Source organism: Ammodytes marinus, assembly GCF_949987685.1.
Source record: "Ammodytes marinus genome assembly, chromosome: 8".
In the NCBI taxonomy this organism is placed as follows: domain Eukaryota; kingdom Metazoa; phylum Chordata; class Actinopteri; order Uranoscopiformes; family Ammodytidae; genus Ammodytes; species Ammodytes marinus.
Window position 1 is genome coordinate 17,065,986 of NC_137212.1, and position 55,501 is coordinate 17,121,486.

Here is a 55,501-nt window from a genome sequence, read left to right on the forward strand (position 1 = left end):
CCCTTACTCTCAAGCTCAAACATGCAAACACACACACACACACACACACACACACACACACACACACACACACACACACACACACATATATAATTATTTTACTGCTATTTGCCTGCATATTCAAATTCCATGTTGCCCATGATCATAAAAGGGAAAGTTGTCTCCTCTTTCTGTTTATGGAACCAGTTCACCATCAGTGGTTGCGGAGTCGAACTGAGTACGTTTGCTCGAGGACTGTACCATTTTAGAGGGAAATGTTGTACTTTTTACCCTTTCTCTCATAAAGGAATAAAGGCCCAACTATATAGAATCATCCAACTTTTCACAGGACAGAAACGATTTGAGAAAAGAAAAAAAAATGTTTGTGTCTTTTTGAACTGTTTATTAACCCACAATTCCGCAGGTTTATCTTGTGACCCTTTGGAGGTGGCCGAAATCCAACTTTGAAAAAAATTATTGGCCTAAACTACCCAATTGCACATTGTAAACATAGTAGTTAAAGTAAGATCCACCTTAACCAAACACAATAATAAAACGTTGTTTTCACACGGACAAATTAATAATCCTAATACTTGCGATGGAGTATTTTCCTTCCCTTTCATGAACGTGTGGCTGCATACTTCTCTTATGACAAATGCCATTTTCAGAAATGCCTCTCCCCCCATTGCTATTGTCCCCATTACAAACAAAGGTGGGAGGAACCATCCGGAATATGCACCCTGTTATGAGCCATGAGCTCCCATTACGTCACAAAGTCAACACCAGGACTGCTTCATTCACAGGAAAAGGACACAAAGGCTTCATCCACAGACCGTATAGCCGATGAGCAACGACTGTGGGTAAAGCGCAGCATTCCAGGCAAGCCGGGCATACTTGGATTCATTTAACAAAAGATAAATTTCTCTTCCTCTTTGTCACAAAGACACAGCAAAGCCCTTTGTGCTTTTTTGATCTCCTTTAAAATATAATTGACACATCCTCTGAATCTCATTTATAAAACATTTTAGAGATTAATTCCCAGTTGGGTTGGAGTGAGGCTCAGGGAAGGGGGTGGTGAAGGTTGGGGAAGCAAAAAGGGGTGCGAGATGTTGCCTGAGGTGACACATTTATGCACACACACACACACACACACACACACACACACACACACACACACACACACACACACACACACACACACACACACACACACACACACACACACACACACACACACACACACACACACACACACACACTGCTACAAAAACCCTTTGCCTCTCCAATCAGAAAGTCCCTTTTCTGCTCAGATAATAAAAAACAAAAACAACTTCAAAAGCATCATCCACAGCTTGAGGAGAAGTCCTCTGAGCTGGAGTGTGGCAGATGTAAACCCGCCCTCTGGCACATCCACCCACCAACAGGAAGATACACCAAGCAGAATTATGAAAATACGCCACGTGTGTGTGTGTGTGTGTGTGTGTGTGTGTGTGTGTGTGTGTGTGTGTGTGTGTGTGTGTGTGTGTGTGTGTGTGTGTGTGTGTGTGTGTGTGAGGCCTCCCCCTTCTTTTGCACCGTGTCCGGCTGACCACTTCAGATGAGATGTGACACTGAGGATGAATAATACAATACAGAGATACTCGGATGTGTCAGCAGCATCTGTCTGAGTCTGGGGGCTGACGTGTGTCGTCCTCCCTCCTCATTCAGAGCAGAGCGAGGGGGCTTATACAAAACTAATGAAGCAGACACAAGCTGCATTAAAAGACACACAAACACACACACATGCACACACACATAGAGAGACAGACAAACGAGTATATAGCTCTGATTGAATGAGGGTAGACAGACAGTGCCATGTGGCTACACCGTGACCAGCATCTCAGATTCTTCAAACTCCCCCAAGAGCCTCACTCTGCCTTTGATACACAAAAATGAGCTCTATCAGTCCGGTGCAAAGGCCGACCCAAACTCTGAATGATTTATGACTTTACTGAAAAGCTGGCTGGATGTAGTAGTGTTTAGAGGTGTCATTGAGCTGAATTGGAGTCAGTTGTTATTTTCAAAGATGGCACTGGCCCGAGCGGTGCCTGCTCCCCCCATTCTTTGGCTGACAGAAGCCATTTCCCTAGAGGTCCGAGTGGAAGGACAATTAAAAGACAGACACAGAGAGGAGGGGTAACAGATAGAAGAGAATGAGATTTGCTGTTGTTTTGTTTGTTTTCAATAGTGCAGTCTCCCTTTGTGGTGAAACAGGTTATTGCGCAAGTTACAGAGGAGAACAGACCCTTCACTGGAGCTTGTGTGGCATTATCATATAATCCTACTTAATGCCCTTCAACACGCTGCCAAAATTCTTTGAAATGTTAATAGTCCTGAAATAAGACCCAAGATTATAAAGCAAACAAAAAAAAAACATAGCAGCATGTGTGTTTGGGTGAGTGTATTTACAGTACGTCGCACCCAAGAGTGATTTCATTGGGTTGGCAAATAGTTTTGCATGCGTTGCACAAGTTTCTTTCTCGGATGTGATGAGAACCTACGCCAAGGACAGAAGGATGTTAATAGAGTCAAGAGGCTTACATATACTTTGACCAAGCCAGTGGAGAAAAGTAACTAAGTGTTCTTTTCAGAATAATTTTTGTTATGCTACTTTATAGTGATACACCGCCACAGGGACAACATTCAAAATGTTTTCACTCCAAAACATTTATTCCACAGTTTTAGTTACTGGTTATTTTGTAGAACAATATTTTACATCTAACCTGAAAATAAAAATTAATCCATTATCATGGATTCAAAGTGGAACAATGTTTTATACTGACTGTGTCCTGCAAAATATGCTGTAACCACGTATTTTCTTTGTTTTAAAGACTGATTAACATTTCATGGTCATGTTAAGGCACTCAGAGCTCTTGGTTGAGGTTGGGCAGGGGCCTTCATTAAATATTGAAAAAGTCTACACTGACTTGAGGCATTAGACACGACATGTTTACTTTATTAATATTTAACCTGGACCACGATATCTCCGTCTAACCTTAACCCAAATGCTTCTGTTGCCTAAGCCCAACCCAATATATCCTCCTTTTTCGCCTTATATTGAGTGTTTTTTGCACATTCTTCCTTACAGAGTTTCAATCATTAATATAGACATTGTGAGAAACATCTGGCTGGGTTAAGTTCCACGTGGACAACTAGAAAAGTTAAAGTTCAGTGTGAGTTGAATATTTGTATATATTTTTTTGTCTTTAGTTAATTATACAGACCCATCTGTTTCAATGGTAGCACCTCTCAATGGTCAAATAAAGAAATGTATAAATTAAATGTCTGTCTTTCTTTCTGCAACTGGCACCCAGCTTTAATTCTGTTTTTTCTGGTGTTTGGCGTTGCAGCAGTTAGTGGCCTTTTGGTCTATTGGCAGCGTCTCTCCGTCTCCGTCTCCACTCCACTCCCCCTCCCCCCCGACAACAGAGGCCAGACAGCTATCCAACCCTGCCAGGCAGCTCTGGTGGGAGGCTGGCGACTGCTCCGTTCCAGCTCCTAAATCAGAGAGGCTGTGTTTAGATCCCCCCTGTGGAGCAGTGCTACACTGGTGATGAGCTCTCCGCTGCACTCCACTCCTTCTTAGATGAAAGAGAGAAGAGCAGAGGACGCTGAGTTTGGATCTTTTTGACTTTTGCAGCCTGTCAGATATTTTCAAGAAAACATACTCCCCTTTCATCAGCTAATATTACACTCTCGGGGGGGAAAAAACCAGGGACAAAGACTGAAAATTCTTTGTGGTTCGGAAGTTGCATAAGCATTCAAGCAAGGTATAAAAAAGCATACATAGGTATAGGATACCAAACCACCTTATTTAGACACAACAACAAGAAACCTAAGGATGTTGAAAGGATCGTAGTGGAGTAAAGTGCACCACCTGAAGCTACTTTAATCTTTACATGTGTTAATGTAATTGTTGAGTGTGTTGAGTGTGTGCAAATAAATAAATAAATAAATACCTAAATACCTACATTCCTCAAAAAGGACAAAAATGGTCTTGAGAGTTCCTCAAGACCATTTTTGTGCACCATCATCAGAAAGTGCTTCTGCTTCACCTGATATAGTGAGAGACCCAACAGCTCCATTTGACTCACTTTACATTCATATAACATTGCTTCTTTGGATTAAAGGGCTTCTTGCAGGCACTTTGTTCCATTTTACGCTAGTAATAAATGGGAAGATTTTGTTTCCATTACTTATTCCCATTTACTTAGAAACAGTGCATATATTCCCTCTATGTTTGCACAGACTTTCACATCTTTGATGATGGTACGAAAGTTTTACACAAAACTCCTTTTGGGTCTTTCCAGGGAGAGCTACTTAAAATCGCCCACATCTTCACATTCTGACATCGAGAAGGTTTTCCATGCTAGCTGCCAGGGGGCTATTTGTCTTGGCACTACCAGCCTTTGACTTTAGGTACAAAAAAATGTGTGTGAGTGTATGTGTGTGAGTAGTAGGAACTTCCCTCACACAAACACACACACCCACGCACACACAATGGAGTAGAATCTACTCCTTTGAAAACGCCAAAGAGACCCCCCACACTGCATCAGCATTGAACAATAAGGCTACTGCATCCCAAGATACAGATGGAGAATGCTTTAAGCTGTTGACAGGCTGTGCACTGATTTAACAATGTTAATTATTGTACTGATTATGTACAATGGTGAGAAGGGGTCTATAGGGGATTAGGGGAACTGCCCTTCTGACTAAAGGCTCCACATAAAGGATTTTCTTTGCAGCTTTTAGAAGCAAACACTTCGGTTAAATAGTTTAAATTAAACAGTTAATTTAACAGTTTGGTGAAGGAATAGTTTGACACTTTGGGAAATATACTTATATATAATATATACTAATATATATTTGTTTTCTTGCTGTGCGTTAAATGATAGGCTACCATTCTCATTTAGGCTAAATATGAAGCTACTACCAGCAGCCATTTATCATATCTTGAGACTGGATTCTGGTTATGTCCAAAGTTACACTGCACCCGGTCAAGAAATTGGTTAATAAAGAGGCCAGGCTGGCAATCATGCAAAAGACAGGAAGATCATAATGCCTTCATTTATGAATGTCCTTTTAAGCTTCATATCATACCCCCAAAATAATTGGAGCTGCTGATTAAGAGCAATAGTTTGTAACTTTTTCATATTTAATGAGGGTTACATTCAAGACATCGCCAGACGAGTTGATACAGAGTTGATTAAGCCTATTATGAATGAGAATTTAGTTTGAGAGCAACCTTAGCTAACACTAGTGAGCGATGGCTAGCCTTCACTAGACAAAGCGCTGTATAGCTGAGCTGTATAGCTGTGTAGTTTGCGGTTTCTCGCTGACAAAGTGCAGCTTGTTTGTAAGCTCAGTTTTGAAGTCACAGCAAATTGTTCATGCTGTTTTCATGGAAAGTGTAGCCTACATGTATATGGTTTAATATTTTCATTTATTGTAGAGCAGACATGCCAAACAGTCAGATTACAGTCAAATATAGTTACTGTGTTTTGGTTTTGTAGCTAGCTCCAGCTTCAAATTGAAAGGACAAGAGCAGTAGGCTATTGATCTTCTCATATAACATTTGACCAAAAGCAATGCTCATTTGCCAAAACTATTCATACCACTTAAACCTAGACCTAGGCCTACTAAGTAACACAACATTTTGTAATTAAGATATGATTTGTGTCCATGGAACTCAAAAGGACACTAGGCCTACAACATGATTATCTATTGTGTTGTGTAAGTAGCCTACACTGGCATTCATTATCCTACTTCCTCATGCAGTGAAATCAGCACATGGGCTCATGGGAACCAAACTGGATGGACCAGACAAGTCACCGGGCTACAGCTGACTGAGAAATGCAAATGTTGTGAGCATAGAGGGCGAGTCAGCACAGAGCACACTTCCTTTATAATCCATCTCCCCCTTTCAATTCACCTGAGGCGTCTCCTCCAGGCAGAACAATAGCCCTCCACCTGATCTGATATCTACCTGGCATAAGCTTTCTGTATGTGGAGGCCTTTTCACCATTGCCCCCACACAGGGACGTCCTTTGTTGATGCAAGAGTTGAGCTGCGGAACAAGGCTTTTCATTCATCCGAAGCAACACTATGAGGCACACAGTATGAAATCAGTCAAAAGTTTACATATCGCACTTTACAACCCATGAGAAAGGATCTAGTGTCCGAGGAGACGAAAAGTAAATACGAAATAACACACAGTTGTTGTTGTTGTTGTATAGGCAGCATATCTTCACAGTTCTGCCCTTATCACTGATAACAGCTACAACCTGAAAAATTCAAAACATCTTATCATGGAAAGTCACTCCTCGGTTCCAGAACACACCAGCAGCTGCCAATGAGGTTATGTAAGCAAAGTTTAAAGCAGCCTTGGCTAGGAGACATGTTTTTCCTACCGTCTATCTTCCTGTAATCACCTTGGGTGTTAGCAAAGGGGAAAGATAGAGTCGGCTTTGTGTCTTTTCAACAAGAGGATCTTTGTGTCAGCAAGGGGCGAAGAATCAGCACTCCAGGATAAGCAGCCATGAATCATACTCCTTTAAAGCATCACTTGCGAAAAATAGCAAGCTGGAGGAGGTTGAGGAGGATTTGGTTCAAGGACACTAGCCTACTTCATGACTGTTGATGTGCTATAGATTACAGTGCTTCCTGACCACTAGAAGGATCAGAAGATAAATCTGAGGGGGTTTTCAAATGACAAACAAGTTATCAAAAATGTATAAATAAAAAACAGTCTGCCAAACAAAATGATTGAAATTTTTTCATATTTTTCTCTAACTTTTGCATTTTTAGCCATCCTAGCAGCATGGGTCTGTGGTTATGTCCCTCGGGTGGTCCACCACTTAAGATTAACATTTCTGGACAGGAGCTTAATTGATTGCTAATTTTCAAAATTAAAATTTTGCACAGACAACCTTGATCGAAAGGATGAAAACCACTCACTTACATGATCCACCTGACTTTTCCCTCTGGCCACACAGTTGTGGCTTTTAGCAAAACATTTCCTACAAGTATAGGATGGGTTGCCAGGAAATGTTGGAGAAAACATTCATTTCCCTCTTAAGATTATTTGTAAAAACATGTAGGCTAACCAGTGACAATGGTCGCAAGACACTGCTTCATTTTAAGGGGTCACAAGCATCAACAACAAAAAAGTTAACATATTTTTTATTGTGGTGTTGGTCAGTAGCCAGGCTGAGCCATTGAAACGGCGTATAAATGGCTCATTCCGACATGCATGGTGGTGCCAAAGTGCAGAGAAGCTGTTAAATCCGAACGGACGAGCGAAAAACAAATGTAAGCAGACTGTGCTGACACAGAGTCTATCAAACTAAGATTTGCCTCTGCGTTTTATGAGCCTACCAGGAGGTTCGTCTGCACGCCTTTCTCTCTGGAGCATCTATTTGTTTAACTTTGTGGTGAAAAAGAGGGCCGGTCTGACGCAGAGAAACAACAGCCAAGACTCCTCCGACTTCCTGCTAACTGCATTACACCAAAACGCAGCTCCGAACCGGCCCGTGAGGCGGTTGAGTTAAGGGTGAGACTGGAGACGTAGGATGAGAGGGGAAGAGACAGGGAGAGACGTGATAATGGGCAAAGCAGTGGAACCAACCAGACAGAAACAAAGACTGAGTAAAATGCAGCCTCCATCCGCAGGGGAAGCAGCATGGAAAAATAATTGTTGAGGGGAGACAGAGGAAAGCCACTAATGACAGCAGACAATGGAAAAAAAATAGCCACTGGTGTAGCGTCTTCCCCCATCCCCATCCGGAATGACAATAACGCAGAAACCAACTCTAAGCGAAGGTCTACAGCAGGATCTTACAGCCACAACCACAGCACCTGAATATAGAGCTTTGTCTGGTAATAAACTGTTATTATAGGCAGTCTGAACACAGGGTCAATAACACCATTACTGCACCACCCAGACACTGAGGAATGATTAGGGTGCTAGCTAATTGGGTGGTCAGGATCATTTTGACACACAGCAAATAGAAATGTAAATGATAATGTATGTGGTTATGTTGAGGGGAGGAAAAAAAAGGGAACTCAATCCTTGGAAATACAAATTTACTGGAATGGGATGCAACTTTGCATTCTTTACTTTTGCCTAAACAACCACGATCCAAACATGCAGCCAAGCCAAACAATTAGTGTTTCTCAGCTGTGATTACAAAAACTCAACACATTTCAAATGATTTCAAGACTTTTTCTTTTTTATTACTAAAACTCTCTCTACGGCAGCAGTTTGTGTCCACAGGTCGTTCTAACTTCTCACAGTGAATAAAATAAAAACAGTACAAAAATCAATGTTGCTGTGTGCTACAAACATCAATAGATAGCTCTTTAAAAAGTTCACAGACAATAACAATAATAATAAGCATTACAGACATTCATTTTCCCCTTCAAATACGCTACTACTTAAAGTGACTAGTGTAAAATTGTCAGAGGAAGTAAAATATGTTCATGATTATTTACATGTTACAGGTCCAATGTGTGTGAATGAGTGTGTAAAAAACGCAGCTGGGAACAAGCCGGTTAGAAATGTTCCCGCTTGTTTTTGGTGCACACACACAGACGAAAACACACACACACACACACACACAAACAAAGATGCACACAGACACACACACAGTGACGTGACTGACTGGCTTCCAAGTTTTTAAATCAGAGCAAAAAGGTTCATTTCAGTACAGCAAAAGGACATTTTAAGACTTGAGTTGGTCCAAATAGTGGCACCAACAGACAGCATTCACCTCTTCTTGCTTAGGTTAACTCAAATGTTTTGTCCCTGGAGCAGAACTTAAGTTCTCTGTTACACTCAGTTTTCCTGTCGCTTAACATGTCTCATTCAGAAATAAAAAGGACACACTTGAAAAGGTTGTCCATAACCTTTGAATTAAGTATTTAGACAATAACAATCCCAAGTCAAGCTTCAATTTGTTACCCAAGCTTTGAACCCAATCACAAGGAAGCAAGTTAGTTGGGATTGTTTGGTTGAAGTCTGGAATTAAGTTCGTATAGGGTTCCACCCGCCAAAAATGCACCAGATACAGTATGTTCACATGCACATTAATATTCTATTGTTGTTAGAACTGGGGCAGGATATGAGCTAGACTGTTATGTCCCGTAAACACACATGTTATGGACACTCCCTGGAGGGCGTTTCAACAAGGAATTACACTTTACCACAAGACCGGCAGTGTCATTTATCCTTCATATAAGAGCACAGACAGGAACCCAGTCAGCCAAATGTGTCTTTGGTTTGACCGACTGAAACAAACTGAAGACGTTCTTATGACAGCTACATGATTCTGGTGAAACATCACTCATGAACCGCAGGAGAAAGACAACAGACAGACAGACAGTGCACCTCCACCTCAATGCTACAACGTCAACAGTGCACCTCCACCTCAATGCTACAACGTCAACACACATCAGGAGATTAAATATGCACACCTTCATTTTTCAGCTCATTTAAACAAAAGCGATGACTGATTGTGGTTAAACTGCTGCGAGTCTATCAGAGGAAGTCGTACCATATTGTACGTGCGTACGTACGTACACACATCCATGTGTGTATTTTGAAATGTATATACACTTATGCACAAAACAAGACTTTTGGCCGACTTTTGCAATCTTGAGTCTCGCCAATTATCTCTGTTCCTAATACAAGCATGTGTATAAGAGCAGCCGGTGCAGAAGATGTCAATTACATTATGTACACCAATATACATAGTATACATTTAAACTCCGATATCTGCTGAGACTGCAGCTAGTGATCATAGCTTCAGACTCAGAGGCAAGCATATTTGGACAAAAGATAAAATCCTCTTCTGACGGTTTTCCCTCCAGAGACACAAAACACATGATGTGTCAACCACTTGCATACAGCCATTTGTGAAGAAATAAAAAGACAACAGCTGATCAGACTGCTGCACCCGGAACAGCTGTCTGTCAGGCGCAGAGACTAAACACCCAGCTAATGGAATGACAACAGCGGTCAATAAAATTATGTCAATGAGACCTCAGGGTCTCAATTAAAACTGACATCTTTGTATACATTTCAAAGATATACCGGATAAGCTAAAATGGAGCCATCCGTGCAAAATGAGGTCCAGAGACACAAACTTTCAAAAATGCGAACTTTTCAGATTATGACTTGAAGGGAAAATTAGGGCCGAAGTGGATTGAACTGGGCTATTCATATAATTTAAATAGCTTAAATTGTCTGTCCACTCCATGTTGAAGTTGCAGTATGTCATGTATAAACCGTTCATGAGTGGTTAAGGAGCGAGAGGGAGTATTAAACAATATAATGCACCAAAGGAGTGAAGCCATTACAGAAGAGCCAACACTGGGAGATATAAATCAATTTAAACTCATGCTGTACAGAAAATTAAACAGCAACAGTTGTTTCACAAAGATGTGTCTCTTAAAGGGATTGTTTTTTCTTTATGAAATGTTTTTTTAAAAACAGTATAATTTACCACAGGATGACCTCTTCCTTAATTGCAATGAAGCATCATTACACAGCAGTCTGGGTGAGAAAAAAAAAACGGTTTCAAATGTGCTGAGGTCAGCTTTCAAAGCCGGTGGCAACACCAGAAGTGTATTCCACAATTTCAGTCTTCTGTAAAAAGCTCACAAAATCAAATGAACTTTCACAATTTGGAAAACTGCACAAGGAAAACAATACACATTTAGTCCATAATAGTTCATTCATTTGGAATGGAGGATTTACTCTGTGCAAATGAAACACCAAGCGGAGAGTGTTTATGTATTAAGACTTCTGAGTTTATGTTGAATGATCTCTTGTGGTTTAGTCTCCTGTCTTCTGAAAAATCATTGGACCGTTCACATTTGTTGCTTTCACTTAAATCCCCTTCAGCTCTTGTGGCTAATGTCTTTGGATTGTTATCACTTCATTGAAACCTTTTCGTACACGTTTACGATAAAGCCTTTGTTTTGCCAAAGGTTTTCTCCTTCATACTTGTTGTCCTCTTGATTTAAGAAATTAAACAAAAAAAAATTACATTAAAAGAAATAGTGCCAACTTAAAACCAAAGATTGGGTGGGTGTATTGATAAAAATTTAAACGTCACCTTTCTTGAAAAAAATGTTTTCTGCACGGGCCACACATGTTAAGGCCCCACTGCCTGCTATGGATTGCTGCAACTTTGTTCAGACATGTAATCTATCTTACCTTATCAACCCTCAATAAGAGCACACCTGTTGACACTGAGCATAACATCAACATCACAAGATCACATGGAAGTTGCTCCTTTGGAATTGGGACACGTGGTTGATTCAGCATCGGAAAAACCATAACCCGTTCTCATTTTTTTACTTTTTCATGTTTGAGATAAGTGGGTGACTTGATGATGGCACCTGGCTTTTGGAGTCTAGAAGAAAATGACGTCCTCCTTATTGTGGTCCTCTGAGTTGATCTTGTACGGCGTGTTGCTGTGGTGGGTGAGCCCCGGAACATTCATCTGGACTTGGGCCTGCGCGCTGGGACTGTGGCCCTGCAACTGCAGATGGGACTGGAAGTGGAGTGATGTGGAGCTCTGAGAGTGGAGGGGAGGGATGGAGGGAGGCTGCACGCTGGGCGGAGGATGGGACTGTGGGGGAGGGTGGGAGGAGGTGGACTGGGTGTCTGCTCCAACGCTGTCTGGAGGACTGACTTGATCTGTCAGACATAGAAGAAAGGCCATTAGAGAACAAGGGATTACTCAAGAAATAGCAGCAAACTACAGGTGCATTAGTCATGTGTAACCCCCTTTAAGACTACTGGGCTCATGCCTAATTCGCATGAAATCCTCCACACATTTTTTTTCTTTTTAGGGCATCAGTGATTGTGAATGCACAGGATTAAAGTGATAAAAATATCTCAGTGTCAGCAGCACAGCCTGCCATTAATCACACTGAAGCATGTGAAATATAATAGGTGTTTACACAGGGTGAGGGCTGGGCATGAAGACAGAGCCTTTAGACAGGAACGTGACCGGGTGGGGTTCCAGTTTGCCCAGGTGGAGCATGTGTGTGTGTGTCTCATGTTTGTGTCTGTGTGAACCAAGTTTATCAATGCAGCAGGCGAAGGCAGACAAGAGGAAACTGTGGTTGGTGTGTGTACCTGCGTGGTGATGCAAGGGGTGAGGCTGAGGAGCGGCAGACAGCGGTAGCTGCTGGTGGGGGCTGATGGAGCGCTTGGCCTTGAGGCTGCTATCGTCTCGGGCAGACAGCTTTAGTGGCAGCATCTGCTTCATATCCACGGAGGCTGATAGTGTAGACCAGGGGGAGGGAGGGGGGAAATGGAGCACAGAAGAATGAAAAAAAAAACAGGGAGACAAATGCAGACAGAAGGTCATTTAATTGTGAAATTAGATTGCATTGAGCCTCGCCTCACTTTCAGGCCACTATTGGATATGTCTGTGGGCTGACCCAATTTAGACAACTAACGTGATCCTAATGAGCCACTTAAATCATGATCGGGTCGAGCTCCTGTCAGGGCCCCAGATGGCTTGTGTATCGATGACAGCGGGCGAAGAAAAAAAATCAATTTCAGAACAAGAAAGTGCTGCACTGTTATAAATGCCTGCAGGAGTTAAGGGAGGGGAGAAAAAGCTCATTGAAACAGCCATCAAAAAGGTTTTTGAAATGGAGCGTCGGAGAGGCCTTTCCATTAAAATGTCACTACATCTTTCTTTTCCTGCACCGTAGTAAATCACTGTTATTATTATTGGGTGCAGCCAATCGAAATCATAAAGCGTTTGGTGTTTTGCTCTGAGCTCTTTCTCAGTTGGGACTTATGTGGATTCAACCCCCGTGTATCCAGACTCGGTGTCAATGACAGTCACTGGACCACCGTGCTATAACTCTGCTGATAATGTGAAACTCAGTATATTTACCAGTGCTGTCGGTGCGATGCGAGGCCTTGCCAGTCTTGCCTCCCTTCCCCTTGCCACTGCTGCTGAATGCTGCCAGCTTGGTGGGGATCTGCTGCTGCACGCCCACTGCTTTGTGCAGCTGGTTGGTGGTGCTGAAGAGATGAAGGGGCACCTCCGTCTTCAGCGGCAGGGTGGCGGAGCTCGCGTCACGCCGCAGCATCACCTCGGGGCGCTCCGGATAGTCGGCCGGCGCCACGGACATGCTGGCCCGCACCAGGGGCTTCTGGGTAAGCGGCAGCTCAGAGATGGTGGTGGAGGTGGCGAGGCCGGAAGACATGAGGAGCTCTCCGTTCAGACTGCCCGACAGAGGAGCCACCTGGAGGAGGAGGAGGAGGAGAAGGAGGACGTGAGAAGTGACTTCAAAATCTGGATTCACAAAAGGAACATCTTTCTGAAATCCCACGATTCGATTCCGACTCCTGGGGTCACCATTCGATTCAAATATCGTTTTTTTCGATTCAAAATTATTCGCGATTCAAAATTGATTTCTGGATTCAGTTTAAAAGAGGATTTCATGGATCTACTCCAGTCCACATGTACTAAGACACGCTGTGGCAAATCATGGCATGAAATCGAATTTATTTAACCTTTATTTATACTCGAGATATCATTGAGGGGTGACCCTCATTTACAATGATGTCGAGAAACAAAAACAACAATACAAACACAATATACAATACAAATACACAACAAGCTGGTAAAGAGAAACATTTTAGACAGAGGAGTAGAGTGACTAGAAATAGAATTAAATTGGTAAGTACAATACAGCCTAATTAAAAAAGTTACAGATCTTGGTAGATTCAAGATAGTATGTTTAAATTGGTTAAAGGATATCATGGTATTCATTTTAATTTGTTGCTGTAAGCTGTTCCAGGAGTCAGGGGCACTGAAGCTAAAAGCTGTCTTTCATAGCTCAGACCGGGCTTGTGGAACATAAAGCATAAGCATGTCAGTGGAGCAGGTTTGATAAAGCCCATCTGAAATTTGCAGCATTTCTGTTAAATAACGAGGAAGCTTCCCGGTCAAGGCTTTGTAAATAAAAATGTGCCAATGTGCGTCACGTCTTGCTTTAAGGGAGGACCACCCAACCTTTTCATATAAAAGACAATGGTGTGTGTCGTAAGCATCTCCTGTGATGAATCTTAAAGCAGAGTGAAAAACAGAGTGTAGGAGTTTAAGACATGAATGTGATGCATGCCGATAAACCACATCACCATAATCAAGGACCGACATGAAAACTGCCTCAATAATCCTTTTCCTACTAAATAAAGGGAAGGTGGTTTTGTTCCTATAAAAATAGGCGATTTTTAGCAAGATTTTAATTAAAGTCCATGTCTTATTTATCTTCATTTAATGTGTATTTTAATGTGAAGCTTGTAATGCATGTGATCTATAAGGCAAGTCAACATAACCGGCAGCAGCAAAATACACATTTAATTTTTTTTTAAAATCGATTTCGGCAAATTATGGATTGATTTAAAATGTGAGGTTTGTCGAGTTGAGAAAATCTTTGCATGTAATGTGTATTTGTGTGTGTAAGCACCATAACTGTTGATTGTGTATGTCAGGATCTTATTGAGGATTTTTTTTTAAACTGGAAAAAAACTACTTCTAAGAAGGGAAGAAAACAGACAAGCACACACAGATACACACTATAACTCGTCTGTGTGGCACCGTGCCATTACAGACACACAATCGGTTGAGGAGCAGGGTATTTATGGGCTCAGAGAGGGAATCAGAAACACATGCGACTCTTTCTGCTGAGCACACACTTTGGTTAGTTTGGTAACAGGCTTTTGATGTGTTCCAAAAGGCTCAAGGACAATGCGCGTGCACACACACAAAATGAGAAACATAAAACCCTTAAAAGTCCCTGTGCACATAAAGGCGTGCCTAACAAAATAGGCAGGGCTGTTAGACAAGCAGGGAAACAAGAAAATGGCTCTCATGACATCAGTGTACCACAGACACTGACTGCATTGTCCTCCTAATTACTAGATTGAAGGAAAGCTGATCTATGGATCGAGTCAACATTATCATCCTAGCTGCATTCAGGAAGACTGACAAATAGGATTTCTGCAACAATGGGGCGGTGTAGTGTGTGTATGCTTTATTAATCCCACATGTTGTGTTACACAACTGCTGAAAAGCATCTTCACTGTGCTATAGTAAGCCGTACAAGACAAGTTAAAGCTCCCTCAGCCTGTCTGAGTGAGATTTATTACACATTAAATGAAAAAGTCAAAACGATAAAACACAACCAGCCTAAAGTCGCATTTTTTGGCTGTTAAGAATAAGCTCTCCATCTACAGAAACAACATTAGGTTATGTTAGGGCGTATACAAGCCAAGTAATCTTGAGTTAAATACTTAAATACTGGCCGAAATGGTCTCAACTATATCGATAGAATAAAATGAGATATCCAAGAAACGATTCCTGGAGAAGATCATTCATCTCAAATATTTTTTAAATATTTAAGTATTTGTATTATTATTGTAATATTCCATGATTATTTTGGGCCCATTTTTTTCCCATCTATATCTTTATTTTATCAGACCAGTTACACTACAAGCAACATTTCACAAATATGTAATTTGTTAAATTGTAGTCCTGGTAGATCAGATTAAGGAATTAGATTTAGATGTTGAATCGCAAGTATCTGAAGTAAAATGTTTCGCATAAATAAAAAACTACTGGCTATTAGTGGAATATTATGGTACTGACTGTAAGAACAACATTTAATAAATAAGTATGACGCATTGGTTAATTAGTAGATATGTAAAGAAACATCATAGAGCTGACAGAAATGAACTAATTCCAATTAAAAAAAAGTCTATTATCACTATAATATCAGCAAACAAATATCAGTCAGTCAGTCAGTGTAACATCAGTTTTAACTGTGGTGTCTAACATCAGCATGTATATTCTCTGTTAAGCATGCAGTCCACATGCTACATGATTGATGATGATGCAGAATACTTCCTGTGGAGATGAAGAACACACGATGACTGTTGTGTTTTACGAGGCTTGAAGGGCAGACTCATCTGACTGTGACTGTGCAGACACTGTAGCTTCCCCCAGCTGTAAAGGCAGAGTCTGACGGGACGACCTGAGGCAGAGGGGGGCCCGGCAAAAGTGTCAATCCGATCTTCCCAAAAATCCCCCTTTCTTCTGGCCCTCCATCAATTTCCCTCTTTCTGCACTCACTCATTTTGGCACACAGATGTTCCATTGTTTGCGCGGAACAAGGTGATCTGCTTTAAGCAGCATAAACAGCAGGTTTCCAGGGAAGTAAACTGTGCAGCAGCTCTGGGGCACACACAGCCCTGACTGACAGCACATAAACAATTAGCACTGGCTGCCCTCCAGAACCTTCTGTTAATGACAGGCTAGTGCTAGCTAATTATACAGCCGGGTTCCTCTAAAGCTTGAAAACTGCTTACATACTCCCATATGGCACACATCTCCACTAACACTGCCTCATACACAATGGACACCAGTGGGAAGGAGACACTGGTTGTTAAATCCTGCCTGGACTGGATGATATGTGGAGCAGTAACATGTGCAATATTGACTTTGGAATGAGTTTCCATTGGCCATGTGCAGCTCTGATCTGTGGTGAATTAATGCGATTAAGTAAACTCTGTAGGCCTAGCCCTGTCCAATGCGGAATCAAATGTGTCCAAGTAATTCATATAGATTATCAATGCCACGATAGCGCAGAGTAAATACTTCTTTGGTTGAGGTTTGGTGAGGAGCTATGATGTTATTGAATCTCATCATAAAAAGAATGAATAGGTGACGGACTTGTGGGGTGACATCACATCAGATTCAGAACAATGAATCTATTGACAGAAATAAAATGTGCATCCTTTTTCAATAAATCAAATCGTTCAAAAGCTACAAATATTCTCTGAATTCATCTTTCCCAATGTGAACATTAGTTACATACTGTATCAGTTTTCAATGTAAATTGAAATTATTTGGGTTTTGAGTCCTTGATAGGATATTACATGACTTTGATGTCAGATAGCCAGTGTTGTCTGAGAAATAAGATGTCTTCACCTTGGACTGGTGGGCATTATTCACAGTTATCGGATGTTTAGGCCAAAAATGTATCCGTTTGGTGATATTCTACAGTGCAACGCTCTCTTGCTAACCCCTTCTTTTCAGATAATTTAACGTAGCTACAGTGGCCTTTAAGGACAAGAAGATAGTTATTATTAAAGCTGCCATCATCCACCACTGCCTTAACTTTTCCCCCCACAATATAAAGGGATGAGTAGAGGTAAGGATGTATTTAGATATTTATTCTATAGTCCACTAAAAATTAAAGCTCGTAAGGCGGTTAAAGTTTGTCCATTCTGTGCTACTGTAGAAACATGGCGGAGTGCCCCGCTCCTATTTAAATATAAAAAGGCTCATTCTAAAAGGTAATTTTACAAGAAAAAAAAAAGAAAAATTATTTTCAAGCAATTATACATTATTTAAAACATACTTATTAAAACTATATTCCATTTTTACAAAGTATTTTCAGAAAAATTCCAATAAATTCTAAAATGAATAAGTCTCAATGCAACAACTTTTTGTTCTCACAAAGCCAACTATCAATTCAAAACTATGAGTAATTTGAAACATTTAAGTTGAAGGTGAGAGGACCGAGGTGTAGGATTAGCTAGATTTACTGGTAGGGTAGAATAACATGAAAGAGTAGCTCCCTGGGAGTGGGGGGTTCAGCCCACAGGAACACACTTGGACCACAGAATAGTAAATCAGCGTGGACACTGAGGATGAAGGGAAGAGATAACTCATGAGTGTACAAGACACAGATATAGGTCACCGTTTAAGAACTTTTACTGCTTCACTTGACTTTTGCCATCCTTCCCATGTTTGAACGATGTTCTGTCATGTCACGTGTAGTAATTTGCACAAGGTAGGTAGCAATCTGGTTTTACAATGTTCTGCTCTTGCGTCAAAAGCAGGAGAAAGGGGCAGTTATTATATTTAGTGCTTTGCATAAAGGCATCTCAAAAAACTTGAAGGAAGCACAATGTTTATTTATTGATGCATTTACCCCTCAATACTTTCCCGGTAGACCGGGGATTAAACCTTTTACCTCGCTGTCATAAACATAGTTTTGAACCTTTGGGCTTCCATCCATCAAAAAAAATGTTTCATTGACTCTTGCTATATTCTGCAGGTAATTCCTCTTCTGGTTTACCGTCAATCAAATTCACCAAAACTCCAAGTCTAACAGTGATTATGATGACAAGCTCTACGACTTTACATTCAGAACACTATTGAGCAATCAGACCCAAGGCTTAATCCTGGGTAAGAGCCAATAAAAGCGCCTGAGCCCAATGCATTCCTTATCTGTGATCAGATGAGATAAAACATGAAAGGGAAGCGCCTCTGAAGTCCGGACTTGCTGCAACAAGAACTGTTCTTTCGTAAACACTCACATATGTTCCGCACACACTCACGAGGAGGCAAGTCTTTTTAATAAGGTCTAATCATAGCTCTACGGGTTTGGTGATGAGCCTTAATGTTGGGTGGTGGTGATTAAATGTCTGTTGATATCAGGCTTGCTTGGAGCCTGGAACAGATCCTGAGGTCACAGCCGATGAAAAGACCATTTGATGTGTTTGACGCAGAAGGGGTAGAAACCACTTCCAAAATTCCCACAACCGCAGTCAAGAAGGTCCCATAGCAGTGCTTACAGTATGAAACTGCATCGCATGCATCTGCATGTGAGCATAACATGCTAACTTAGCTGGTCTAAAACAAATGTTACAGGAATGATTTAATGGGGTGCTGATAGGGTAGCAAACTTGGGATGGCCTCTGTAATTATAAGGGTCCCTGCATTACTCATCACAACAGATATGGTTAATTCAGCAAGAGGCCACTTTGCATCACAAGACCAGAAGCTGTGGTTTTCCAGGAGTCACTGTGAAATGTTCTAGGAACAACTCACCATCAAACGCCTCAAAAAAGGGCAATAATTCAAGTCAGCTGGGCTTGAGTTAAGACTCCAGTTCACTGAGGATGAAGGCATGTCACTGTGGTTATCATGAAATCTTTGGGACGGTAGATAAGTATCCAGATGTCTGTAGATGCTACAAGGAAAGCTGCATGGTTGCAAAAGAGCACCGTAGCTTTTTCGAGGAACAGGTCAGGACTTGAATGGATGGCATTGTGTCATCTGTCAGTTATTCAGCTGGGTATGCAGGATGAAGAGGCACAATCTGCCAGGCGTCAACCAGAGAGAAGTGTCAGACAGCAGAGAGGGACTAATGACACAGCTGGAGACAGCCTCAAAAAAATTTAATAATCATGAGGGAACTTGTGTATCAATCTTCAGGTGGCCCGGTCAGTAAAACTTCCTGGGAAACAGCCTACCGGTCAGTTCACATACATACTTCACAAGCTTTCTTTCTTAGGAAGCAGAAAAGAAGACGCTGACTCATCCAACATAAAGTTTTGGCTCTCTGAACATGAGTGCATTAGTCAGAGTGAACAATCCCATCACGAGGTGTGCTTTACATGGCTTCCACACGACTAAAAAATCCTAAGTGTGACTCAAGTAGTTATGTTATACCCCTTCTCAATGTGACCAACAATCCAGATTGCCTGTATTTAAAAATGTACTCACCAATTTAATTTAATTTTTTTTTACAAAATCAGACACCGGTTACGAAAACAATTTGCAACAACCTCTGGAATATTTACAGAGCAGGTAACAGTTTCACTCTAAAGAGGAACACTCAACACTGTGTGTAAGTTTTATGGGTGGGTGATGCCAAAGACAGTGTTTAAAATATCTGCCTTCAAATAATATCACCTTATTAGAAGGTATATATATTGTAATAATGATATTGAGGAGTCCGGAAAAACTTGATGAAATTAGATAAAGTAATTTGTATTTGTATTAATATCATGATACATTACGATACAAAATTACATTTAATTTGATAGACTTTCAGGCATATTTCCCAATGCCCACAGCTACTTGGGATACCAAAACTCTCACATAAATCTGTATCTTCTTGACTTGATAAAAAGAGAAGGTGTGTATCAAAATGAAACTTCACCTTACCTCTCATCAGCATGTCACTGAGACTGCCAATTAACCAGACTGTGATGGTGCTATAGGCCTTTGAAAACACTGAAGGTTGATATTTAGTAACATTACTATGACTCCTTGACAGATCTGTTAGCACCCGGCATGGAATTACAGTCAGCGGATATTTCTCTCCCATGAAACTAACAAACAATGGCCCGCATTGTACTGCAAGGAGACAAAGAGGGATACAAAGTAAGGAAACACAGGGAGGATAGGGGTGAGAAAAAAAAGGTAAATGAGGTGAGGAGAAAGACTGCTCCCTGCGTAGGTGGATTCCTGGGTGGTTAGAGATGTATTCAGTCATATGTGTGGTTATCATTACGCCCATCTGAAACAGACTGTGGCAGCTAAAACCTGGAAGAGAATCTTAACTAAGGAACTAAAAGCAAATATATTTTGCTCTTGGGTTTTTTCAGATGCTTAGTATGGTGGGAGCAGGATTTGTGCCCACAGGATGGGTTTGAAGTGGAAAAAACAAGAAATCCTAGGTAGGGTTAGTTTTGGAAGAATGACCCAACCGTGAAAAGGGAAGCGGGAAAGCCCCTTCATGTTCATTATCTATGTGAGAAATCGCCACCAATGCAATCTTTCCTGATATTACATCTCCACCTCACTATCACCCAGCAGCTTGCTTTATTCATTTTACATTTTCAGTTTTCTTTTCTTACTTCTTCCTCTTTTATCTCATTCAATGTGGAGTTTAGTGTGAAACAATTACATTTGTATTGAATCCCCTAGAAACTATAAGAACTGAAAATCTTAATACAATCTTTATACAAGTAGTGATCCATCCACGCTTCAATCCAAACACAATGCATACTGTGATCCTCTGTATTTGCAAAGTTTGTATTATGTTAAGGTGTTCTTTGCCTAGTGGCCATCAAGTTTCTAGCCCTACCTCGATAGTCTTCCTCTTGATCTTCTTCTGGTGTTCCAGGCGTTCCTTCTCCTTCTCCACAGCTCTGGTGGACTCTCTCAGCCTCTCCAGGTCCTGTTGGTAGGTCTCCCTCTGACACTCCAGCTCCCTTCTCTCGTCTGACAGGTGCTCCTGCATCAAAGGAACAAGCAATGTTTCAAAGTTGGCTTTGAGTATTGATCATTTGACAATATTTCCTGCGGTTTACTAGTTCATTCAATTGAAATACTGAACTTATACATGAACTTGAAAGAAAGCATAAAAAAGGTTCGGTAGCAATTAGGAGTCGTTTGTGTACAGGTCATTCAATTAGAACACTAAAGGAACCGTTTCAGGGTTTCCACCAGGGCATTCCAGGCATGGCGGCCCACCATGCCTAACTTGATCCCCCTACCATGCCAGGCATAGTGAAGTTTGTTGTTTTTCGCCTACTGTTAATATCAGAATCTTTGGTGTTAAGAATGCATGAAACTCTAACATGTAGAAAAAAAAGATACTTTCCGCGATGCCTAACAACTTTTCTGGGGGAAACCCTGAGTTAATTTCTTTAGTTTACAAATGAGAACAATTGAACCATGAACTCACATATAAAGCAAAGTTGGAAGGTTCATGAGATTCATCTTTCTCCATTGCAATCTGTTCCTCAGCCCGTAGGTTTAGGACAGAGCACTTGGAAATGTATTAACATTTTCCTGAACTAGCAAATTATTTACGTGATCTCACCAGAGATTTATAGAATGGTAAGAATATTTCTCTACATAGATTTTGAAAAGTTCTATTAATCATTGCAATCATAGATGTCGCTTTAACTTTTCCAGAAATGTGTTTGTGGAATTCAAGGGGACCATCCACGACTACGCCTATATCCTTTTCCTCTTGTACTTGTTGAACTGCAAGCTCGCCAATTAAATAATTAGTTATGTTGTCGCTTTTTTCTACTGCACCTCCAGTCGTTTGCACTCGTCCTCTCTTTGCCGGAGCCGTGCCTCTGTGGCCTCCACTTGCTGGCGGTGCCTCTCCCTCTCCCTCTCCCAGCGATGCTGCTCCTGCCGGTGCTGAGACTGCAGCTTGTGGAAGCTAGCCAGCTCTTCTCTCTGCAGGGCCAGGGTGCGCTGTTTCTCCTGCTCCAGCAGCACGTTGCCTCTGTGTCGGCCGGGCAGCGAGGCCCGCTCTGTCAGCGAGGCCCGCTGCAGCTCAATGTGACTGTCCTGCTGCGATACGATGGCCTGGAGGAAAACAACTTTAGGTCATTAGGGAATATATTTGAATTTTATAAACGGAGAGTCACTACATACTTTATAATTAACTAACTTAACTGCAAACACCCAATACATTTTACAATTAAAAGGGAGAGATGGTGATTCTGGAGAGTGGATGTTGTGAAAGTCACTTTTTCAGTCAAAATCAGTGAATATCTCCTCACAATCCACAGCCTAGGCTCTGTAAATAGTCATGTTGCTAGTTATGGTGGGCTCCCTTTGTTTACATATCCTTTGTTTACATAACAGTTTAGAGAGCCTAGGTTGTGTATTGACACCAGTTTTTTCAGTTACCACACAGTATGGATCGTGAGCAGTTATTAACTGATTCTGACATAAAGTGATTTTGTCAGCAAGCACTCTCCAGGATCGCTGACCACACCTTTAATGTGCAAAAGTACAGAATAGTTTGCCATTGCCTCAATTAGACCGATTTCTTTCACTGACTGCCTTTGTGAATAGTTCCATAGACAATGGATGGGACAGTTTTACCTGCAGACTGTAGAGCCTTTGGGAGAGCATCAGCACTCTGTCAAAGAACTAGAATGGAGAGACACAGGCAGGTTTGTGATAATCAGATAAACAACAGCATCACTAAAACAATACGACAATTCTACTTTCACATTTTCAGTTGAGCAGGCATCGCTATGAATATCAAAACTCCAGCAATAACCTGTATCACAAGGTGACGGATTAGGGAGGGAGAGTTTACCTCAGCCTCGGGGAAGGAGTTGGACCAGATGCGATTCCATCTGGCAGGAGAGCAGCAGCTCTCATCAACCTGAGCAACAACAGGCAGATACACAGCAAGTCATGCCACTGAAATAACATCACCCAAACAACACACTGCCAGTCCTGTTCAGCACTGCTATACAACATATAAAATACATAACAATGTAGAAGTTGTCAAGGCATTTGGAACATTTGAAATTTGTGATTTAATGACTTTGATTAAAGCTTGACATTTTCCATTCCAGTTGAGAAAAGGCAAAACTATAACTGTATGGCAAATGATGTTTAAAATCTGAGAGCCGAGTAGCTTAACATATATATTAGCCAAATACGTTTAAGTCTTTGAAAAATGACTGATTTATTCTTGCTCTAGTTTAGTATAAATTATACATCAAAAATTAAATAACTTTAAATATTTTTGTAGGAACCCAAATTGTTTTCACAGTCCTGAAAATCAGGTATCCTCAGGAACATATCCTTATATTTTGTCTGCCTGATGGTTCTCAATGAGCTTGATATACTGGCAAAATGATGATGATACATATATTTCTTCACAAATGAATATTACAGTAAATCAGGGCATGGAAACTTCCCAGTTGACTTGTTAGTATTTACAGGAAATAGCACTGTGTATCATCCCAAGATATACTGTGCGTGTGTATGTGTGTGTGTGTGCGTGCACGTGCGCGTGCGTGTTGAGCCCCTACCGTCTGCTCCAGGGTGTGCCTGCCACAGAGGTCTTTCAGCATAGGGTCAGAACTGGCTCTTTGGCTTCGGTCTCTGTTTCTGGACTCGCTAGAATAGTTCTTCTTCACACTGCCATCTGGCGCAGACACATCAACAACGACACACACAGAAAAGGAGACAGTGATAAACACACACACACACACACACACACACACAAAGACACAAGTAATCAAACAAACTCCATACAAGAAATATATAGACAATCACAAAACATTGCACAGAAACACACATATACATGCAAAGCTGTATCTCTGGCTGTCTGGAAATCTTTTGTTTTGTTGTTAGGCATGCTGGCTTTGTTGCCAATAAGTGCGTTGTTAGAATAATAATAATAATAATAATAATAATAATAATAATAATAATAATAATAATAATAATAATAATAATAATAATAATAATAATAATAATACACATACATTCAGCAAATAAAGCAATTCAAGGAATCAACTGAACAATCTTTGCAAAATATGTGTCAAATTTATTTAGAATTCATAATTTGATAATATCATGAAAAGGCCACTGAAATACAACTTTTGCATCCATTAGATAGTAGACTTCCTTAGGGCATCATGGACTGTGCTGGACTCACTCTTACTGAGGATGGTGGGGCTGCTGTCATAGCCCCCAAAGGTATCTGCTCGCCTAGGCAGGACCCCAGAGCCGTTATCTTCCTCCAATCGCGAGGTAGGAGACTCCTCCCTGACTCCGGACTGCAGCAGGTTCTGAAGGTTCTCCACTAAAGTCAAGAGAGATGGACATTTAAGGCAGAGAAAGCCATGGTTGCCTAAAGCAGGTTCACATTTCATGCAGCACTCTCCTACCCTCAGTGATGGCTCCTTTGAGCAGGGCCTCCCCCTGCTGGAGGTCTGAGGCATCTCCTCGAAGCAGAAGTCTGGAGCGTGAAGCCGTGTCCTCTAGACCTGCCACAGTCTCTGCCATGTCCGCAAACAGCTGGAGCTTCTCTGTAAGAGCCTGGACGATCACTGCATCCTTCTGGGTCAGCCTGTCTACAATGGGAAACATTAAAAAATTAATCATTTCTGAAGAAAATAGATAAGAGATGCAGGTTTTGTCACATACTCGCTTCTTGTGCATCTCTACAGCAACCCATTACCTTTATTAAATCTACATTTGAATGGGTGTCATAAACAGCTTTTTCTCCAAGGCCAGTTTTGAGATACTGATATGTAATGTGGATAAAAACTAAGTTGAAATGTGAATAATACGTCTACAATTGTATTGTTAAAATTATACCTGAGCACCCCCTTGTGGCCTACTATACATGATAGATTTTTGTTCTGAACTTACCTTGAAATTCTTTGAACCTGGATGCACTTGCCTCTTCCTCCTCGCTGAAAAGCCTCTCCTCTGTGTGTGGGCAACTAAAAGGAGGTCAGGACAGAAGCCATTAGAGGTGAGGAGACACAGCAGGCAAAGTGTGTATGATTCCTATACGTTTTATTTTTTTTTCATATCTTTTCTTTCCAAAATATAAGAAAAGATGTGGAAAAATAGAAATTAACAAGTTTGTGTTATTCTCTGTGTGAATGAAGCTACCTTTCCACGGCTTGCCGAATGTGTGACATCCAACTGTTTCGCTCGTCCTTGGAGGTGGTGTGGATCTCGTACATCTCCGGCTCATTGGAGGAGGCACAGATGAGAAACATGGCCTTCTCCTCATGGGCCACTTCCCTGACAATCAGCTTCTGAAGGGAGATGACTGACGGCTTGTTATCCTGGGTGGATGACAATACCAAAAGGAAAATAAAGAAATGGAAGGAGACAAGATTTTGATCAGGGGTAGTAGTAAAATTAGTGCAATTTGATGACATGAATGACATTTATTACCGTGCTGTCATAAATTCGGCTCCCTCTCACATTTTACTGCACAATACACGCGTATTACAGTAATTGTTAAGTGTCATACTGACAGGAAACTTCAGTTAAATCACTCACCACTGTAGCAAATATATATCTCTGATCCTTCTCTTGTAGCAAAAGCAACACATCTGACAGGAGCACTGCAAGAGTATCTGGAAGGACAAAAATGACACCTTAATACTTCGGCTTGTAAAGAAAGTGTAAGACAATAGACACATTTGAAATAAGCTAATGTCTTTTTGAACGTTAATTAATTTAAGGACCTTGTAAAGAACTAGAATGACACACTATTGATTATAGGAACAAGATATATATAGATAATAGATCAGTAGTACAATATCTTGTTTTATAGTGCCATATCATACCTTTGAGCCTGCCAGAAGCAGCTTTCCAGTTCACCGTGCTCTCATGCAGCATCTGCCTCCTGCCCTGTGCCAGGTCCTCCCTACGAAACACTCGGCCATCTTTGAATTTCCCCAGCGCCTTTGGCTCCATCTTGTTGTGTATGTCCCGGAGTCGAGAGTTCTTTTCGTGGAGATTAACCAGCGCATCAACCTGAACGATGGTGCCTTTAATCAGACCCAGCACCCGAGTCAGATCCTCATGCTCCTCTGTACCCGCTAGAGAGAGAGAAAAAAAAACATATATATTTATAGATACAGCTAAATGAAACCATGATCAGTGAAGTAATTGCTCATGAGATATAGGGGTGGTACTCTCTTCAGTGAGTGTGCATTATTTAGCCTTAAAAAGGGCAAAATAATTATTTTGCATTAAAGAAAATGATTAATTTTCTGATTGCACCTTCAGTGTTGTGAAGAATGCGCTCCACCAGCACTGGATACTTGGTAATGCGTTGTGTCACCAACAGAATACACTCGCTCACTCCTAACCGCCGCACAATGGACAGGTTGTTGATTTTCTGAGAAGAAGAAAAGGAAACTTTTATTTTAGAATTTATTGGAATGCAAGGGGATTTTATATACTCTAGAGCATAGATACTGTGGATTAAAACTTAATTCCAAAAATGCAAATGCTTTTTACCCGTATGAGGTTTTGGAACTTCTTGTTGTTATGCAGCTGGTCTTTGTAGTAGCTGACAGCCTCAGTGTGGTGACTGCAGAAATCTCCATAGCTGTCCTTCATCCTCTCTCCTATTTCACCCGAGAACTGGAGAACAAAGAAAACTGTAACCCAGGAAGCTCTCCTCACTGTTTTAGGCAGATTATGTTTGATGTCCTAGTACCTATTACATACTGCACCGTGCATATTGTGCACGTGCAAGCATGCACAATATGCAAATGTATCAAGAAATCAATGCTAGGCAGTATGTACAGTATGTGTGTTCTCGTTGGCTGTGTATCTCCTCCCCACCTGTGTGATCAAAATGTCTGCCACTCTATTGATGGTGTAGTTCCTCTCATTGGGCGAGACAAGGTTTTCCCGCTGTCGCTCTTTGAGACGAAACAGGAAGTGCGTGTGCAGCTCTAGGAGGTGTTCCAAGCGGGGGAAGAGACAGTCCAGCCTGCCCGAGTCCATCTGGAGGTTCTCCTTCAACTCCCGCACGTACACACGCAGCATTATCTTCAGTGTTCGCACATGGTGCATTTCCGTCTGCATCAGCTCTGTACAATGACATAAAGTGACCTGGTTATGTTCCTCTATGTAAAGCACGTGCATGTGTCATGCCTGGCAATACAATAGAGTGGCTCACAATTGGTGCTTTATGCCGCTCAAACCTTCCACAACATGTTTTCCTCATATTTTTTCCTTGTAAATACACCAATACACTAAAACTGTTCCTTAGTATAATCCTAAAACTAAAATGGAACTTGTGAGTACTATTATGTATGGGGAAAAAAGTTGTATTTAGCCTTTTATCCAATTTCGTGTTTGGGTTGCATTGTGGGCCTGTTTAAAGGTTTGTTACAGTGCATCGCTCAATCAGTAGTGTACTTTGAAGTTACTGTCAGATTCTCTTTTAGATGTTCCCCAACCAAACTGTCCAATCAATGAAATACCCGTTCACCCATGTGACAGTTGACATTTACAGGTGTGAACAGGGCCTAAGAAATCATTCTTACCATATATCACATCCTGTCTCTTAACAGTTTCTTTAGGGTGCTTCTTCACATGCTGCTGGTCAACTGCTGAACTCCATGATTCTGCCTCCAGGTCCTGAGCATCAGACTCCAGATCAGCACGCATTGCAGTATAGTGAGCATCTGAGTAGAGGGACAGAGGCATTAAACACTTTGACACAACAACAGTGTAATAATATATATATATATATATATATATATATATATATATATATATATATATATATATATATATATATATATATATATATATATATATATATATATATATATATATATATATATATATATATATATATATATATATATATATATATATATATATATATATATATATATATACTGTATATATAAAGAATAGTTCAGTGCCAAATTGTCTACACTGAGTCCGTATATTTGTTATAATTGCATTGTTCCGAAAACTTGACACATTTTACCGGGGCAGTGTGTTCACGTTATTGACACAATAATGAGCTCGTATTTATTTTTTAACGTGTAACAATTTTGGGTGAAAAATACGGACTAAGTGTGCAAGAGCCTTTAGACTTGATATAGTGACAGTAATAGTAATAGTAATAGTGTAATAGTGATAGTAAGTGCCACCCAACAACAACATAAATTCATACTTTCCTTGTTAGTCCCAAACTTTTAAAAATCTTATCTTTACCCACCAAAATATGGAAAAAACTAAGTAAATGTATGTATTGATATCAGTTCACTTAGTTCCAATAAAGTTTAAAGTATGCACAAGATAGTAACTACAACATTGTGCTGCATGCTATTATTAGGATCAATTAGAATATAGTCAAATCTTCTTAACATACTGTGAAGCAACACTGAGGAAAAATAAGAATTTAGGTCAACCCTGCCCCTGAGTGTGTGTATAAAAAAGAAAACCCTGTAACAGGGCAGCTGGGTGAAAAAGGTAATGCCTTTAATGCCCTTTATATTGTGGCAAGCTAGCACCAAGTTAGCGTGTCTCTCCCCCTCTCTCCCACACACTACAGCTTAATGAAAAAAGGGTGAGGTCACTCCTCACTCCACAAAACACATGCCACGCTGTCTCCTCCCTGGTTTTTAAGTAAAACTCCCTGAAGACATTATAACAATTTTCAAGTTCCAATCAGTTAGTCAACTCACCTTCCACGATGATGGACTCGGTGGTGGAGGGAGCGAGGGAAATGGCGTCTTCATTGCAGCGTTTGGAGCGGAGAGCGTCGGTCTCATCCATCTCCCCAGGGAGGGATCTGAGGGACGACAACCACAGGTCCAAGTTGGCATACATGCTGACTCTGATACCACTTGATCCAACTAGCCACTGGTAGCCTGAATCATCTCAGGAGTCAACAATGTGCATTTACATGTCTATACAGCAGTGACAGTGACATAAAAGTGGACACAGAAGAGGAACCAAGGCAGTCCACTTTTTTTTTTTGCTGCTAATCTAGGATTCTCTTGTCTTCTGCTCCTTTTTAAGTCTTCCCCTATGCCTGACGGCCCCCACACACATCCTGCGTCTACCTCTGGAGCGCGTCGCGTTACCTTACTGCTGCCTCTCTCTGACTTTTCTCGGACACACATGCAACGTCTCAGCAGCTGCTGCTTCTAAAAGCCCTATCTTTCTACATAGAGTTTTCATAGATAATTCCCATTAAAAATGAAGTTATTTCATGTCATCTATGATGCATATGATTTATATTGAGTCTGGACAGTAATCCGTGCGCCCCATTGCCATTTTTTTTAATTTTATTTTTGCCATATTTTCGCTTGTTGGAAGTTTTATTTTGAAGGGGACACACCAGGAAATGGTGAAACTACAGCGAAAGCTGCCAGTATGAAGTCAATATGACTCTCAGCAGAGTATTTCAAAAATCACTTTACTGATTTATACGGGAGAGAGAGAGGGGGGTGTGGTCGGGGAAGAAGAAGGCCGTAGACACAGATAGAGCAACGGAAAACTGTTGCGCTCATCATGATCTTTTTTATTTCTTCACTATATTGGATCTCTATATGTGTCATTTATCCAAAAATGAAATGCCAGAACTAATTGAAAATTAGGTTTTAAATCCCTCGGATTTTGATTGCACAATTAAATCGTGAAATAAAGGGATTATTCGCGTATACGACTGAGGGATGTTTTATTTTGAAATAAACACACCGGGTAAACGTGTAACTAGAGTGAATGCTGCTGGTATGACTGTCAGCAGAGTATTTCTCTATCAGTTAAAGCACAGAGACGCGAGAGAGACGCGCTGCTCTCAGAAAAAAAATAGGCGAGCCTCCTGAGGTAAAGGGGAGCGTCGCTGCAGACGTGGCTCCGACGCGCCTCAGCAGTGCGTCTGAGGTTGGATGTGTGCTCGCTCTACGTTGATTTCACAGTCTGTGACAAAAAGTCAGACGCAGACGCGAGGTAGACGCGCAGTAGAGGTAGGATGTGTGTGGGGGCCGTTATGTCTCTCCTTCCCCACTACTTTCCCATCTCCCCACACAATTTTTCCTTAGCAATGCAGCAGGAAAGTAGTCCACTATTGAGAGCCCTCTAGACTCTGGTCTATTAGAAAAGACAGCATAACTTGATATATCAACTATAAATACACATCTTAAAATGGGCATAAAGAAAAACAGTATTTTCAGCAGCACCAAATCTAAAAATATCCCGTATTAACATAAAGCCGATTCTGCAAACATCAACAGAATTATAGCTTTCCAGATTTTTTTTTTTAAATTGCTGTTTTTGAATAGTGTCATTCAGGGAAAATGTTTTTTTTTAAAGAAAAGAAAAAAAAACTCTTCTGCACATGGAAAATACCGTCTTGTGGAGGTCTTTAAAAGATGTAACGTGCAAAAAGCAGAGCTACTCACGCTGAGCTGTTATTGTGACGGAAGCTGTGGCCGAGGCTGGAGGCAAGAAGGGTTGAGGCGGAGCTGGTGGTGGTCAGCTGAGAGCTAGGTCCCCACGGGCTAACGGTCATGCCTGGGGAGCTGAGGAAGCTTGCGTGGCCATCCAGGGTCTGCCACGAGGAGGCCGACTGCTCCCGCTCTCTGGTCCTCTCCTTCAGCACTGGGGAGGAAAGACCAGAGCCCAGTGAACGCAGGAAACGGGAGGACACGGAGGAGGAACGCGAGAAGAAAGGAGGAGAGGAGCGAGAGAAAGGAGAAGATGACCAGTGGAGAAGAGAAGAAGAGGAGGAGGAGAATAAGGACGAGGAGGCCCGCGGTTGCTTGTTCGACCCCCGCCCGAGTCCACCCCAGTATTTCTTCAGCCAAGATCGATGTAGAGATCGGAAGATGCGAAGGTGGCGGTGAATCAGCACTCGGACATCTACGCGTTCGGACGGACCCCGCGAGGAGACGGAGGGAGATGGGGAGGAAGAGGAGGAGGAAGGTTTAGTGACCCCCGAGTGACAGTTGGAGGCCTCTGGGGTTCGGCGAGTCCCTTTGCTAACAGCTAGCTTCATGGTCAAATATCTCAAACTAGGGTGAGTGGCAAGGTTCAATACTCTCTGTCGCAGTTATCAGTAGATTTGAATCCACAAGTAATTAGGGGGTGCGCCTTCGCGGAAGTATACAAGAGGAGTTGCAGAGGAAAGCACAAAGCCTGGTTTTTATAGGTGATGGCCCCCGGATCCTTTGATGTCTGGTCACCCCTAGCAACTTCTGGAGTGACGTACACCCTTAAGTTTTTCTCGCACTTTCTCAATTATTTAACTTTTCTCCCTGCTCTCCTTTTTAAATGGGCCCCCTGCACAAGCTTCTGATTGACCAGAGCAGGACGTGAGGAAGAATCAGGTGTGGCTGACAAGACTCCAGCTGTTCAGAGGAGAAAAACAACCGCTACCGGAGATTAATTTAAGCCGATGCTGCTGCAGCCGCTAATGGCTCCTGTGGGTTTGATAGCCATTGCTGAGGCAACTGCATGAAAAAGGACCTGCACATTTATTCAGAGGCTCGTCAACTTAACAATTCAAATGAAATCTAACCTTTTTGTAAAGAATCTGACATCCTCTATTGTTACAACCCCAACAACAAAGTTAAATCATCTATCCTTGCTTTGACAAGAATCGAACCAGAGGTAAATCAAATTACTTTTTTTTTAACAATTGCTAATCATCACCTTGCCCTGTCGGAGGGCAGCCAATCTTCCCCTCTACACAGAAGAGGATTGGGCTACGGGATAGAAAAGAAAATGAGAGGACGACGGGGTTTTTTTTCATTACGCACTTAAAGAATAAAGTCGAAATGTTAAGAATAATGAGGAAATACATAGTCCAAATTATAGAAGAAATACAAGTTGGAGAATAGAGGTGAAAAGAGATAAAATACAATATGAATTGTTCTACAATTCATATTGTATTTGTGAACCACACAAACACACAAGGGGTAAGAGAAAGAAATAGAATGCTTTCAATATCATGAGGTTTTAATCCTTTCAAACCACCAGAGAGGCCAGAGAACCAGCTTTTTAATTTGACCCATGGGGACTTGACAACTTCCCATCCATCAATGCAGCCCTCCCCCCATTCAAAGATAATGTGGTCGGCGGGATTTCCCAAGAATGCCTATTTGCAGACCCATGGGGGAGCGGAGCTCCACCGGAAACACGAAACCTGCTCCACTGGAAATACGCTACCTTCTTCTTCTTTTTATTCTACTGGCGGCCAAGTGAACAGGGGCCTATTTCAGGTAGCTGGTTTACTGCGGCAACATACGCCGTGGGTCTAACCTGCTGGATAGGTGATTTGGCCCACTCTGAGTTTGTTTTCACTTTACGCTGCAGCTCCGACTGAAGAAAGAGTGTCAATGCCACAACGCCCTCATTAAATAGCCTAATATGAATATAGAAATTATATAATAATTAAAACTGTGATCACTAGAGGACAAGGGATCTGGTAATAAATCAATCAGGATCTACAATGGAAACTGTCACCTTATGTGTCAGACGTTAATGTCTTTCACTCCCCACATTTTAAAATGAGTTGTTTATTTTAATGTGGTGGCACTTTTTGTGTTTTATTTATAAGCGTTTATATTTGTATGTGATTGACCTACTTGTGATAATTGTGAATTAAAGAGACGTATTTCGGAAGATGTAGGCCTACACAAAGCTTTGTTGCGTCATTCATCTTCTACCTCAACATCTACTTTTTACCACCGTCCTGGCCATTGGGACCCTTAACAAACTGACTTATTTTACTGTCTACTAGCACCATAGCCGGCGGAAACTGTGTCTTTATTATTCACCGCTGGGTGATCGCCGCCAGTAAAACAAAACTAAGAAGAAACGCTGGGTGATCGCCGCCAGTAAAACAAAACGAAGAAGAAGGTTTTGTGTTTCCGGTGGAGCTCCGCTCCCCCATGGGTCCGCAAATAGGTGCCTCTCGGATTCCAAAAGGGTACTTCTGCACATGGACAGCCGTCATGCTTACCAAGGTTAGGCGATCCCGATGAGCCGGTCCTCTGTGGATAATCTCTCTGTGTGGAGAAATGAAAGAAAGACAGAGTTTTTCCAAGGCAGCTATCAGCCGAGTGATGGATTATAAAATGCATGACAATTGCACACCCTTACTGTACTTTCTTTACAGGACAACAATGCTCACACGGACAATTACTTAACAAGCAAAGTCTGTCTCAGGCGGATTCATTAGTGGAGTCGAGTGGACACAGGCGTAGTGTAATCTTCGGTCAAGTCGTCTTAAATGCCCTGCACTGAATGAACGCACAGCTCTCGCTCCTCTCTGGCTTTGTTGCTACATGGACAGTTTCCCTATAGCTAATATGCACTTCTTCAAATATGTAATTACAGAATGTAAAGCACGCTGGGGCTACGCTGCAGTTGCAGGAAGTGTTGCTAGTGAAAACGACACAGAGCAAGGTGAGGAAAAGCTTAGAAAACAAGCAGGTCTTCCAGTGACACTGAACAAATTTGGATTTTGCAATATATGAGCTAATCTTTTTTTAGTGACCATTCATTTTAAGTATATAATTATTGAACATATAAATAATGCCTCAGTGTTGCAGTGGTGCTCGAACAATCAAAAGTTTGCCAAAAAAAAGCAGGAATGTCACACCAACCATTTATTAGAATTAATCTTAAATGTGTTTTTAGTGGTGGTCATATGTCTGACCATGTACATGTGTATACCTATTCTTTACATGAGTAATAAAAGAACGTATTGTAGGTTATTGTACTACTTCACTGTAGCCTCCGTGCCTGTTTTTCTAAGCTTCAGTGTAGTGTTTGTTTACCTTATTCTTGCTGCTGGTGCACTCACCCAGCAGAGACTTGCAGCTCTTGTGAACGTTCACAGCACAATCTGAAAAGCAGTAGGAAAGGAAGACAGAGTCAGTGTTGCATTAGATACATAGTCTACTGTACACTCTGTGTTGATGGGAACTATGAAACGCTAAACCAAGTGTGAAATTTCAAAAACAATGCAACGGTTCCTGTTGGCATTGTTCAAAGTAATACAAGCTGTGATTCAAACAAAGCATTGCACTGACACTGAAGCAAACATCTGGGGGCAGAGCCTTTTCACCTGCTGCTTTCATCAATCACATAGTGGAGGATTTGTTTTCAAACAACTTTTCTCAACACACAGTGAAAGTCTGTGACTTCTGTTTGTTTACACGTTTACAAGATACAGAATCACGCTAAGGTCAGGAATTATCTGTCTGGAAAACACAGCTACTTAAATTTTAATTTAGATGCAAAACCTGATTGCATCTCTGCTGATTAACACAGATACAAATCAGAGTTGTTCTTGTTTTGTTCACGTTCTACTCAATTACCAGAAAGACAAGACACTGGTCAAACAAAACAGTTCAATCTTGCAGCCTGGCTACATTCTGTATAAGGTAAACAACTTAAGCCTCTCCTGAGGGGCTAGGCCGGCCAAACAAATGGAGTTATTACTATGCAAAGTCTGATCCCATCAAGCTAGTTAAAACCAGGCTGACGATGTAAACTAGAAACACGTGGCCTTTCGATGCAAAACATAAAAAAGACAGAAATGCATATGCACGAAAACAAGACTGATGGGTGGAAACAGGGTGGTGAGTTTAGTTCCCTGATATGATTATATTTGTTAAAAAAATATCTCAATGTTGTCATGATGAATAATTTGTGATTTGAGTGAAACCTGACCAGTAGTAACCACTGCTTTTGGTAATTAACAAAGTAAGGATGTTGACCCCATACTACATTCATTACATTTTACCAATGTTGCATTGGGCCATGAGGCCATATGGGGATTGTTTGAATCTGGTTGCATACATAGCTTGTGGAAAAAAGTGGAAAAACATGACACACTCTAGCAACTTCCACTAACTTCTGTACAACCATACTGTAAAGGCCTCTATAGCTTATTCCCCTTTGGTGAGCTGCTGATACGATGGACACAATTACAAAAGACCTTCCTGTGCAGTAGAGGGGATGAAGCCGGGAGAGGTAAAAGTGTGTGTGTGTGTGTGTGTGTGTGTGTGTGTGTGTGTGTGTGTGTGTGTGTGTGTGTGGGTGAAGAGGAATAAAGAATTGGTGCATGCAGTATACAATTGAAGTCATTTATATTTAATTATATACATTTAATTTAATCATCTTTTTTGTCCTTTTATAGATCTAGCCCTGACCACATTGACTCTATTACTCCACTTCATCCATAATCTCCAAACTACCCCCCGCAGCCTCCATCTCTATGGTACAAAATGAACAATTGCTGGCTGAACTGAAAGAAAAGAAAACAGAAACTTGCTTCTGAATAATCTTCCCCTCATAGTGTCCCTCTATGAGCTGGATCCAGCTGTACTGGACTGCTACATGTGATTCTAGACCAGTGCAAGCCCATTGAATTGAGAGACAGACACAGAGTAGTGTGTAGTTTGCAGAAAAAAAATATGATTTTTTTTTATGATTCCTTCATTTCACATATTAATCCAAGGCAGATTTAATTTCAGTCAGTTGGGAGGCCGGAGAACCTTGAGGTTATGGGGATGTACGTCAGTAAGCCAACACACAAAAGAGCATTCAGGAAAACAGAGCCTGAGATCATTTTTCACCTTGCTCCAGCTAATATGCAAAATGAAAGTCTCCCTGGCAAAAGACAAAAAGCCTTCAAAATAAAAGCCCATTAAGGCCGTAGTACTTCTACTTCTTACATCTATGGACACGGAAAAGATGGGAAAAGTTTGTTCTAAGAACAGGAAATATAAGAGGCAGATCTAGATTAAATAAAAAAATTAATAAAAAAGCCATGTCATTGCCACTATATCATCATTGAGGAAACCAAAAGCAGTTTCTGTTAGTAATATTCTAGAGGTGATTTCACTCAAACTGCATCCACAAGAAGTGTTGCTGAAACTAATCCTAATGAGCAGGAACACTGTGTTTTCTGTTTACTGATATCACAGAGCTTATCACTATCCAGCAATGACTCGTTGCAGCTATGGAAGAACCACCTCCCACCTTTGGCAATAACACATGGGTGCGATGCCCAGGGTGAAAAAATATACCAGTGCAGTGCGGTGCGGTGCGCCACCACAAAATGAGTCACAAATGACAAATCGACGTAAACACGGCTTAGACATCCAGGCCTTTATCTAACTGTCATAGGGATTTCTGTCATAAGGTGGACGTGGTTGGCGAGTGTCGGCCAGCTGTGTCCTTCTTGAGCAATGCCATGAGTTCCAGTCACTCGGTCATGCAGCCCTGTGGTTTGCAGCCGATTCACGGGACACTCATCTGTAACAAAACCACCACCATGCCCCACGTCTGCTGACTGGTAACTAACTAACTGACCCTATAACACAAAGAAGCGCACAGCAGTGCACAGGCCTAAAAGTCCCCCCCTGCCCTGAGATTGGCAGAACGATAGATAAGCAGCAGTGAGAAATTAAGTCACACAACTTACCGACAGCTAAGTAATAATAAAATATTAAAAAACGACTAAGGAATCACCTGTGCAACTACTTCACTCCTGGAGAGAATGTGTTGTCTCATTTTATCTTGGCAGGACGACACTGAAATCAGCAGAGCTCACGATAACGAAGGGAGGGTTCTTCCAGGGGAACATTAACTCATTCAACAGAGCACTTAAAAGTTGTTGTATTATATAGCTAGAAAACAGGGTAGCACTGCTCTCCAAGACTAAGGTTTTTCCAGTTGAATCTAGGGATGTCCATGGTTAACTGGTTAACCGTTAACCGTTAAGAAGATCTTTAACCGGTTAATACTAAAGGTTAAATGGTTAAAAAAATATATATATCTTAATTTCTCTGAAATCCGGACTCTTATTTTGATATCGCTGAACCGGATGTAAGAATGCCAACTGTCGGTAGAGAATGAAACGAGTAGTGTAGGCTACGGTCAACTTTATAATGGGTCCATGGTACGCTCCCAGTCACAACTTATGGTCACAACGCTCCCATGTCATATGTTTGTATAATTTAATTAACAGCGTGGGCTCCCGCTAGCTTAACATAGCGCTAGCATTAGCCTTCTTGAGGTTGATGCTGTCCTGGCTGCATCTATCACCGTCTCAGTGAGTGTGTGAGGGAGTGACAGACAGGCAGTGAATGCCCGCCCCCTGCACAGACACAGGTCTGCCATGATTGTGTGCCAGGATCAACAGCGAAAATCCGCCAACAAAAGCGTTAAGTATCGTTATGCAGTACTGGTAACATCGGAGCTTATCAATATTACGGTCTGTCAAAATGTTGCCCCGTGCTCAGCACTACTTAGCACCGGGTTTCGGTAGACTACCCATCCCCTAAGCGCGTGTGTGTGTGTGTGTGTGTAAATGTCACGGCCTTTTCAGTCACTTATTTCACTTTCTGCTCCTTCATTCGCATACTACACCTCTTCTCACAACAGACAAAGGTGCCGTGTGAATGTCAACATGTAGGCATTTAAATTGGCTACTGGTCCCTGAATAGTTTTTATATTAATATGCCGGTCCTTGGAACAAAAAAAAGGTCGGGAGCCCTGCTATAATGTTTCATGTATTTCACTATTTTAGGCTACATTAAATCTTAACGGTTAACCGGTTAATAACCGTTAATTCTGGTGGTTAACCGGTTAAAGAAAAAATTCTAAATGGCCATCCCTAGTTGAATCATATTATCTAGGAATTGGGTCCCTTCCTCAAACTTGGTTTTCCTTAAAGAGGACCTATTATACTACTTTTCTGGTCTTAATTTCTTGTTTTACACTGCTATAGAGCAACCTGACACGAATCACATCACAAAAAACTATGTAGATTTTCGGGAAGCTCTTTCTCTTATTTTGGCGATCCAGCACGTCCTGTCAACACTTGAGTGTGTGTGCTTCGGCAATCTCCGCTCCCTCCGCCTGTGCATCGGCCATCTCCGCTACCCTCCCCCCCCCCCCCCTCTTGCAAACCCCACTCCGTTGTGATTGGTTACCTTCCTTCCGGAACACTTTCAGTGGCGGGAAGCGCGAGGCAGACGCGAACAGGGAAGTGACAGCATTACCATACATGGAAACATCCACGTGGTCACGTCACGAATTTTTATGCGACGTCACCAATTATGAAAGGGTAGACCGCTTTGAAGACGTGACTTCTCGACTGGCTAGAATAGTGTTTAGTGCTCTGCACAGACACCCCAGACGGTCAGCAGGGAATACGTCGAAATGCATGCAAGTCATTATTTGATAATTTAGTATGGTTAAGCATGACTATGAATCATCATAACAACGTTTATAGGTCATAAAAGTCAAAAAGCATCATAGGTCCTCTTTAAAGGAATTCTTCACCCATACAGAACCAGCATTCTATAATATAATGAATGAGGTTTTTCTTCCCTCAGTCTTCCCTTAGTCTTCCCTTTGCCCAGCTGTCCTGTTAATCCTAACCCTTACTGTGATGTCACAAGAAGGAAACTGTATGGTTAGACAGTGAGACCATTAAACACTCTTTCTGCCTTTTCTCAGGCTAAGATGATCCGATTTCATTTTTTTTTGCACATTTATACTAAATAGGATCTCCGAGTTCAATACACCTTCATATTCCAACCGGTGAAGTAAACCTTTAAGTATATAAAGAATATTGAAACCTGCAGATACTTCAATGTGCAAGTAATAAACAATTAATCACAGATGTATTGCCCGCCGACACATACAAAACGACAGGGACTTTGCTTTTAAGTTATTTGTAAGCAACAGTATTGCCTCAGCCTAAATAAAAGGTTTTACATCGTACATTGCAAGCTTGTGTTGAAGTAGCAGTTTCACTATTCACATATGCCAGCATTGTTTGGCTTAAGTAAACGGGGTGTTAAACAGCTTGTTTTCCTCTGCTTGTTAGCTAAGCCATATATATTAAACTAACACGGTGTAACTTTAGATGGTGCATTGCCAGCATCTGAGTTGAGACTTACTCAGAAGCAATAATCAACTTGTAAGTTAAGCCAATGTTTCCTTTGGTTACACTATTACTGATGTTATAACAAGACTGTTATGTTCCATTAATTTCATAGAAAGACCCAGCTGCCACCAAAATAGAAAAAGGTATTACATTCACAGCAGGAGGAAAAAACTGACACCACCTGTTTCTCTCGGGGTTGCATGTGTGTTATGTGTAAGAGGTCACTGTTAATTCCCTGAGACAATAGTGACAAAAACATCAACACTTTGGGCAGACTCACTGAGGCAGCCAAGAGCCAACCAACCAACCAACATCATCTAGTGAAACAGGAGAACTGGGGCTTGGGGAGCTGTTAACGGAGTGAAGAAAAACAAACATCTATGCCTGTCACATTTCTCGCCCAAAAATGAAGGTCTTTATTATACCACTAAGACCAGTAGCATACAGATACAAGAAGATAGTAGCTCGTATATCTAGATGCTGTGTATACTTTCAAAGTAGTTAAAGTCACATATTCTACCCATTCCACAGTTATAAGCCTCCTTAATGATGAGTTAAAGTCCATCAACTGACTTATCAGGCCACCATAGATAGGCTACAGTACCTTAACATGTAGATGGAAGGTTACAATAACCTACTGACAGGTACTGGGGCACTCAGACCTTGACACTTATAAAAAGGCTGAGGCGCCGCCCAGAGAGTCAGGCATGCTGCAGGGCAGAGCAGTGATGCATGGAGAGGTGGTGCGCTAACAGGGGGAGATGGGTGAGACCGCAGAGTCAGTGGAGTGGGCTGTTATGCACCGGCAAACCTGCCAAGCACAATTAGCAGCATGTGACCCAGTGCGAGAGAGCGAAAGAGAAAAACCTAGTCCGAAGAGTAACCAAAAGTAACTAATTTGACACTCGAGAATAACATCGTTCGACACGTCCAGGATTATGGGGCGGGTTTCAGAATACCGAGTCCGTTAGCTTTTAGCCAATTATAACGGGGAGGGAGAAATATAAGAGATAGTTATTAGGCTACACTGGCAATGTGAGTCTATAGTTTCCAGTTTCCACCAGACAAAAGTTTAACTTTTTTATATGATTGTGGAATAATGTTACTTGTACTAACCTGCTTTAATATTTAGCAGGCTAGTACATAGTAACAGCTGACGTCGGGTTTAAAAAAAAAGTTATTTTAGCTGCTAACGTTAGCTAGCAATCACCTGTTGAGCGTCAAAGTCTGCAGCTAAGACAAACTACTGAAAAAGAGGGCAAATAAAGGGAAGCTGATGGGTAGCTGTCAAACATTAAGACACAAATACAGACAGCGTTAATGTGACCGTCTGACAATACTAACAAATAAGACTATAGCCTAAATGGTTAGCAAAGGAAACTTGTTTTTCAAGTAGAAGCGGTTGTGGGCAGGCTAACAGGCTAGCGTTAAGTGGCTAATAGTTAGCTAGTAATACATTAAGATTAACTGTGATTTAATTTGGACCAGTTTGTGATCTATTTTATATCACATGGACTTTAGAAGGGGGTGCCGCTTGATAAAACACGACCTCAAACCCAACACAACAGCCTAAATCTAGAAGGAAACGACAAGAAGCAGTTGTGTTGCAGTGATTAGCATTTAGCCGACAAGCTAGCGGTCAGGATGCCCGAAGAGTCCCATTGAGCTGAGCTGAAACAACGGGAGTTTATCCACCTAATCCCGTCGCTACTGTAACTGGCTCTTACCGTTCAAACAAGAATCAGCTACATCCAAAGGGACATGCAGTCTGCCCGTAAGCTAGATAAATCAGTTTGGCCATTGAGATCAACAGCAACAAGTCCCCCACATTCCTGTTTTTGTCCAGTTTTGTGTCCTGCTCTCTGGAAACAATCTGTGGCTACAAACGACGCATTCCACAGGCTGATTCTCCGCTGAATCCCCACAGGGCTTGGTTCAAATTAAAGGGACACTCACTAGTTTTGTCTCACGTCTGTGTGTTTGCACCAACAACAAGTGTCAAAATGCAGGATTTGCAAACTTATCCATCTCAGCAGCGAGGCTTGATGAGTGGACAATTGTCTCAGATATATGGATGTTTTCTGGTTGATGTCTAAAAAAAGCAACCTTATTCAATAATGATCAAAGACTGTGGTGAGAATTAGAATGCACAACAAGCCTTTTCGGCCAAATTGTATCCCACCCATTTGATCACTTTAAAAATCTTTTGTTGATTTAATTACTAAATTGTCTTCTATTTTTTAAACATCTGACTATAGAAAGGCGATTCTCAATGCATTTATATCTTCTATCACTGGCTTGTCATGCAGCCCAATTGCTTGGATCAGATATTTTTCCAGACAATTCCACATGTCTTTATTGAAGGCTCATCAGCTGACCATCAGAAAGTAGGCTATAGGAGTTGCATGAGTGCGGCAGAAGAAAACTGTCTTGTAGGCCTACAGGTCTACTTAAAAGCTGTGGTTGCCTGCTAGACAGAAAAGGGACCTTTTTATCTAGTCGTAAATCCCCACCGGGCTTGGTTCAAATTAGCCTGTTATTAGGCACATTCACTTGTTTGTCTCACGTCTATGTGTTTGCACCAACAGCACAACACAAGTGTCAAAATGCAGGATTTACAACCTCTCCGGGGCCATGCTTGATGAAAGTGGTATTTTGACAAGAGAGATAGATATGTTATTGGCTTGATGTCTTAAAGAAGCAGTGCAGTCTGAATGGCACTGGATATGTGGTGCCCTTTGCTTTGTGAAATATGCCAGAACAAACTTTGTTTAATAAGCACACTATTAAAAACAGTCATACATTATATGTCCTGCCGCGAGACTGCAGGATTTATCAATGCTCCAGACATATTATGGCCTTTGTTTCCCAGAACAGAAGGACATTTATTTACAGCCATAATATAATGAAGTGCTTGCACCGAATGATTAACTTCGCCTCTCCTTGCACTGCAACAGTTCTGTTTCCTTGTTTGAAACTTTATTTGGTGATGTGCAAAAAACAGACCACATGGCTTCAGAGAAGACACCAGCCCAAGGAATTACAGGAACGTCTACTGTACAGGCGGCTGATTATACACCAGACTGGCTGCATCATGAGAAAATAACCTGGAGTCAAAAAAAATATATAAAACATTTAAAATAACTTGTATGCCCTTTTATGGGGCCCTCTTGGAGGTCAATAGAGTATGCCTGCCCTAATTGCAGTATTAAGTTGAATCATATCACAAGAATCACACTTTAATATAATATAATAATTTTAATATATAATAAATATAAAATAATTAAAAATATGTTTCTAAAGTTTTTCTCCCGGGAGTGAGAGCTCTGTGATTCTTTATAAAGGCAGGACTTTTATTTGTAATGGCTTATTTTTCATTTTACCAAACTTCAAATGTGTTGCCACATGCTTTATAGTTCAGTCAGTGCAGCAACAGGGCATGGAGACGTTTACGTGACATTTGGCTAATATTGTATTTTAAAAGGTATCTTTAAAAGGACATGTTAACAGGTGTTACAAAACCACCATGTTAAATCCTACTGGTATCTTGTAATTATTGCCATTCCATTTGTACGTCCCTGTTTTTGCTAATATCAAACTGCAGTAAAGTACAATCTATTTAACTGATCTATAACCAAAGGAGGTGGTAAGAATTATAATGTTCAAAACAAGCAATTTGTGCAAATTCTATTCCACCCATTGGACCACTTTAAAAATCCTTTCTTGATTTAATTGCTAAATGGTCTCTTATTGGATATTAGAACCGTATAACTCCTTTTATTTACTGATAGCACAGGTATTTTGTGCAGTCAGTACTTTGTTCTAATGTTTGTTTTTTATTAGGTATTGCAGGCTTATCAGCTGACATGCAGGCAGCATTGGAGTGTCATGTCATGTGTGCAGCAAAAAAAAGAAAAGAAATGTAAGCTGCCGGGTGTTGAAATGTCCTGTACAGGTCTACTGCAAAGCTGTGGTTACCTGCAGGACAGAGAAGGGCCTATTTTCTGATATCACAAGAGTTCATTGAAGCAATAGGAAATGTGATGAAAATTTCAAGCCAGATCAGTAGAGTGGAGGTGTGCCGTTGATTCACGTACACAACTGTCAGAAGATGGAGCTAATACATCAGATAACACATCTAAACAACTGAGCTTGGTTGTGCAACAAATAGGACCCACAGTGATGTTGCAGTGTGACATATGTGAAGACAAAGTGAAAACTTTCTATTTTATTTTTCATTCTGTAATCTGCCAGATATATAAGATGTCTTACAAAAATATATGAATATAGTATATGTACAAATAACATTAAGTCAGAAATAAGTACTTATTGCAGCTAAAAAGGGTGTTGCCTAAGTAAACTATGAATGTTTTATGTATGCTACAGTTTCCGGTTGTTTGTGTGTGACTGTGTGGGTGGCTCTGTTTGCCTGTGTATTGAAGCGTATCAATAAGTGGGTGAGTGAGCATGCGTGCAGTATAGCATGGGCATAAATAGGTGCAAGTTTGTGGGTGTGAGTGAAACACCTGTGCACAGTGTGTGTGTGTCTGTGTGTGTCAAGGCTGAGAACAAGCGCGGGTGCGTGTGCACCTGTGGCTGTGGTGTTACTCACTCATGCACTGCAGGCCATGCTGTCTCTGCAGGCTCTTGCCGCACAGTGAGCAGGTGGCACAGCTGGAGAAAGCGCCTGGCACCAGGTAATGCCTGTTGCTGCTGCACACTTTCTCTCTGGCCTCCCTCTCCTTCCCCCTCTCTTTCTGATGCTCTTTCTCTCTGTTCCTACCCTGCAGGAGAACAAGAAAAAAGTAGACACAGAGGGAGGTGTTTATATGCAAAATGTGTGTTCTCCTTCAAAACAAAATGTTCGGCACGGCTGAGTATGACATTGCATAAGTGTGACAGAGGCAGGATATATGACAGGGTTTGTGTGGTGCTGTAGATCAGCAAGTTGTGCATTCAACATGAACTTAACTCTTGAAATGCTTTTTTTTAAATGCTTATTAAGTCATGCCATTGCATTTCATGCAGCATGGTTTGTTGCACTATAAGTTGAAAGTGGCACAGTGTGTCTGTGCTCTGGCTTTACCTTATCTTTGTTGAATGAGCCAGTCATCCTGTTCCTCAGCGAGCTGAGAGTCCTCTTCACCTTGGTGCCTTTCTCCACCTTCTCTGCACGATCATCGTCTTCCTCATTCCTAGTTGAGGAAGCACATAATGAAATACACACCAAAAGCATAACATACACATCTTAGGCTATGTAAACTGGTATGTAGCAACCGTAGGCCCCTTTGTTTACATACCATTTGTTTACACATACACCTTAACAGAGCCTAGGCTATGTATGGACAGGTAGCAGATCGTGAGGAGATATTCACTGATGTTGACAAAAAATTGTTTTGACAACAAGCGTTCATGTCATGTCCATATCCACTCCTATAACATACAGGACCCATAGCAACCAATCACTGAACACAACTTTTTATTTACTTCCATAATTGTGAACATTGACACTACTTACTCAATAGAGAGGAACTCGTACCAAGTGCAGTTTCCTGCCTCTTTGGCATGTGGTCTGTTGTTCCTCTGCTTTGCTCTGTGGAGGAACAATGATATTATTTCATTGTTACAATAAACACGATGGAAAACTGTCCAAAAAAATATAAACCACAGAAATCCATATAAAACTTTTATCACAGCAAAAGTGAACGGTGGTAAAGAAAAAGGATGCCGGTCTGAGATTAGAACATTGTTTAGTTTACTGTGCACTTTTGAAAGATAGTTTTCATTGTCAGGCGAGTTCAAAACTTTTGTTTTCCACTGTGTCAGGGCACAAACAGGCACATGCACACACACACGTGCCCAAAACATGCAAACACACACACACACACACACACACACATACACACAATCTTGCTCTGCTTCTGCTGCTCTGAAGACCGGGTGGCATTTAAGCAGTGGTAGGACCAAGCAGACCTCTCCCTCATGTTTACTTACTTACCCATGGTACTGCTTTAGCTCCTGCAGAACTTTCTGTACCATCAGCCTAAGACAAACAAGACACTGAGGCTGAGTGGGGGTTGCCAGAGGATAGGAAAGGAGCGGCGTTGCCAAGTCTGCTTTTATAAGCAACTTTGGGCTTGTTTTTCTATGTACAGTTGCTTACAAAAATTGGTTGTAGCAGGTTGCGTTTGTTGGGCTTGTTTCTAAAGTGCAGTCGCATAAAATAAAGATTAAATGTGCTCTGTCTAGGCAATTGGTACGAAATACAATATTTAGTAAATAAGCTGTTTTGTTTTTTTAATTGCTTGGCCTGTTCATTATGTGTGAGACAGTAGAAGTGTGTTTAATTGTTTTCTTCATATGTATTTATTTTAGTTTTTTCTGTGGTTATGTTATTGGTGAGCTTTTATTGACATGCAGTTAGTTTGATGCTGAATCGTTGCCTAAACATAATTGCATGATAAACTTCTGCTGCTTGACCATATAATGTACCTATTTATTTGTTGGCTAGTTGTTTTTTGTTCAACTTTCTTAGAGGCTAAAAGAGAAATGTTGCAGTATTTTCGGAATGGTTGCAATACAATATAAATCTAATCATATTTCTCTGTTTTTGAAAAAAAAATTGTCAGAGATATAATATGAGGTTGCTTCTTTTGGGCTTGCTTTTTAGGCCTGGTTGCTTGTTTCTCTTGCAAGATCTGGCAACACTAGGCAGGAGAGGAGAGGAGAAGAGAGTGCCAGGGCCAATCCGAATAGTCCAATCTCCTAACCTATAAGCCTCCTTTCCTATACCTTAACCCCTAAACGTCATCGGGGGTTAAGGAGAGATGAAAGGTGCTTCCTATCGAAAATAGGAAAAGACAGCACTGTTTCAAAAGAATTCTCCACTTTTGGGAGTGTCGAATCCTCCCTTGTCGGCTGCATCTACACAATCGCCAGAGCCACACACACGCACGCACACACACACACACACACACACACACACACACACACACACTAAGGGGCCATCTAAGGAGCTGGGAGAGAGGACTGTGGGAGGATAAGGTTGCAGACATGTGACAAGGAGCAGAAATGTTGGGAGAGAACGGGAAAAGCTCTGTTATGTTGGAGCGAGATAGCCGTAATTTACCACAACAGAACAGTATGTGACCAGTTGTACTGACCCATTCAAATGTTGTAGGTTTAATATACACAACACAAATCATCAACAGTTGCATGTGAATCAAACCAACACAAGGAGAATATTTTCTGTTGTTGTTTCTTTTCTTTTCTTTCAAGCATCATTAAACCTGAGCTGGCAGTCAGAGTGAGGCGTCTTGCTCGAAAGGGAATCGATATTCCACCACCGTATTGGAAGTCATAAAGTGGTGTGTGCAGGGCCGACGGACTGCGGGGGAAAGTGCGACAGTCACGGGGGGGCCAAGGCAGAGGGGGGCCCATCAAAAAAAAATAAAAAATATTTTTTTTAAAAGCTGAATGTGGGGCCCCGATCTTCGAAGACCCTGAACAATGCCATTCCAAAAAAATAAATAATTGACTGGCTCATGACAGGCCCCTGACCCTTGCAAGGAGATCAGGGGCCTGCGCATGACTAAGGCATGTGTGCGGGAGAGTAAGCAGGAGCAAGCTGACATTGAATTGAACTGGTGGCGAAAATAAATGCAGCTATGTTTCTATGGGGATATTTAGCTGTACAGATATAAGTGCTGGCAAAGCTAGAACAGTTTAAGACTCCACATCACTGTGGCAACACAACCTATCTATCAGCTCAGAAAGCGCAGAGAAAAGTCTGATAAATACATGAGAGTGATGGCCCCTGCAAGTTTCAGTAAGTTTAAAGAAGTGCCACACTGTTACTGTCTTTGAAATGCATTTAGACATTTTAAGGGGAAAACACATTGTATTTATTATTTCAACTATTGAGTTATTTGTAGAACAGCATGCTAGTGTAGGCCAACAAGATTTATTTTCTGAATTTTCAATGCTGCTTTATTTTTATGTTTTAAATTGGGAAAGACATGTTCCAAAACGACCAATAACCTTTGTATTTAAAAATAAATCAAGCAAGTAGGCTAATAATAACCATTAATGAATTATAGGCTATCGCATCACAGTAGTAGCCTGGTCCAACCAGACCATCGTACTTCATTTCATTTGTACAGAAGGTCTGGAAGTGCTGTAATTGGCAAACGTTCACTCACTTGGAGGTGGGTGTCTGTCGAAGTTTAAAACTATTGGATCTGCCCAGTGCCACTCTGGATTAGCCAACCAATCGCATCACGTTTGGTCGTCACGTGTGTCATGAGCCGGCTTTTGATGGTGCGTTCCAGTTGGACAGGGAACTCGGAAATTTCCGACTTCACTACATATTGTAGTCTATGAATCTACCGGTACCTGGCAACAGTTACTTGTTAGAGCCTAACGTTTAGTTATTTGGACGAGAAAGGTTTTAGGCGTCCATACTTTCGCGAGCAGATGCACTGGAACACAGACAGGTCGGAACTCGGAACTACCAAGTCAGAAATCTCCTTCTTCCGAGTATAAAGGAACGCAGCATTCAACTGAAACTGGAGCGCAACTTCGACGCCATCGTTCTCAGCCACTCGCTATGTTCGCTGATTGGACGATTGTAGATTCTCCGGAGAAAACTGGGAAATGCACTGTACACCCAGACTGACTACTGAAGGGAAAATGAAATTTGGCCGGAAGTAGGCTGGCGGGCGGAGCCAGGCTATCACAGTAGGCCTATTGTCCACAATAATCACAGCCCCCCATCCATAAAGGAACTTTAAAAAGTTGAATTTGCACTTGTTGTGCATACACAAATGTATGGTCTACTATTTCTATTTAGTGTGTCTGCATAGCATTGCACCAAAACAGTAGAAGTTTTCTTTAATTGTGTTTTGTACTGTCCGTAAAATTTTACCTGCACATAGCAATCAAAATTGCACAACTGTAAGGTCAGTGTCTGTTGTATTTTTGTATTCAAATAAACAGTTGTTTATTTCTATAGTGCGCATTGGCATCTTTGAGCAAAATACCCCCAACATTTTCGCCGTGGCGCGTTGCGCCGCGCCTCCTGTGACCCTGGCCAGTGACCACCTTGACTAAGACATTTTCTGGGGGAAACACCGGTAAAAGTAATTATTTGCTCAAATAAATGTATTGTGGAGTTGTCTGGCTCAGAGAGCCATGTGTATCGTAAGACCGCCTTTCAGGGGGCCCATCAGGACTTTTTGTATAGGGGCCCAGAATTTGGTGCTACGCCCCTGGGTGTGTGACCACGTTACAGACTTAGAGCTGGGGTATATAATTTCTGTTTGCTCAAAGTAAACATGAGCTGTACACTTTGACCAATCAGAGCAACGCTCCGATTCTCTGTTCTTATTGGCTTTTGGGACTGTCCATTCACTTTGGCACAACCTTGTTGGCGTAGAGCATGTCAGAGAAGGACCATAGGGGAGGGACCAAAGAGAACAAGTGGAGTGGTTGAGGTATTTGGATTCGAATCTTTATCCCAACTGCCATTTTCTCCCCAAATCATATACCCCAGCTTTAATTGGGGATGGCTTACACTTACATGTGGCTCTGTCCTTCAGTAGAATGTAGGTTTTCTTCAGGGTCGAATTCCTCTGCTGCAGAAGAGTAAGATGCACACAGGTAAAATATGTTGAAAACAGCTGTAAAACAGATAAACTGACATGTACAACAAAACACTCGGCCCCACCTCCTGCAGCCCTTGCGGCCTGTTTGGATGTCTGCACAACGCGAGAAATGTGTGCCGCACGGGAACATTCGTCTGTGGCGAGGATCTCTGAGCGGGAGTACAGATGCCTGCCAGGCACGCCACCGGCCTGAAAGCACTGGAGGATAAACACACATGCATGTCAGTCACACAAGCACATTTGATCTGTTTACCTCCCAGCATACAGCTTTAATACTCATGATGATAGCCTTTACACTGGCCTTTATTATTTGGCATTTTATACGTAGTCATTCAGTCACCATTCTGTTAAGGGTTTTGTTTGCTGTTTCTTACACTCCTGCAGAAGGTGCACATATTAAGGTTCTGTGTTTTTGTTAGGTGGCATCAAACATATAAGTACTGACCAGCCATCAGCCCTATGCCCTTCAAGGCTAAAGTGTGGTAAAGAAATCCAACTAACCTAAACCAACAATGAATCAATCTGTACATGTATCCAACTGCTGTAAATATAATAAATAATTACATGTGTATAATCCACGACTTAAAGAAGTCCCTAATTCAACAAATGCATTTACTTTCCCTTTGAAGGATGTCTCCAGTGGAAAGCAGTGGGTGTGTGCCAGTAAGGGTAAGGAAGTCGGAAAGTATTGAGGAACTGTTTACTGGTAGTTTGGTCGGGAGATACGATTTGTTGACAATAATATGTATGATGTGTCACTGTTGCTTTATTACCATGCTAGTGACCCTGGCTCTTGGACACTGTGCACTCAGCCTGGGATCATCCGTCTCATCTCCGGGACACGCTATGAAGCTGTAGGTCTTTGTGGGACTTTTCTGTGTCTCCTCGTCGTCCTCTCTCTCTTCGTCGCTGTCCAAGTTTCTGGTATCTAGACTCAGTCTGGCACAACCACATTGCAGTAAACAAACACACACAGACACACAGACACAGACAGACACACACACACACACACACACACACACACACACACACACACACACACACACACACACACACACACACACACCACTTAGTTACAAACACTGAGGGTTACTAATATGTATCTATTGACAAAGCAACATTTGAAAAAAAAGTCACTCAGTGACTTGCGTTTATTTTTGTGTTGCTTTCGGTTTGGTGTATTTTGGTCCACAGCTCTCATGTTCTCACTGCCAATAGCCTTGACTAAGAAGCTGTTAACCAACATTATCCACAGGCAACTCTTAGCTCGTTTAAATTGCACATTTTTGTTTTTGAGAGTGACAATGAGTTATGCTGAGGGATGCTCAAGCTAAAAGATTTAGATGCGGCTCAAGGGCAGCTTAAGCGTATTTATAGGCTACTTATCATTCTGAGATTGCTCAATCCAATTTTATCCATCCATCTTTCAATGCATCCATCTATCCATACATCCGTACGTACATACATACATACAAACATGCATCTTACCTCCTCCCCATGTTAATGGGGGACACAGGGACACCCCAGCTGTGCCTCCGAGATGTTGACATGGACCTGACCAGAATAGGAAAGCTGTCCAGCTCTAGCTCTCCATCTAAATCCATGTTGACTTGCTCTTTTAATTCCTCCGATTCTTTTGCTGTTTCCATTGATCCCAATAGTCCATTCAGATTAATCGTCAAGCTAAAATCTACGGCAGGGCCCGAGCAGTCAGCACTGTCAAAGATACAACCTGGCAACAGCTTAGGACTGAGCTGAGTCACCACGAAGTTGTGATGAGTTTCCTCTGCAGGCTGTATGGAGAAGGTTGGAGATGGTGTAGTGACTTGAAAGGAGTAAGTGGTCAATGAAGTCTGAACAGGTTGGTTGACGCCAGAACTGTCTGTGTTTAGGGACACCTGTAGGCCGACAGTTACAGGTTTGCCCTCTTGGACTGTGGTTACTGGGGTTGCAGTAGGCTGTGGAGCCGGTTTACCTCCTTGAAGGTCTTTAAAGTACTCAGAGTCTCTCAGAGAAGGGCTGAGGCCCAGCAGGTCCTCCAAACTGTTGCTCACCTCCTCACAGGGGTAGTCATAGTCACTGACTACTGAACACGCATCCTGCAACTCACCAATGGAAGAGAGGAGTAAGATGTAGCCAAGAAAATAGATATTCTGAACATGTTTGCCATCTAATTTAAGAAGGTTAGTATGCTAACTTTCACGAAGTAAAACTAAGTGCACTCGTGGTTCTGCAGTGATTTCATGAAGTATTTGGACATGCATGTCTGAACCAAATGTTACTGCATGTTGGATTCAAGGATTCAATCCAATACGTTTCGTATAGATTTTTTTATAAAGAAAAAAAAAACAATTCCATGACTAATCTCATGGTGGTGCTGAATGAAAAGTCATTGAATCCTCAAAAGCCTTAAGGATTCATTGTCTGGGAACCAGGAATGTCTGTTTAGTCTGGACCAAAGTGGTGGAGTGACCAACTAACAGACATTGCCCTGATAGCATGGCTAAAAAAAGGAAGGAAAATCAAAAATTAAAAAAGAAACCAGATTTTAGTATTTAGAGATTCACCTGGTCTTCATTGGTGATACCAAAGAACACGTCCTCAGCGACAGAGGCAGGGGATAGTGAGGTGGAAGATCCTTTCTCACTGGGAGCGTTGGGCTGGACACTGAGATGGGCACTGGGAGGCCCACAGGGCTCACTACATGGCTTGCACTCTGATGCTGAAATATAATGAATGTGATGTTTGTGAGTTATAAACATTTCCTGAAAATGCAATAACTTCAACTGTACCAAACAGAAAAAGAACAGAAAGAAAACCAGACGGAGCTGATTTCAGCAGCAATTTGAGCAATGTGGTAAGATGGAAGACAAGCTGTGAGCCCCTGCTCAAACCTCTCACAGTCTCACTGAAAGTGCCTTTACATTTCAATTGCATTAACAGATTGACTGCGGTGAGTAAAATAATGTACACTATTAGGTAGGCCTATATGTATGAAGGTATGCTGCACAGTGCACAGGCAAATATGGAGTTTGGTTACACAAATTTGAGTTTAAAAAAAAAGTGTGTAATTGTAAAATTTCTTACATTTTATATAAATGTAAAACAAATGTGTCAGTGTCTCGGGGTGTCTAAAAAGTCTGTTTAGGCATCTGAGTAGGCCTATGTCGTATTCCCTTTGAGGGTTTCAGCCACACCATGCCCATCTGAGGAGTGGAGCGCCACGGCAGGTTACATAAGCCTCATTTCATAAGGGACGCCTCCTGTGAACTCCAGCGTAAGCCTTCATGGCTCCACACGGGCTGACTCAATTCTCCTTGAATAGATTTTTTTCCAGTTGCGTTTCTCCTGGGAGGGTTAATGTTCTGACTTAATGGGACCAATTTAAACAGGTATTCTGAAACACAGTGGCTGCTAACGCTAGCTATAACATTTCATATTATATCTGTGAATGAAGGAATGCAAACTCTCTCTGGAATAAAAAAAAATGTCTAAGGTGACAGTGCAACAAGCTTTATGTTACATTGATTGCCTATATAAAGTTGTAATGGCGAACCTGTTAGAAAAACAATTCCTTATTTACACATTCCAAAGGCACTGAGAAACAAATATGCACCTGCCAACTGGTGATTGATATTCGCTCTCCTTTTAGCTCTGTTTTTGGTCTCCACCAACTAGCATTACATGATATGTGGAGAAAAAAAGTTTTTCTTCTTCCCTCTACAACAGTATAACGATGACTTCTGCTACAGCGACATCTCCGCTAAACCCCTTGAAATTACAATGCTGATCGCCATCTCCATAAGGTAACACATTAACTATGCCTAAGTAGCATACACTACCCCCATTAAAAAAACTGAACTAACCCTTTAGGAGTTCCTTGTACAAAACTTCCGAACTGGTGAAGGATGTTTTACCTTTGCATTGAACTGTGATGCAACTGGAATTTAGAGACTTCCATGACAAGCTTTTCTTGCAGATAATTCCAATAATATGTGTGATTGTCTGATGTTTATGTCAGCGTCTGTGTGTGCGTGTGTGTGTGTGCGTGTGTGTGTGTGTGTGTGTGTGTGTGTGTGTGTGTGTGTGTGTGTGTGTGAAGATGCTCACTCTTCTTCTCTGATCTTATGCATGTAGGCCTACTTCAGGATGTATTACTGTATTCAGAAGAGGGCAGGAGAACTAAAGTAGTGTTGTGCTTTGAGACGAAATGCAAACGGTGGGCCACACTGTGAGATCTGCACTGTTCCTGCTATAAACCAGCGACAGCGTGACAGCCAGAGATGCTCTTACATAAACACACAGACAGACTCACAGTAGATCCAGTTTTCTATATCACTAAATCACTGCCTGAGGCTGCAGGGATGGCAGTGTCACCGCTGGAGCGAGAATGTGTTTGCGTCCAAATCCCACTTGTACTAAGTGTAAACTTAAAAAAGTTGGTGCAGACACTGCAGCGGCCGCCTGATGCTGTCCTGTAGACTTGTAGCCTTTTATGGCTGGCCTCTCGTATCTGCTTACCCATCATGCAAGGATGAAACATCAGTTTGTGTGTGTGTGTGTGTGTGTGTGTGTGTGTGTGTGTGTGTGTGTGTGTGTGTGTGTGTGTGTGTGTGTGTGTGTGTGTGTGTGTGTGTGTGTGTGTGTGTGTGTGTGTGTGTGTGTGTGTGTGTGTGTTTGTGTGTCCGTCCATTACCGTTTTGGCATGGTCATGATCAGCTGTTCTCCCCACTGTTTGGCTCCACACAGCAATGGGTGGTCTGCTACTAACTAAACTAATGACTATAATCAACTACTAAATCACCAAATTAAATTAACAATGTGCCAAATTATTGTCATTATTTCATAATGGTGCAGAATAGTCTTGCTTTATTCCATCACATCGAAACAGCAATTACATTTTAAAATGTTTACGTTATTACAGAATGCTTTATGATAAATTCAATTTTTGTTCTGCTAAGTGCAAATGGCAACGGTATGTTTGTTTTTCATAGTTGTGATTGCATTTGTAATAAGGAAGACAAAGACATTTGAGCAATTGTGTCACGTAGGAAACAGGCGCACGTGTTAACCACTAAGCTCACTGTACATATGTCTGCAAAGCTACATGACGATCACAAGAGGAACTCGAGCATCATATGATACGGTCAGTTGATTATTTACAATGCTTGAGACAAGTTATCAGAATGCACAAAGATTTAGTAAAAATACTCGTCTACAGATTTTCAGAGTTAAACACCGTATACAGTATAAACACCTTAGCCTACTAAGCATAGTCATTCTAACGAGACAAACTCACACATACCGGGCCTATATGTTACCCAACTGTGGGAAACCACAGATGACAAGAAGACATACTTTATGTGTGTGTGTGTGTGTGTGTGTGTGTGTGTGTGTGTGTGTGTGTGTGTGTGTGTGTGTGTGTGTGTGTGTGTCTGACAGATGTGTGCAGGTACAAGAAGAACACTGAGGCTGTGATATCTGAGTGCACATCAAAACAACTGTCATCTCACAGATCCTCTTTGATCAGAAAACTCAACTGAACTGAGCTACAGCTTCAAAGCGCCGACCTACACAGACACTACGACTGAAGCAATAAGGAAGAGTCCCACGCGATTTCTTTATGAAGCTAAGTGAGCAGTATGAGCAGAGAAATAGGCGCCGTTGCATCTGCGGTGTGTGAAAAAGCTCCACTTGTTAGCCTCGTTCTCTGTGAACTTGGATTTTCTTAATGGCTCTAAAATCACAAACGTCATTTAAAAAAAAAAAAAAATGTAGGCTGGAACTAACAGGAGGTAACAGTGGCAGCATTGTATACTCAGTATCTATCATCACACAGCATTAGAACTTGACAATGAATAATCTGCTGCTGGCTGAGGATGGAGGGGACGCCTTACCAACTGCAGCTAAAGGCGTCCCCAGGTTTTTGCTTTTAATTACACAAACAATGTGACATCAATGCATTCTCTCGACCTCGTGCAATGCACCAGGGTTGAGAACTGACTTACTGAGCTTTGCACAGACCACTGCATGTGTGATATCTGATGCATTGCACACCGGCAACCACCACAAACCCCTGAATTAGGTCAGAATGGTAAACAACAGCCTTCACATCCTCCGAGGGTCACATCTAGTCCATGACCTCGGCCCCTAACTCGTCTTCCTGCGTGCCAGCCAACACCCCATGCATCTTAATGTAAAAAAAAAAGACAGATAACCCCGCCATACCTCTCTTGAAGGACCATCTCTTCATCCACAGTTTGGAGAAGGAGGGCCAGGAGTGGTTGAGAGGAGAGTCGGCCATAGCAGCAGCACGCAGCAGAGGAGGCCCAGCTGGAAATGTAACGCTCGCTCACACTGGCACCCAGCGAGAAGAAGGCAGGAGGGGGGAGAAGGAGGGAAGGATGGATGGAAGGAGGGAGGGGTAGTTGAGAGAGAGAGAGAGAGAGAGAGAGAGAGAGAGAGAGAGAGAGAGAGAGAGAGAGAGAAACAAGAGTCCAAGGCAAGGGACAGGGAGCTGCTGGTTTGGGAATTACCTCCATGAAGACTCCAGTGGAGAAAGGAAAAGAGATGGAGAGCAAACAATTAAAATAAAAAGTGACAGAGGGAAGAGAAGGTAGGGAAAAGAGAAAGGTGGAGTGGAACATGAAGTGTTTTGCGAAAAGAAAAGAAAAGCAGTGTCTACTCAGAACTCCTCGTCAGGTTTCCAATCT

The 55,501-nt window shown here is 41.7% G+C and overlaps 1 protein-coding gene across 1 annotated transcript; it reads right to left on the reverse strand.

Annotated features, from left to right (window-relative positions):
- Nucleotides 1-8,275: 8,275 nt before the first annotated feature.
- On the reverse strand, nucleotides 8,276-55,092 carry arhgef18b (rho/rac guanine nucleotide exchange factor (GEF) 18b; the record flags this gene model as incomplete). Its single annotated transcript, XM_080032022.1, has 32 exons — nucleotides 8,276-11,725; nucleotides 12,170-12,313; nucleotides 12,945-13,299; nucleotides 21,007-21,156; nucleotides 21,969-22,250; nucleotides 22,776-22,823; nucleotides 22,996-23,064; nucleotides 23,723-23,838; nucleotides 24,352-24,498; nucleotides 24,584-24,769; nucleotides 25,071-25,144; nucleotides 25,320-25,498; nucleotides 25,719-25,795; nucleotides 26,009-26,263; nucleotides 26,448-26,565; nucleotides 26,688-26,813; nucleotides 27,018-27,268; nucleotides 27,728-27,868; nucleotides 28,886-28,992; nucleotides 30,608-30,806; nucleotides 33,172-33,217; nucleotides 33,992-34,059; nucleotides 43,736-43,907; nucleotides 44,210-44,318; nucleotides 44,642-44,716; nucleotides 45,122-45,166; nucleotides 48,704-48,758; nucleotides 48,851-48,977; nucleotides 49,562-49,727; nucleotides 50,277-50,887; nucleotides 51,356-51,510; nucleotides 55,017-55,092. 32 exons carry the CDS (start codon nucleotides 55,090-55,092, stop codon nucleotides 11,439-11,441), a joined length of 5,016 nt encoding a protein of 1,671 aa, XP_079888148.1. The 3' UTR covers nucleotides 8,276-11,438.
- Between the last annotated feature and the right edge of the window lie 409 nt (nucleotides 55,093-55,501).